The sequence below is a fragment of the Triticum urartu genome, chromosome 1 (assembly GCF_003073215.2).
Source record: "Triticum urartu cultivar G1812 chromosome 1, Tu2.1, whole genome shotgun sequence".
Taxonomy (NCBI): Eukaryota; Viridiplantae; Streptophyta; class Magnoliopsida; order Poales; family Poaceae; genus Triticum; species Triticum urartu.
The window spans coordinates 254,657,169-254,728,117 of record NC_053022.1 but is presented as its reverse complement, the minus strand read 5'-3'; the positions used below and the strand labels follow the sequence as shown (position 1 = coordinate 254,728,117).

The 70,949-nt window shown below is 47.2% G+C and overlaps 3 protein-coding genes and 1 pseudogene across 7 annotated transcripts; 1 reads left to right on the top strand and 3 right to left on the bottom strand.

Moving 5' to 3' along the window:
- The first annotated feature begins 12,811 nt into the window (after positions 1 to 12,811).
- Positions 12,812 to 26,210, top strand: LOC125506027 (phosphoglycerate kinase-like). Of its 2 annotated transcripts, XM_048670913.1 has the most exons (15): positions 12,813 to 13,108; positions 13,336 to 13,500; positions 13,641 to 13,720; positions 14,033 to 14,309; positions 14,746 to 15,089; positions 16,192 to 16,477; positions 17,817 to 17,899; positions 18,661 to 18,912; positions 20,801 to 20,876; positions 21,384 to 21,460; positions 21,529 to 21,578; positions 22,434 to 22,518; positions 22,632 to 22,730; positions 23,072 to 23,303; positions 25,954 to 26,210. In XM_048670913.1, the coding sequence occupies exons 2-14, from the start codon at positions 13,392 to 13,394 to the stop codon at positions 23,261 to 23,263; spliced, it is 2,010 nt and encodes a 669-aa protein (XP_048526870.1). In that variant the 5' UTR covers positions 12,813 to 13,108; positions 13,336 to 13,391; the 3' UTR covers positions 23,264 to 23,303; positions 25,954 to 26,210. The 2 variants fall into 2 exon arrangements, with proteins under 2 accessions (XP_048526877.1, XP_048526870.1); XM_048670920.1 differs by lacking the exons at positions 18,661 to 18,912; positions 25,954 to 26,210 and having other exon boundaries at positions 12,812 to 13,108; positions 23,072 to 23,472.
- Positions 23,363 to 25,622, bottom strand: LOC125506044 (annotated as a pseudogene).
- A 2,780-nt stretch (positions 26,211 to 28,990) lies between the features above and the next one.
- Positions 28,991 to 32,212, bottom strand: LOC125506015 (L-type lectin-domain containing receptor kinase SIT2-like). Its single transcript, XM_048670903.1, has one exon. It carries the CDS (start codon positions 31,833 to 31,835, stop codon positions 29,820 to 29,822), a length of 2,016 nt encoding a protein of 671 aa, XP_048526860.1. The 5' UTR covers positions 31,836 to 32,212; the 3' UTR covers positions 28,991 to 29,819.
- Positions 32,213 to 33,811: 1,599 nt separating this feature from the next.
- On the bottom strand, positions 33,812 to 56,558 carry LOC125505995 (ras-related protein RABF1-like). 4 transcript variants are annotated; one of them, XM_048670883.1, is made up of 8 exons: positions 56,358 to 56,558; positions 55,978 to 56,025; positions 54,100 to 54,173; positions 53,864 to 53,947; positions 53,659 to 53,753; positions 53,368 to 53,443; positions 34,071 to 34,160; positions 33,812 to 33,976 (listed from the first exon to the last, which is right to left on the bottom strand). In XM_048670883.1, exons 1-8 carry the CDS (start codon positions 56,380 to 56,382, stop codon positions 33,827 to 33,829), a joined length of 642 nt encoding a protein of 213 aa, XP_048526840.1. In that variant the 5' UTR covers positions 56,383 to 56,558; the 3' UTR covers positions 33,812 to 33,826. The 4 variants fall into 4 exon arrangements, 1 of the variants encoding a protein (XP_048526840.1); XR_007282570.1 differs by lacking the exons at positions 33,812 to 33,976; positions 34,071 to 34,160; positions 55,978 to 56,025 and adding exons at positions 48,473 to 48,677; positions 56,061 to 56,240 and having other exon boundaries at positions 53,368 to 53,473; positions 56,329 to 56,558; XR_007282568.1 differs by lacking the exons at positions 33,812 to 33,976; positions 34,071 to 34,160; positions 55,978 to 56,025 and adding exons at positions 48,473 to 48,677; positions 56,061 to 56,240 and having other exon boundaries at positions 53,368 to 53,473.
- Between the last annotated feature and the right edge of the window lie 14,391 nt (positions 56,559 to 70,949).

Below are 70,949 nucleotides of genomic sequence, written 5' to 3'. Positions count from 1 at the left end.
CGTTGTCTGTGATGATGCTGTGTGGACTCCATATCTGAATGTCAATTCTCTGATAAAACTGACAGTGGTGCTTGCATCAAGGTTCTTGATAGGTTTAGCTTCGATCCATTTGGTAAACTTGTCGACTGCAACGAGCACATGAGTGAAGCCGCTCCTGCCAGTTCTCAGTGGTCCAACCATATCCAGACCCCAAACAGCAAAGGGCCAGATGAGGGGGATGGTCTTCAGGGCTGACGCCGTCTTGCGAGACATGTCGGAGTAAAACTGGCAGCCTTCACATCTGTCGACTATATCTTTCGCCATTTCATTTGCTCGTGGCCAATAGAATCCAGCTCGGTATGCTTTAGCCACGATGGCCCGAGAGGACGCATGATGACCACAGGTCCCCGAGTGGATGTCATTGAGGATCATTCGACCTTCTTCTGGTGTTATGCATTTTTGACCGACTCCAGTCACACTTTCCCTGAACAGCTGCCCTCTTATCACAGTAAAGGCCTTGGATCGGCGGACGATCTGTCAAGCCTCTTCTTCATCCTCCGGGAGTGCTTTCCTGAGGATGTACGCAATGTAGGGCACCGTCCAGTCGTGAGTAATGGCCAGAACCTCCATGATCAGGTCGACCACGCCTGGGACCTCGACTTCAGTCGGATCTGTGGGGCTCTTAGGTTGCGGGGGCTCCTCAGTAAAAGGATCTTCCTGAACTGTCGGCGAGTGGATATGCTCCAAAAATACATTGCTGGGAATGGCTTCTCTCTTGGAACCTATCTTTGCCAAATCATCGGCTTCTTGATTTTTCAGTCGGGGTATGTGGTGGAGTTCTAACCCCTCAAACTTCTTCTCAAGCTTTCTCACCGCGTTGCAGTAACTAGTCATGGCTGGGCTTCTGACATCCCACTCCTTCATCACTTGATTAACTACCAAATCTGAGTCGCCATAGACCATGAGGCGATGGACGCCGAGTGAGATGGCCATGCGCAACCCATACATGAGTGCTTCATATTCTGCTTCATTGTTGGAGGAATCAAAGTGAATCTGGAGGACATATCTGAGCTTGTCTCCTCGGGGGGATACCAGAACTACTCCAGCACCAGAACCGTTCAGCATCTTGGATCCGTCAAAAACATGGTCCAGTGCTCAGAGTGAACTTGAGTTGGCAGTTGCTGTTCGATCCACTCAGCGAGGAAATCTGCTATTGCTTGGGACTTGATAGCTTTCTTTGCCTCAAACTTGATATCCAAGGGAAGGAGTTCAATCGCCCATTTGGCCACTCGACCAGTTGCATCTCTGTTATACAGAATCTCTGACAATGGAGCGTCGCTGACGACTATAATAGAGTGATCCGAGAAATAGTGTGCAACCTTCTTCGTGGTCATGTAAATCCCATAGACAAGCTTCTGATAATGAGGATATCTCAGCTTTGACGGGGTCAGGACTTCAGAAATATAATAAACTGGGCGTTGAACCTTATAAGCTTTTCTTTCTTCTTCCCGCTCGACCGTAAGTACTGTACTGACGACTTGTCCAGTGGCTGCTATATAAAGCAGTAGAGGCTCTTTGCTGATTGGAGCAGCAAGCACCGGCTGGGTGGAAAGCAGGGCTTTTAGCTCTACAAACGATGCATCAGCTTCTGGGGTCCACTCGAACTTGTCTGATTTCTTCATCAGTCGGTAAAGAGGCAACGCCTTTTCAAAGAGGCGAGAAATGAATCGACTTAGGGCAGCCAAGCAACTAGTAAGCTTCTGGACATCATGCACACGCACATGGCGCTTCATTCGGAGTATAGCGCCTACTTTCTCTAAGTTAGCATCGATTCCTCGTTCGGAAACAAGAAAACCGAGTAGCTTTCTGCCTGGAACTCCAAACGTGCACTTTGATGGATTGAGCTTGATATCATACCTTCTGAGGTTGGCAAAGGTTTCAGCAAGGTCAGTCAGTAGGTCGGAACCTTTACGTGACTTGACCATAATGTCATCCATGTATGCTTCCACATTCTGACTGATCTGAGTGAGCAGGCACTTCTGAATCATCTGCATGAATGTGGCTCCGATGTTCTTCAAACCGAATGGCATTGTGACATAACAGAAACACCCAAACGGGGTGATGAAAGTTGTCTTTATTTCGCCGGGTCCGTATAGACGGATCTGGTGGTACCTGGAGTAAGCGTCCAAAAAGGACAAACGCTCGCACCCTGCAGTCGAGTCGACTATCTGATCGATGCGAGGGAGAGAGAAGTGATCTTTCGGGCAGGCCCGATTGATATGCTTGAAATCAATACACATGCGAAGTGAGTCGTCTTTCTTTGGGACCATGACAACATTGGCTAACCACTCGGAGTGATAAATCTCTCGGATAAACTCAGCTTCCAAAAGCCGAGCCACCTCTTCACCGATTGCCTTTCTTTTCTGGACGGCGGACCGTCGAAGATGCTCTTTAACTGGTTTCACCTTCGGGTCGACTCGCAAACGATGCTCAGCCAGTTCCCTGGGAACACCCGGCATGTCAGAAGGCTTTCATGCAAAGATGTCCCAGTTCTCACAGAGGAACTGGATGAGCGCTTCTTCCTATTTGGAGTCGACTGAGGTTGAAATGTGAGTCGAAGCAGTGTTGGGATCTATCGGGTGAATGTGAATCGACTTCGTTTCACCAGACGACTGGAATGCTGAATCTGTGGCTGGCTTCTTGGCTCGCAGCAAGTCACTCAGATCTGCATTTTTCTGGTACTCTTGCAATTCTACCACGGCCATCTGGGCATCGGCAATCTTTGAGCCCTTCTGGAAGCACTCTTCTGCCTTCTTCCGGTTATCAAAGATAGTGATCACTCCCCTGGGACCAGGCATCTTCAGTTTGAGGTACACGTAACATGGTCGAGCCATAAACCATGCGTAAGCTGGTCTGCCCAGAATTGCATGATAAGCACTCTGGAAATCTACAACTTCAAATGTCAACTTTTCTTTGCGGTAATTTTTGAAATCACCGAAAACCACGTCGAGTGCAATCTGACCGAGGGATACAGCCTTCTTGCTTGGAATGACCCCATGGAAACTCATATGGCTTTCACTGAGTCTGGACATCAGAATGCCCATTCCTTTCAACGTTTCTGCATACAGTATGTTCAGACCACTGCCACCGTCCATCAGGACCTTTGTCAGTCGAGTGCCTTCGACCATCGGGTCGACCACCAGTGCTTGCCTCCCAGGGGTGGCGATGTGCGCTGGATGATCGGACTGGTCCAATGTAATGGTAGTCTGCGACCACTTCAAGTAACTGGGTGTCGCCGGAGCGACCATGTTCACTTCCCTGTTGATGACTTTCAATCGATTTTTGCTCTCAACATCAGCAAAAATCATCAGAGTGGAATTCACGTGGGGATAACCATCATCATCCTCACCCTCATCCTCAGCCTTGTCTGCTTCCTTCTCCTTTTCCTTGGGTTGTTTCTCTCGGAACTGCTGGATTAGGAGGCGACACTGCCGAGTGGTGTGCTTCGGGTAAATGAAGTTGCCTTCTTCATCTTTTTTGGTGTGGATATGGCACAACAAATCCAACACGTCATTCCCATCTTGATCTTTTACCTTCTTGGGGTTCCATGGCCCTTTGGGCTTCCCCTTGAACTTTCCTTGAACCACAGCCAAGGCTTCACCCGGAGCAGCTGGCTCAGCCTTGCGCTTCTATTTTCGACTGGAGTTTCCTCCTCCAGCTTCGTGGGCGACTGCTTTGTGCTTGCCGCTCCGGAGTCGCTCTTCTTCTTCACCATTGGCATACTTGGTGGCAATTTCCATCATCCGAGCCAGAGTCATATTTCCTGTCCGGCTGAATTTCATATTCAACTCCCTATACCTGACGCCTTCCTTAAAGGCACACATTGCCTGATGATCTAACACATCTTCTACCGTGTGGTGTAGGGTGATCCATCTCTGGATATAATCTCTCAAAGTTTCATTTGGCTTCTGAACACAACACTGTAACTCTGTCAAACCTGCCGGCCGTTTGCAAGTGCCCTCGAATGTTCTGACAAACACTTGGGCGAGATCTTCCCAAGTATAGATGCTGCCAGGCACTAACTGATTTGGCCATGCTCTGGTTGAGCCCTCCAACATCAGAGAAAGGTGTTTCATGGCCACTTCATCATTGCCGCCACCAATCTGGACAGCCACTCGGTAGTCTTCAAGCCAAGTGTCAGGCTTGGACTCTCCGGTGAACTTACTAACTCCAGACGCCAACCTGAAGTTGGGGGGAATCACTGCAGCTCTGATAGCTCTGCTGAAGCACTCTGGACCAGAGACATGCACCCTGTTGCTTGTTTGTGGACCTCCATCATGGCCCTCTAGGTGAGCTCTGTTTCTGTCGACCAAGCCATGCACGAGAATAGATCTCGCGTCAAAGCCTGGCTCCCTGGGGTCGATTGGAATACCTCACCCAACACTGTGAGGGCGTCTGCCTTCATGCTGCTGAGGCACGTACGACCCGCTCCTCGGGGGAGGCGTGGGCACTCGACGGCGATCATCACGATCGACTCGGCGATCATACTGCTCTCGGTTTCTGTACTGATCTCATCGATCCCCACGTCCCTCACGCCTCGGAGGCGACCTTGGGCTATGGGCCGACTGAACTGTGTCTGCCATCACGGATCTGCTGTGGATCCTATCCCGCGACTGAGATACAACTGTATTCTGCTCTCCCGCCGCCCGGAGCAAGGCTTGGATCTGCACCAAACCTCGACCAGCTTCTGACTGGGAGGGTTGGATCGACTCTGCTATCCGGGCAGTAGCAGCTAGATTCTGGATCGGGGTTCGGTATACCTGAGTCGGAGGAGGAAAAAGCTGGCGTCGACTGGATTCTGGAGCGCGCTGCCGAGCACGATCATCGAGTGCGCGTTGGAGGTTCTCCAGTCGAGTGCGCTCAGCCAGGTTGGCCAAGCGCGCCTGCTCCAAGGCCTGGGCCTCAGGGGTTTCTCCAACTATAGGAGTATGCAATGCATCCATGTTCCGGCGGCGAAGTTCCTCCCTCTGCTGCGAGGAGAGGGGTTCGGGGCGGTACTCCTCGTGAACGCGCGATGGATCGCCGTTCCCGTCGCCTCCGTCTTCACGGTTGAAGCCAGGAGGGCTGCGTGGTCCATTGACCATCAGAACTTCAGCCGCTGGGTCGCTGCTGTCGCACTCGGATGCGGTCTCTACGGAGCCAGTCGACAGATCGAACAGGCCGTAGAGAGTTTCGTCAGGCTCGATCGCCGCGACTTGAGGGGTGGCCGACTGGCGGGCCACCGCATGCCTCACCCACCGCTGAAGCCTCGACCGACCGGAGCGTTTGCTCCGGCGAGCCGCAGGGAGGGGAAAGCTGATGGAGTCGACTGATACTGGGTCGACGGTTGCCGCAGGAGGATGCCGCGGACGCACGCGCGAAAGTGCATCGCCCCGCGAGCGGGGAGCGCGTCGACGTCGAGTGGAGCCTCCTGAAGCCAAGCGGAGTCGTCAGCGACAAACACGAGCGCGCTGAGACGGATCTCGCGGCCCTCAGCCAAACCTCCGCCTAAAACCATGATGAAGGGGATCGGAAAAATCGCAACTTCTCCAACAAGTCGCTAAGACACCTGCCCCATGGTGGGCGCCAACTGTCGTGGTTCTAAGACTGACAGTAAAGTAGGGGGGTGAGAATGTAGAGGCAAGATCCTAGCTATGGAGGAGTTGTACACACGAGTTTTACGAGTTCAGACCCTTCTCGGGGAAAGTAACAGCCCTACGTCTCGGAGCCCTGAGGCGTCGACTGGATATATGTGTGTGAATTACAGAAAGTGCGAACCCTTGTCCCAGAGGAGGGGGTGGCTTATATAGAGTGCGCCAGGACCCCAGCCCCCCTCCGTTACATAGGGTTCAATGTTCATAAAGGTGGGGCATTACTGGTAACGTCTACAATAAAGTGCTATAAATGCCCATAAAGCTATGGTTTAAGTCATGACCGTTGCAGAGTGGAGGGTTTCTCATCTTCTGATGGCCGAGTGTCTTCAAGGTGGTTGAGTGAGCACCTCTTCACGGTCGAGTGGATGATGTTTTCTCTTCGACTGCTTCTGATTCTTAGTAGAGATGTCCTTGGGGAGGGTATGTTGGACAGATCCATGACCCTACCCTAGGTACATAGCTTCATCAATGACCACTATCAACACTATCTTGAGGCACACTCTTATGCTCAAGTCTGGAGATAAAAAGATGATACGAGGCCATTCCATCAACATGATGCACCTAGTGGATGGATTCACCAAGTTCAAAGTGATGAATCTCATTGTCGAGACTGTGAAGAGGACAACTGCAGACTAGAAGCGCTCATGTGTATTTGCGCCCCACATTTAGATGCTCATCAACTCCAAAGTTGGTAGCAAAGTATATCTACTTGATTGCCCGCACCTGCCGCTATAGTCAGAGTTGGAAGATTGTATTGTGACAATGAGCCCTTTTCATCCTGGGGCAGAGCCAGAAATTTTCGCCAATGGGTTAATTCACTAACTACTTGTGAAAATTTTGCGTGAACTAAGTTCTATTTTGTGACATATCGCAACGACATTGTACTAGTCAAAGAAAGCATAATGAATATGAATATGATATCACTTATCACACAGATTTGTTACTTTAAAATTGAAGAGTGCATAACGTACCAATCGGATGAAGTTATAAAATGACCTGTTTACATATTATAGATAAAGAAATACCAAAATAAACTTCATATTTCGAATCCAACTTCTCATCTTTGTGAAAACATTGAAGAAAATAACAAGTTAGTTTGGCAAGTTTAAAATAAAAGTGACATCATGTGAAAGAATCATGTAAAGTCACTCACATTTCAGAGTGTCCCTTTTTTATTTTTCACCGCCTTAAAACATCAAACACAACATCATTACATCTAACGGGTGACCTTGATGTCCCCGCATCATTATCCGGATCAGATGATCGACTTATCTTCTTTGAAAAATATCTTTCCATAGCCTACATCAATCAAATTCCATGAAAAGGAGAATTAGAAAATTGAGGTAAAAAGTTTCACGTACTAGGTTACTAGATTTAGATCGGGTAGAACGTATAGAGAGAAGAGACGCGGAGGTGATCTTACTGCCTCGAATTAAACTGTAGTTGAGCGCTTCTGCGCTTGCCGCTATCGATTTGTAATTGTGCCCTGTTGGGCTTGCCGTCGGGTGTCGGCGTCGAGGTGAGGACTGAAGCGAAGGGCTAACAGAAAACTGGGCCAGACGGGCGAGAGAGAGGCGAGGCGAGTTGTGAAAGCGATGAGGCGTGCGGCTGCCGTCCGTGAATTCCTCGTACAGGTATTTATCTTTCTCTTTTTTTGAGATGAGATGTCAGGACATGCATTGATCTTTTTTTTTGAGAAATCTCGCCTGCTTTATTTATTCATAAGCAATTGTCATAGATACAAGGCTTGGGTCACGGGGGGTGCCCAACCAAACATGTCTACCTATATCTAGGTTACAAGCAAACTTGGCGAGATTATTAGCTTCAAAATTGAAGTTCCTACGCTCGAAAACAAAAGAGCAAGAAATAAAACTATTACAGTGATTCATTATTTCATGTACCAACGCAGCATTGGGGCCTCCTGTTCCCCTGTTTATATCATTCACCGCCTCTTGGCAGTCCGAGGCCACGCAGATCCTCTGCTCTCCGAGATCTTCCGCCAAAGCAAGGGCCTCGCGGCATGCAAAAGTCATCAAAGTTAAGGGATCAGTGATCCCATAGTAAACCACCGCCGATGACCCCAAGTATTGTCCGTCTTGGTCGCGGCATAGAGCTGCAACAGCTCCACCTCTCCGTGTTCTCACCACAGCCCCATTGACATTAATCTTTGCATTGCCACTCGGCGGGCGAAGCCACTGTTTCGGTCTTGGTGGTGCAACATTAGGAGTGCCTTCATGGACTCCCTTGGCGTTCACTTGGCCTAGCTCATCAATATAGTTATTTATAAAGGACGCTATTTGTTGAGGGCTCTGAAAAATCGATTCATATATAGCCTTCCTCCTAGCATACCATAATGACCACAGCGTTATAACCATCCTCGTGAAGCTTGCATGGTCCATCTTCTCACTCAGCTCGAATAACCAAATTCTTGCGTTGGATTCCTCGTGTTCAGACATGATTGACACCAGTGCTTCATCCGACAGCGCCCAAACACAACGGGCCATCGTGCATGCAACCAAGGCATGGCGCCATGAATCCTCCCCTCCGCACAAGGGGCATACATCTCGTTCTGACATTTTTCGCCTCTTCAAAACATCCGTTGTGGGTAATGAATGATGTGCAAGCCTCCAAAGGAAGATTCGCACCTTCGACGGAATTTTCAATTTCCATAACGAGGTCCAGGCTTGTTCATCTCTCTCAGAATGAGATGATCCACTCCCGCCGTACAGCCACTCCTCTCTTTGCAACTTTGTCTTGAGCAAAAACTTGTAGGCTGAGCTAACACTGAAATTGCCTTTCTTGTCCGGGTTCCAAGCCCAGAAATCCTCTATATTACGCGTGCATACCGGGATCTTCAGAATAGCATCTGCATCTATCAGCAAGAAAACTGACCGGACTAGAGCCTCATTCCATGAGGCTGTTGCTAGAGACAGCAACTCCGATACAAGCCTTGGGGGATTGGCGACCAACGACGTGATGGGCCGTGGCGTCATCTCCTTCGGTATCCAGTTGTCATTCCATATTTCCGTTGTTTGTCCATTACCGATCCTGCGAATAATTCCTTGCTTTACCAAATCCAGCCCCTCCATGATAGCTCGCCAAACCTAAGAAGGTCGAGATCCCAACTCAACATTAAGTATCGAACTGTCAGGGTAGTATACAGCCTTCAAAATCCTTGCACTCAAACTCAGAGGTTCTTGCAAGAGTCTCCAGGCCTGACGTGACAACAAAGCTAGGTTGAAAATCTCCAAATCTCTGAATCCCAGCCCGCCTAGGTGTTTTGGACGTGTCAACACATCCCATGACACCCAAGCCGGTTTGCGTTCACCCTGCTTGCAGCCCCACCAAAATTTCCTTATGATGGATTTGATATGATCACACAAGCCTCGAGGCAGCTTAAAGCATGACATAGAGAACACCGGGATAGCCTGAGCTACCGACTTGATTAGCACATCCTTACCCCCCGTAGACAGGCATTTGCTCATCCAACCCTTTACTTTGTCCCAAACTCTGTCACTCAAATATTTGAAAGTCCCCTTCTTAGAATGACCCACATCCGTTGGCATACCCAAATATCTGTCACTTAACGATTCATTAGGAACCTGGAAGTGGCCTTTGACAGTGTCACGGACTATCTCGGAGCAGCCCTTGCTAAAGAAAATTGAAGACTTCTCTTTATTTATCCTTTGACCTGATGTCTTACAATACGTTTCCAACAGGTTTGACACTGCTTCTGCTCCATCAACACTTGCCCTGAAAAACAGCAGGCTATCATCCGCGAATAAAAGGTGGTTTACCGCCGGTGCCGACAGTGCCACCTTAATGTCACTGAGTTGGGATGATTGATTCTGAGATTTTAAGAGGCACGAAAGGCCCTCTGCTGCTAACAAGAAAAGATATGGAGAGATTGGATCTCCCTGTCGAATACCCCTTGTAGGTTTGAAAACTTCTGACTTCACACCATTGAACATGACTGAAAATGATACAGAGCTCACCATGTTCATCACAACAGACACCCATGGTGCTGCAAAGCCTAACTTTTCCATCACTGATTTCAAACACGTCCACTCAACCCGGTCATAAGCCTTCATCATATCAAGCTTGAGAGTTGCATAACTATTGTTCTTTGATCTGTTACACTTCATGAAGTGTAAACATTCATAAGCCGATATAATGTTGTCAGTAATAAGTCTTCCGGGGACGAAAGCTGACTGCTCCTCTGATATAATATCCGGGAGGATTACCTTGAGCCGATTTGCAAGCACTTTTGAAGCTATCTTGTAAAAACATTACACAAACTTATAGGGCGAAACTGTGAGAGCAAGGTTGGGTTAGATACCTTCGGAATCAGAACCAGTAGGGTATCATTCAAGCAAGCAGGGCTCTCGTCACCCCTGACTATAGCCAGGACGGCTCTGGTGACTGTTTCACCACAAACATCCCAATGTCTCTGGAAGAAATGAGTTGGAAACCCGTCCGGACCTGGTGCTTTGGTAGGAAACATCTGAAAAAGAGCACTCTTGACCTCCTTCGCCTCATACGGGGCCAGCAACGATGCATTCATCTCCGGAGTAACCTTCAAAGGCACATGTTGAAGAACATCTTGCAGGCCCTCAACTCCCTCTGAAGTGTATAGTTTTTTGTAAAAATCAGTTGCCATCTGTTGCATCTCCGTTAGCTCCGTGGTCACTTGCCCATCTGGTTTCTGCAGTGCCTTGATCAAGTTATTTCTCCTCCGCATAGATGCCCGCATATGAAAGAAACGGGAGTTCCGATCCCCTGCTGATAACCACTCAACCCGAGACCTCTGACGCCACATCAGCTCTGCTCGTAGATAGAGTTCAATAAGGCGGTCATTGATCTTGATTTCCACATGTGAAGGACCAGCTCTCATGCAGTCACTATGCAGGCAGTCTAGCTCCTTCTTTAAACTGTGTATTTCTCCTCTGACGCTTCCGAAAGTGGTACGTGACCAGTCTCCCAGATTATTCGCTAAGGCCTCGAGATTTGCGCGGACTTCACCCGCCGTTAGATTATGGCCATTGGGCTCCCATGCTGCCTGCACCACAAGTTTCAGATCGGGGTGGGTCTCCCACATGACCTCATACCTAAACTGCTTGGCCTTCTTGGCTCCTCCATTCGGTTGGCTTAGCTGTAGCACTATGGCCGAATGGTCCGAAGTCGCTACCGTGACATGTTCAACAGCCGCTGACGGAAACATACCACACCAATCCACCGAACCCATAGCTCTATCCAGCCTGACTCGGGTATACGAGCCTCCTGTTACCTTCTTCTCATAAGTCCATTTTACACCTTTGTATCCGAGATCAAGTAAGCCACACACGTCAACCGCATCTCTGAAGCCCTGGATCTGCGATTGACTTCTCGAGCCAATCCCGTCATTCTCATCGTGTCTCAGCACCTCATTGAAGTCGCCTATGCACACCCACAGCAGATCTTGTAGGGTGGACAGGTTTTTCATTGTATTCCAGGTGTCATGGCGAAGATGCGTCTGAGCTTCGCCATAGAAACAAGATAGCCTCCATGGTTGGTCTCCTACGCCAACGAGTTTGCAATCAATATGATACTTAGAATAACCCAAAATTTCATTCTTTATTTCATCATTCCAGAAAATAGCCAAGCCTCCACTCCTACCAGAGGCATCAACAGCAAAAGAACAATCATAACCTAAAGTACTCTTCAAATTCTCAGCTCTAACCCCACTAATCTGGGTTTCAACTAGACAAAGCACTCTAGGGGCAAACTTATTCGTGAGTTCGCGCAGCTCTTGAACTGTCGGGGCGTTGCCAATCCCCCGACAGTTCCAGCATAACAGATTCATTGCGTCCGGCGGTCCTCCGCCGAGGAGGCCGCCAATCTCGTGTCCGAGCTTTTCCCCCCACTGGGGTTTTTCTTCAGCACACCAATTGTCCCGTCCTTATCGCCCGAAGTGCCTGTCTTCCCCATCTGCCCCGTGAGTTTAGACCTCTTCGGGTCCTGCTTTGGAGGAGGACTAATCGGCACCGTGCTCCCACTTGGCTTCATCCCCGCCACCAGCTCCAGCCCCGTCGATTTAGGGTTTGGAGAGCTAATAACCTGATCGGAAGTACGCTTCCTGTTGTTATCTAGGTCCATACCTTCATCTACATGTGCCTCTTGCTGGCTTGCCTCTGGACTGAATTCCACATGCATCTCTTGCCTCTGGTTCTGCTGCTTTCTGTTCCGGCGTCGGGTTCCCCACGTTGCTATAAACTAAGAAAATAAAGCATAATAAACAAAGGGAAAAATGGGTGGGGCGTCATACATGGGGAATCGAGAAGATGCAGCATCATGTGGCCCTCACGCCAAATCCAAACCCAGCAGAGCAATTCACACCGTTGAGCTCGAGAATTCCTGAAATAAGAAGATCCAAGGTGAAGGTCAGATGGGAAGAAGAAAAGGATGACACGGACACGTAACAGGAGGAACCCAGAAAAAAGGAAAGGGGATGGAGGCGGATGCAGGAGGAGGACAAACGACGATGGACGCGACCACGAAGGAATGCTTCAGGACACAACATTAAAAACATGAAAGAAGGGGCCTGCCGAGGATAGTACATGGCATGTAAAGGTCATCGACGGGGAGGCAGGCCCGGAGCAGAAGCTCGTCGACGGGACGGAGGACGGCGGCGGCGCATCACAGACGAAAGAATAAAGAAGTAGTTTCGAAGGAATAGACCTGCCAAAAGAAAACTCGGGCCTGTAAACATGCACGTTCGCCTGGACCCGGACCTTTGACAGCCCGATTACAGATAGAATCCAAAGCTCATTCTGTGGAGTAGCGGCCTACGAAACGGTGCGTGAATGTGTGATGACCTAAAGTTGACTGAGCTGATTTAAATCGTACATTAGAGTGATCCGATGGCTCATAGACTTAAAACGCTATGGAGGCTCCTAACTCACTACGTTATACTGCTTAGTAATAGACCAGAGCTACAGTGTCTACTGCAGCTACTGCCCCATCAGTTGCACCCTCAGCACCTTCGGTTTTACCCCTCCAGCTCAGCAGACGTCTACGAACGCATTTATCTTTACTCCATCAACACACACCGAAGCTGCAAGTTAGAGAACTTCATCACCAAGGAGCAAGAGATCGAGCGTGGAGTGACGCCTTAGCCTTCCGGTTTCCGGTTGTAGATGCTCTTATCCCGTCGTCATTCCACTTCCGCGGTTCCGGACCCCAACGGCACACAGCGCGCCTTCCCCTCCCCTGTTGCCCTCTAACTGCAGCGCGAGAAGCGGCACGGGCTCCTCCTCCTCGTCGCCGGGTACCAATCCACCAGCGAGAAGCTTCTCCTTCCCCTCCCCCCTTTCATCTTCCTCGTCGCGGAGAGACGAAAGCGGCGGAGGGAGCGTCGGGGTCGGGGTCCCCGTCGGCGGCACCGGCACGCAAGCCTGGTAATCCTCCCTCTCGCTCACTCGAATCTGATGCTCTGATCGAGCATTCGCATCACCGCGACGCAGAAATTCACGGCTAGCTGTAGCAGCACATGCCTGCCCCTGCAATTTGCACCTCTGCAACTGAACCGGTGCCCATGGCCCCTTCCGAGGTTCCGCGGCACTGCGTCTCAGCTTGTGCTCTCGCTTCCACCTTGATACTTACATTTCGATCTCTGTTGATTTAGGGCTCAAATTTCAGCATCGGCGCACCAAGTAGTCGAGATTTCAGAAGAGAGGCTTCATGCAGGTTTGTGGCGTTCAGTTGAGCTCAGCAACATCTCGCTGGCGAGAATCATGGCCGTCATTTCGTGGATCCTTCGAGTGTGCTGGACATAGCTGTTGCATCTCTGGTGAGCCCGATGTCCCATCATGCGTTGCATTATCTCGTGTTTTTCTCTGTGATTAGCCCTCGACCCCTCAAGGATTTGTGGGGCAATACCCTGCTCCAGTTTCAGGTCATTTGTGCTGAATCTTAAATTTCTTATTGTAGGGATTCAAAGACCGTTATGTAGAGTACAATGCTGTCAGGTGCCACGTTCTACTAGAAATGTAGCTCATCTTCAGAAGGAGGTACTCCAGAATGCACTGGATGCTAAATATAGTTGAATATCAGTCACTGTGGTGTTTGATTTTAGTTGATATCATTAGCAAAAAATAATGTGAAGTGTTGCATTTGTATGTCCCATGTTTTATGTCATGTTGAATGCTATCTATGAACGAACCATTCTGAATCGAAGGACAAAAACAAACAGTGTTTCTTCTCTATGATGTAGTCCTCTCAAGCAGTGTTTATTTTCTGAATCTTCTCATAAGTGTCAGGCATAACATGTTAACCCACTGATAGTATGGACTACTAACATTTTCTTTTATAATCTATTTCAGGACAAATATTCTTGTGTTGATAGGTCAACTTCTTACCTGCACGTGCAAACTCTTAGGAATTTCCCAATTGAAAAACTTTATGGAGAGGTGGTCCTGGTGCGACTTGATTCTGTACTTCTTTTAGATCCTCTAGGACTATTTAGTTGCTCACTGAAAAAGACACTGTCAACTATCAAATACCTGTACAAAGCAGGAGGGAAAGTTCTTCTAGTTACCAGTTGGGATCCAGTCCTCCAATCTGTTAATCCAGTGCTCAAGTCAACCGAATCTTTTGCAGGTTATTTGAAATTCATATTCTAATACGCTTATGCCAAACTTTATACTGATAAGTTTTTAGATATGGATGCACTCTAGGACCCAAAAACAGCTGTTCAGTTTGCAACAGATTGATTCTAACGTCAGTAAGCCAAGGCATCTGACAAAGATTACATGTTTGAACCCAAACCTGTAAATATTATTTTATTTGTAAACCAAAAGTATCTGTACTATTGGAGAAATCGAGTAATAATGCTATTTAGCACCCATGCACTAAATGTCTGGACAACTGCATTTCTCCCTTGTATCTTTTCTCATACTGTTTATGACACTATACTGGCTTAATTTTGTCATGCATTCTGAATCACATATTTTAAATGCAGCTAACTTATCCAGAATAGCTTCTTTTGTTCATTCTTGATAACTGAAAACAATCTGTCATAAATGCTGATCGTCAGACTACATGTCATCGCTTCTTCAAGTAAAGGTCATCCCAGTGAATGGTGCACCTTGTTTAACATCATGTAAGAAGGAAGAACGGGTGCAGAATGATATTATCTTGTTTGAAAATCTTTTGAACTTCAGGGGAGAAAATGCAAACTGCAATGATTTTTCTCAGAAGCTAGCTTCAGGTGCAGCAATCTTTGTCAATGATTCTTTCTCATTATCTCATAAGATTCGCGCATCAACGGTTGGCATCACTCGTTTCTGCTATGCATCTCTTGCTGGTTTCCATTTTGAGGAGGAGCTTATGCAATTGCTAAAGATCAATGACACCACAAGGCGCCCATACATTGCAATAGTAATCACTGGTCCTTATTTAATTTTCAGTTCATAGTTTATACATACCTACAGAAACTATTTACAAGGTTGGACTTGTTCAATTCCTGTTTACTAGCATTAGCTCTAGCAAATTTTTTTTTTTTGAGGAATCACCGGGGGGAGAGGATCCCCACCTGAATTATATTACTCAAAGCTCAGCGAAAGCCGAGGAGAGGGTTTACAGGGTTACGGCAAGCCGTGAGGAGAGGTATGTCAGCCAGGATGTGGCTGAAACCTTATCTACCGGTACATGGAACCGGTTGGTCCAAAGAGCAAAGTCATTACAAATGTTGGATATTGTTCAATTTCTTGCTCTAGCAATTAACGTGTTCAGTCTCGATTTGTCCTTTGTTTTTATTGTCAAGTAAATATGCGGTTTAGTTTTGGTTCTGTCAGAAAAAGGGTACATCTATATAATGAATATATGTTGATTCTACAAAGCGACATGCATTTTGATGTGTGTTCGAGAAAAAAATGTTGAATCTTATCATCCACATTGAATAGCAAAGCTAATCATTCTTTGATGCCATGACTTGTTAAACACACACACCACACCAACCATTTCTGTTTTTACTATTCTTTATAATGATCAGACTGGGAGGTTGGAATTATCTTGGCCAGCATCCGTATGTATAAACATGTAGCTTAGCTTGCCTATCCAACAGCGGATGATTAGAGCTGCACTTCTGATCTTGTTTTATGCCATAATGGAGCAAAAAGCTTGGTGCTATGTCAAAATCTGGATGGCACAAGCTAATAGTTGCTTTCCCTATTTCTCGAGTTTTACGGAAGGACTATTTCCTCTATGTATTGTCCTGTTATGTTCATGGTAGATAACAGGCAAGTTTAGAGGGTTTTCTAACATGGTCACTTCAATTGGTGGTCGAGAATATTGCACTCATGGTGTTTAATAATTAATCACAATTGGTAATCATGCAGAAATGATCCTTGTTCCTAGCAAGTGTATTCCGTTAACTATCTGCAAGCAGGATTAGTACTTTCTACTAGGAACTATTTAATGAGGATCTTTATTTTTATTTAGCCATGTTGATTTCTTGTTGATATTTTTCTGTTTATTGCAGATTGGAGGCAGTAACTTCTTGAGAAAGGCACCTGCACTGCATCTGTTAGCCTCTCAATGCGATGGGTTGTTTTTTGTTGGAAAATTATCATTTCAAATAATGAATGGCCTTGGAATTCCAGTGTCCTCCTGTTTGATAGAAAAAAATGCTACCAAGGAAGTGTTACAACTTATTGAAATAGCTCATAATAGGAACATTCCTATTTATTATCCAACAGACCTGTGGTGTTTGAACAGCAACAATAATGAACAACTGGAAATATTTGACTCAGCTGAACTATTGTCTGGTGAGTATGACTGGGCTTTATTTCCTTGTTTATTTATGTATTTTTGTTCATGTGGTTCCTATTACTCGTGCCATATTCATTGGCAATGGCAACACTAATCATTCTTTAGAATTAACATCCTGTTTGCAATACGGCTCTAATTCTTTTTTTGAGCAACTTACTGTCAGAGTATAAGTCTAGCAAATACTACACTAATGGATGAGATTACCCCCATATAATTCACGGAATTGAAATAACGTGAATGATTTTTACTGATATCAGTTGCTCAGCTTACTTGCCTTACTCCGACAAAATGCATCTTACTTGCTTAGCTTATTTTCAACGACAACTTAACACAAGGGAATGAAGGGATATTTTTCTTAGAAAGTTATTTACATGGACGAAGGCTACTGTTGTGTCCTCTGTGCAAATGGGCCTCTTGAAACTCGAGATTACCTCTTCTTAACCTGCCCTTTCAGTACAAACTGTTAGCCTAGAATTGGTATTCTCCCTAGCATCAGCTGTGATATGACTGCAGTCCTCACTTCTGCAAGAACTGCTTTTGCCAAGCCTTTCTTCATGGATGTCTTCATTATGGCTGCCTGGTGCATTTTGGAAGTAAAGGAATGAGATTTTTTTAGAACGCCAACTCTAGCATTAGTTCCTGGCTGGTCCTTTTCTCTCTTGGCTAAATTCCATTGCTTACTCCCCCTTCTTTTCTTCTGTAAATACTTCTCAGGATCGGTTCACCTCCTCGTTCGACATAGGCATAGTGTCAGTCCAATATGACTATTGTTGCTGATATGTCGTTCTTTTATTTCCTTTTGTCAGATTGCTGATGTTTGGCTGTGTGCATCTTAGTTATGCAAAGGCCGGGTGTTGCTCATCATGTTTTATATCCGCTTGGTGCTACATTTTAAGTTAATAAATGCACACTTTATCTAAAAAGTTGTCTTTATTAATAAAATTTACTGTCAGGGCCTCACCTACAGTTTTCTGGTCAAAAAACAAATCAGCCGCTGAAATTACCCTGCATTTGCAAACGTGTAAAGTTACACGGTTGACACTTCACCTGATTTGATAGATGATGATGCATGTTCATGGTTCCCTCGTCTATTATTGCTTGGGTATATATTATTTGGTAAATTCTACTCCCTCCGTTCCAAAATAGATGACTCAGCTTTGTACTAAACTTAGTATAAAGTTGGGTCATCTATTTTGGAACGGAGGGAGTAGCATTTTTGCTGCGCTGTAGTTATTTCTCAAAATTGCCTGAAAGGATGACTTCGGTCATTTAAGTGACATACCAGTAGATAGTTGAAATAATAATATAACTTTCTGATGTCCATGTATCTTCCAGGCTTAATTTCTTTGGGCTGGACACCAGTTGATATAGGGCCATCGACATTGGAGAGAATTTCTTCTTTATTGTCATCGTACAAGGTTAGAAATGACCTTGGTATGAATGTGATGAGGCTCTGTGTAGTGCATAGAAATATTTTTTTAACATCTCACAGTTTTGTAGCATGTCTTGCAGTATTTCATGTTTCTGTTATTAGGAATGCGCACTATTTTTTAGCTTGGAAAATTGCAACAACAAAAAACTTACCTGCCATCCCCCTCCCCCAGTGTCAAGCTTTAGCAAGATTGTTGGTCGGGCCAGGGTGGGCTAGCCCCAAGAATAGCACATAAATTTTGTTCTTAAGGCCTAGTTTTAGTCTCATCCTTCACTGTTTTCTGCTGGCTTGGGCGGGTCCCCACTTTGTTGGACGCGTTTGTGCATGACGATCACAAAATAGCAGGTGATTGGCTCCCATTACCACCATCTTGACAAGAATCAACCGGCAAAACATACCCCACAACTCCACAAAGTTGCTTTGAAAATCTGACAGGTCACAAGAATAACGCATTACAGACAACAATACATGCTGAGCAACTTGAGAGCTTATGATTGATAAGTGATGATTTATGTTTTCACGTTTACTTGGTATAGTATCAAATATGACGTATGATTTTTTTTTCCCGAGAAAACGCAGAGACTTTGCGTTTCATTTCATTGAATAGAAAGAGGGGTTAACAGTACAGGCCTCCGATATGACATATGATTGGAGTTCCCTTTTTTCAGTTATCAACTTATGCGTTAATTCTTAGGAAAATCCTCTTATCCCATCAAGTTCTCACATTAATTTAATTATTTCTCACAGAAGATCCTATGGATCGGTCCTACAAGCTTTGACTTGACAGAAGAATTTTCTGTCGGGGCAACACAGTTGGGCCAGATACTGAACAAAGCAAGTCATAATAGCTGTGACATTATTTTAGTAGGGGGTGCAGTATGCAAGGCAGTAAAAGCAATATCAGATTCTTCATCACAATATACAGCATTTGAAAATGAATCTATTGTATGGGAATTTCTCAAAGGAAGAATATTGCCTGGTATTGCAGCATTGGATAAAGTAAGTCATGCTCTAGAATTACTATTTCTGTTAGCGAGTCTGCTGGTGCATTCAAAATTTTATCAAGATGAAAAATTGTAGAACGATCCTCAGTGCAAGCACATATGTGTGTACCTATACAATCAATGCATCATGCATGACACAAATCTTGCCACAAGTCCTCAACATTCTAAGACAAAAAGTGTAGCCTGATACCCTGATGCCCCCAGCATGCCGACATATATGTGCATACCTATACAATTAAGCCTCATTTTCAAGTGGTTCTTGGGATTTAACGTTGTAAATATAACAGTATCTTCAAGTTACATTTATGAGAAAATGGAGAGAGTTCCCTGTTTCGAAATTATTCAAGAGCACATTCCAATGTTTGACAGTTGACATGGTCGTTTTTCTGTTATGTAATGCTATGACTCAAACTTCTAGACCGCTTTACTCTTTACGTGAACTAAAGCCACGACACTTATTTTGGGATGGATGGAGTAGTACATTATAGAAAGGGATTGAAAATCAAAATCCTCCTTACTCCTTTAAGAAAAACTTGAACAACATATAGTTGTATAAGAAATGATGAATATTCCACGTAAGAAATAGAGATCTTTGGGGAAAATAATTAACTGGGGTTTTCCGCTTGAGAAATTTTAGCAGCTCAAGGACTTGTAACCATGGATTTCGAGTCGAAAGACTAGTCGCGACTAGTCGACGAGTCGTTACATGAAGGTTGACTCAACCTGTCGACTCGAATCATTGGATGAGTCGAGCGACTCGATCGACTAGTCCCGACTAGTCGCGGTCTTTGAGTCGAACGACTCGATCAATCTGTGATGGAAGAGGAGCTGAGCGGAGAAAACGGAGCAGGGAAGGATGGGGGAGGCGGAGAGGAAGGGGCGGAGGCAGAGAAGCCATGGAAGAGGAGCTGCAGCAAGGCCATTGCGGCTGTCGATTCGTTCCTGGAGGCTGGAAGGGGAGCAGGTGAGAGAGAGAAAGAAGAGAGTGGATGGACGGTGAAGATTAGAGAATATAGATGGTTCAGATTGAGCTAGGCAGGCTAGGGTTTCATTGGGCCTTATTGGGCCAATATTGCTTCTGGGCCAATATTGAAGGAAGATTGGAGCGTCTGGAAACCTAGATCGAACAGCTCCACCCCCCTCCCCGACCCAGCCCTCTTCTGCAGCCGCCGCCGCCCCTGGCTTGCTGCTCGTCCCCTTCTCCCCTGGTGCTGCTGCCTGCTGCTCATCCCTTGGTTACTGCTACTACAGGTCTGCTCTTCCCATCGCTGGCTGCTGCGGCTCCTCCCTTAGTTGCCGCTGGTCTGCTCCTGACTACTTAACTACGTCGACTCATCGCATGTCGACTCGTCGACCATGAGTCTAGACTAGTCACGACTAGTGTAGAGTCGCCCCCCCCCCCCCCCCCCCCCCCCCCCCCCCCCCCCCCCCCCCCCCCCCCCCCCCCCTGAGCGACTCGCCGACTCATCGACTCAAAAACCTTGCTTGTAACATGGACCTTACTATGTAGTATTACATGCTTATTGCTTCTTAGCACCATTTAACCAGCTCGTTGTTGCAACAATTTTAACAAATGTGTTCATAAATATATTTGGTAGCAGAAATAATCATCGCCCATTGATGTATTCTGTTCCTATATGCATCAGACCTGTCTGTCACAGCCACAGGCATTCTCTTCTATTCGATTTTTGTTGCATTTGATGACATGCACCTAAGTTTGCATGCAATTTCTACCATTTTTCTTATTGAATGCTTCAGTCAAATGAAGGTCAACATTTCTTAACTACTATCGACAGAATAGTTTTTAAACCGGAACACTGTAAAGTTCCCTTTCTCTAGTGGCCCCGGATTCTTTTTTTCATTATTTTTTCCTCTTTTTGCAGAGCTATCCCTATCAGATTCCATGGGATGACGTCTTCTCTGACACCAAACAACCATTGTTTGTTGATATAGGAAGTGGTAGGCCTCCCTCCTAGAATATTCAATCTCAAATCATTTTACGTTGCATGATGAACACAGATGGAGACGACCAATCTCAAATCTATAGTTGTGGTTTGTCACACTAGTTTATAGCTGCTAACATTAAAACAGCTTTGTGATAGAAAACCTTAATGTGGCTGCTCTTACTGGTTCCATTTGTGAAAGTGTCTAGTACATTGAAGTATTTCAAGCTTTGCAGGTCACATACGGCTATTGCTCTTTCTTGTGCATATAGGGCTTTCTTCAGTAGACTTGAATGCCAGTTTCTCTTCTGTAGTCATCACAAAAAATAGTTCATGCAATTCAATTGTTATTAGTTTGCTGTGTGTTTTGTCAAAGTGTATGTTCGCAAATGTATGCTAGCGTAAATTACCAAGATAAAGAACATTTCTTAATTTCTTCATAGTTTTTCTATTTTCTCAAATTCTGAGGCCTTGCATCTCTGATTCTTGCACCCTTCTCAAGTATGTATATTTCTTGGTGCAGGAAATGGTTTGTTTCTATTCCAAATGGCTAGAAACTGGGAAGGCTCGAATTTTCTTGGGCTTGAGATGAATGAAAAGGTAAAAACTGACTGTATCCTGTATTGAATTTAGTGCTTCAACCTTTTTGTAACTTGTTTTAGCTGTAGCTTGTTGTAAGGTGCCTTCAGGATGTAGCATCGGCTGGGAAAAGAAACTTGTAAGCATCCTGTACATCTACTTTAATTAGTAGAACTATTACTTATTTATTTCCTTTCCCTCGCCCTTTCTGTTCATGCCAGTGATGTCAGTTCCAACAACTAGTTTGCTCATAAAATTACTCCAACAAAGAACAAAGTAACCTTGTTTCTGTGACTCTGTCCACCTTGACTTGAAGCATTCTTTTTCTAATGTGGTTATTATTCTGGACAACTAGTTTGACTAAACTTGTCAATGCATGTAGATTGGACTTGAACTTGTCAATTCATGTAGGATGGTGAAATTTTCCAAGTGTCATAATCTGATTGGGAACCAGAGCAGTTATCTATTATTAGGGAATTATTGACCCATTGGACCTTTTTATATGATGAGATGACAGTGAAATTGGCTTAACCTTAAACAATGTTTCAGAAATCTCTCGGAGCTAGATTTTTGCGTACGAGATGTCTTGCTTTGTTGTATGCCACAACAAAGATCCAGATTTCGTAACAGATGGTGGATTACATAATCCATGTTAAAAATGTCGTGAGAGCTACTCCCTCTGTAAAGAAATATAAGAGTGTTTAGATCACTACTTTAGTAATCTAAACACTCTTATATTTCTTTATAGAGGGAGTACATTTTAGGGAAAATTGTTGCTGTATTGAGTATTCAAGTTCAGATGTCACGCTTAGTAATCTACAAGGGTATGCTTTTGCTTGTCATTTAGTAGTCCTTACATGGAAGTTCTTCTAATAACTGTTTTAACTATTCCAAGCATTTTATGAATTTTACTTTTATTCGTGTAGCTCGTTTTTCTTTTTCATTTTGTGACTCCTATTTCATCATTACTGATGCCATCGCTTACTTTTGGCAGATACTTTCTATCGACAAATGCAACCTCCACATTTCGCTCGATAGTTTCAAGTTATCCTGGACTGTTGACACTTGTCTCAATACAGGTATTGTTAACTCTTTAGCGTCTCGTCATACTGCTTTTTTGTGTATATCTCAATGGATGCTACACTACCTAGTGGATAACCTGCCTTGGTTAAGCTGTGGTCTCCTTTTGCAGTGCCCAAATCCTGACTTCAACAAAGAGCAAAATAGGTGGAGAATGGTACGAAGGATGCTTGTCGAAGCTGTTTCCGATCTTCTTCAGGTCAATGGAAAGGTATACTCTGTGGTCCCCACTTGCCCATTTCAGATGTTGAGCATGGTTACGTGTCTGCGGAAGCACGGAAGCAACAAATCTAGTTATCCGGAACTACTCCGTCCGTTCCTAAACTGCCAAAACGTCTTATATTTTACTAGAAACGGAGGTAGTAGAACACAGTATGATGACCAACATAGGATAGTAACCAATCTAGCAGGACAGTATTAAACACCTCAATAGCATCTCGCATGCACATGTGTTAGGGTGATTATAGCATCAAGCTCAGTCAGAGGGAGAACATTTCGTTGTAGCTTGGGGAAGAAAAAGATGAAGCATAAATTTGCACTTTGGTGTTGCAGATCTATTTACAGTCGGACGTGGAGTCTGTCCTGCTTGGAATGAAAGAGCAGTTCATCTCGCACGGCAAGGGCCAGCTCGTGGTGGACAGCGATGGCCGGATGGAGAACCCGTTTGGCGTGGTGTCCGATTGGGAGCGCCATGTCCTGGCTCGTGGAGCTCCAATGTACAGAACGATGCTCCGAAAAGTGTGAAAGCTGGAAGGTCCAAGTTGAGATTTCAGACTGCTCTCGTGTAAGAAATCCGAACTGCAATCTTGACAAAGTTCACATCCTGAGTGTGAACTCGTGATTCTTCTTTTAACCCCTATATAGCATTCCAAGAAATCCTATACTTCATATGTTAATTAAAACTGTAGAAATCTCATATGTCCAGATCCAAATTCCAAACATACATTCATCAATCTTCCTAGTAACGTGTTGATCAGCTTGCCCCAGTCATCGGCCGGAGAGGCCAATGTCAGACATGGTGGCGACGCTGGACGCCGACCGCCAGACCGCCCACGTGCCAAGGACGCCCTGGTGTGTCTCCCGTCACGTACGTCGGGGGAAGCTCCGGCAACAGCGCGCTGCCGTCGAGGTACTGCATCACCATTTTCATGCTCGGGCGTGCCGCGGGCGACGGGTGCAGGCACGTCAGCCCCAGCCGCAGCACATTGTCCGCCTCGGCGGCGTCATACCCTGTGCCTAGCTTCGCGTCCACCGCGCGGGCAATGGCGCCATTCCGCCAGTGCCCCAGCACCCAGTCCGCCAGCACGAAGCGGTCGACGTCGCCGTAGACGTCCTCCTCCTCCTCCTCCTCGATGGGCCTCCGGCCGCAGGCGACCTCCAGGAGGAACGCCCCGAAGGCGAACACGTCGGAGAGGGTCGTCGCCTTGCCGGTGCGCACCAGCTCCGACGCCAGGTACCCCATGGTGCCCATCACATGCGTGGTCTGCGGGTCCGCGCCATGGTCGTACAGTCTCGCCAGGCCGAAGTCGCCGAGCCGCCCGTTCATCTCGCCGTCCAGGAGCACGTTGCTCGCCTTGATGTCCCGGTGGATGACGACCTGCTCCCAGTCCTCGTGCATGTACAGCAGCCCGGAGGCGACGCCTTTGATGATCCTGAGCCTCTGAGCCCACTCCAGAGCATGGCCGTGCCCGTGCAGGTGTTTGTCGAGGCTGCTATGTGGTATACCAGCAACAGCTCCCCTCTGCGCCGGCAATAGCCGAGCAGCTGTACGAGGTTGCGGTGCCGGAGCCGGCCGATGCTTACCACCTCCGCGATGAACTCCCTCATCCCCTGCCTCGACTCGTGTGACACCCTCTTCACGGCGACCTCGGTACGGGACCCCGGGAGCACGCCCCTGTACACGCTCCCGAACCCTCCGGTGCCCAGCAGCCGCTTGTCCTTGAACCCGGCGGTGGCGTCGTACAGGTCCTTGAACGCGAACCGGTGCGGCCCGAACTCCACCTCCCAATCCTCGCGCAGCTCCGCGTACCTGAGCCGCCGGCGGAGCAACAAGAGGCCCACGCCGGCCGCCGCGAGGACGGCTGCCGTGGTGACGATCGGCAGCGCGATGGCGAGCGTCTTTGACTGGGGGTTGGGGCCAATGCGGGGCAGCGTCGGCAGCTTTGCGTGGTCGAGCGCTGGAGCGGGGCCGTCCAGGCTGAAGCTCCAGCCGAGCACGTAGTGCTTGCACAGCACGATGCTGGACCCCGACGAGAAGCCGACGTACGCCGTGTCGGCGACGACCGTGGAGAGGTCGATCCTTGCGGTCAGGAGCGGCCTCTTGGGCCGGGGCGACCGCGCCGGAGCCAAGGCCACGGTGATCTCCGTCGCGGCACCGTCGTAGTCCACCCACACCTGCATGGGCTCCCGGCTTGCCAGGCTCAGCTTCCGGAACGCGCCGGTGGCGTCGTCGTAGTAGCCCGCCATGGCAGCCGCGGAGGAGTTGAGGCTGTTGACGTCGACGCCGACGTGGTTGTCGTTCATGTCCGCGAACTCCGGGTTGCGCACGGTGTCCAGCTCGACGGCGAAGACGCGGTTCCGCGCGTCGCCGTTGTCGCTGGCGTTGAACAGTCCGGAGGTACTGCGCCGCCATCGCCGAAGACAGGTCCCTGCTGGTCGGCGCGATGAGGAACGCGAACCCGCTCGTGCTCAGGTCGACGAGCTCCGACACGATGGCGAACACGAAAGTGGTCGAGAAGGAGGACGTCCGGTGGAACCTGAGCGGGGCCGGGTGGAAGGCGTGGGCTAGGTTCAAGTCGGTGTCGTTGGTGAGCAGCAGCAGCCCGTCCGACGTGACGCTTGCTATGCCGTCGAGCGCCAGCCCGGCGACGGGGAAGCCCTCGTAGGCGAACTCGACGCCGGCCACTGCCACAAGCAGCTGGGCGAGCAGCAGCAACAACAACTTGCGAGTAGGAACCATGGTGCCCTCGCGCTGCACGCTTGTCGCTTGGTCACCTCAACTTTGACCGCCGCACTTGTACACAAGTCACAAGCAACACAAGGATTCGGTGTACTTAATACTTGATGTTGCATAAAGTTTAGTTTAGCCTGGGTTACTGTTGGCTGCAAGGAACCTACCATTTGTACTGTACCTGGCTAGCTACTCCCTCCGTCCGAAATTACTTGTCGCGGAAATGAATAAAAATGAATGTAGCTAGAACTAACATACATCTAGATACTCTCTCTGTTTCTTTTTAGTTTGCATATAAGATTTGGTCAAAATCAAACTTTGTCAACTTTAACTAAGTTTATAGAAAAAACATAAAGATTCACAATATGAAATCAATATTGTTAGATGCATCATGAAATTAAATGTCATACCATATAACTTTAGTATTATAGATGTTGATATTTTTTTTCAATAAAGTTTGACTTTGACCAAATCTTATATGCAGACTAAAAAAAAGCAGAGGAAGTACATCTATTTTTTCGATAAGTATTTTCGGACGAAGAGAGTAGCAGAGAAGGATGGACACCATGATAGGAGTAGGAGAGCGACCTGCGCGCCATGGCGGCTTGGTTGGCAAGTGGGTGTGAGTACGTGACTGCAACGTGATGCTGATGCACATCTATTTCGCACTAAATTTCTTTAAAATTTTCCTCCTGAATTTTGGACTGGAAATAATCAACAGAGAGATACCTTGGCTGGCAAGTGGGTCAGATGTGAGTAAGCGACGCGGTCCCTCCTCCCCTGGGCCCTCACGAGTCGAACAGTGCAGTATGCCACTGTATTGGATTTCTTGTTTGACAATCGTCTGAATATGATCCAAGTCTTCCCGCAAAATAAATTTGATCGTAGAAGTCGCAGTCGATTTATTCAACGTTTGATCGCGCACGATTTGTGCCCTGGCCCCTGGGCGCTGCCTTTTTCTCTGCCGGCGGCACGGGCAACTTCGTGTTCATTGATAACAACCGGTGTGGATTTTATGCTGGGTCGGGTGTGTCACTGTCCGTCCCTTAAAACACACACACGCACACACTATTTGTTGTGAATTGCTCTGGAACAGTACCACGGAATGTAGGAGTTGGCCATCAAACCAAACACCCTAAACATTACGCGGACATGATGCAGGAATTGGCGATCAAACCAAATCTCCTAAACATCCGTTCAGACCCCGTCAATTTTATTTCAAATGCGTAACAATATGAGAGCAGAGCAAGTTAAAATGCGGTGTTTATAGCATCCGATCACAACAACAAAGAGATGGATGCTCATAGTTTTCAGTGTGTCCGATCACAAAAGTATTTGTCCGACAATCCATGCAAAAAGAGTATTTTTGCCCTAGTGGTCTTTATCTCTCTTGCGGATGGAAGCTTAAGGTCATTCCATGCATTTTTTTTGTTGGAAAGCTGCTCGCAATAGTCCGATTAATTCCCTAGACGAAAAAACAAGGCATCCATCTTCGAAAACCCGGCTATCCGAGTCTCCATCTCGGCCGCCAAACACTCCCACATCTTGGCACGGATGGCGTGGACGTTCATCGCCACATCGTCATTCGACTTGTCCATCCTCATAGTCAACATCTTGGTATCCCCTGAAGCGACCACGAGCTCAACCCTCCTCTCTTCAGCGTTGGTCTTCTTCTCTTCGAGGTTGAGCTTCTTCTTGTTCGTCGCCATCAAGATGTTAAACCTTTCGGCCTTCTTTTTCTCCTTCACTATGGAGCGTTCGATACATGCCTCCTCCTTCTCCAAGATGTCCTCGAATCTCCCCATCATCTTGGCCGCTGCCACTTCTCGCTTCTTCTTCTCCTCCCATTTCTTTCCCCGAAACCCCCTTCTAACCTTCTTGGCGGCTCTTTTTGTTGGGTTGGTTGGATCACCCGCTTCTTCCTTGGTGCCGATTTCGACGGTCTTGATGGAGTTGGCAATGGATAGTCATAATTATTAATAGTAACAACAGCCTTTAGTCCAAAACACTAGATCACCACTTAAGCCAATACTGCTTACGGGCAGACAACCATTGAACCCCAACTAGGCTCGTAAATACGCAACTCTCCCCCTCAATCTTTATCTCGCACACAAAAACTAGTGTGTGCGCTTCCAGCTCACGAACAGTCTTCCGGTTCCTAAGCTCATGACAATTCCAAAACAAACAATTCATTGGTCCTAGCAGGGTTGTTTCTTAGCCTCCGTCAAAGTTCTTTTTTTTGTTGCTCGCTTCTTCTTCAAGTCCCTACTGTCTTTTGTTTCATTAGACAATTCACTCTTATTGTTCCCCTTCTTTTATTCAAGTACTCCTGATCAACCAACATCAACTGAGAGTTTTCTATGGCTTAACATTCATATCAACATGTTTGTAAACCTAATTGTTGTTCCCGCCCATTCCTCTATTGCCATTGCTTCCACGATCAGCTAACCCCCACGAGCATTAAATTTATATACTGCATCTCTGGCGACATTTGTTTCATTAGGGACTGACGGTGTTCTGGACTAGGGGGGTACTAACCTAGTCGACCCATACTTCTCGGGTTGGGCCGATGGGCCCTCATTCTTCTCAAGATGGACTCCGGGAGCTGCATGACGTGGCGTAATCAAGACTGCACCTGCCGAAGGCTTAACGTATATTCCAAGACTTCTCCCGCCGCCTCCATGCCAAGATACCGATCTTGTAATCCTAGATACCCTACCTGGTGTCTATGTAAGCCAAGGGGTTTAGCCCGTAGAGGAGACTTCAATGCAATATCATTCACCTAGCCCTAGAGTTAGAACACATCTGACGATCTCGAGGTAGATCAACTATGTACTTGATACTTCTCCATTGATATAAACAAGAGTAGGAAGTAGGATTTTACCTCCATCAAGAGGGCCTAGGGTAAACATCGTCCCTTTGTTCATGTTACCATCTGTCCGAGATCCACAACTCGGGACCCCCTATCCCGAGGTCTGCCGATTTTCACACTGATAGGGACGTAGCCTTGTCTCCATCTTCTGCATCATCAGCACCTCTGATTACCGGAAGGCTCCGTCTGGTTCCTCTGATTACCGATACTCCAACTACAGCTTGACCCTTGACCACCTAAGTTCTCTCTGAAAGGCAGGTGGACGAGCACATCACGAGCAGCAGGTGTAGGGCAATTAGATTTGCATGTCCAAGTAAACCACACGAGAAAGAAAAATACGATAAGCTCTCGTACTGAGTATCATAGAAGTTGGCCTCCTTTCGCCGAACCGGTTCAATTTGTACCCAACGCGTCAATGGTTCATTCACCTTAATTCAAACCTCGCCCTAAGCAATTCTCCAAAGGCAAAGCCCTTTGCATCAACATCCACCTTGATCACCTCCTCTAGCATAACTGAAATTTTCTTCAACCATGGCAAATATCGAAGATTTAAGGGCAGATTGATAACACTTGCCCGAACTTGCAGCTTCTCAAACTTCCAGTCCGTCAGCCGAGACCGACTATCAAAGATTTCTAACACAACTGCATGTTTCCCAACCATCCAAGGACCACCCTCCTAGATTCCATCTTTTGGTCCCTCTTGCCATCCATAATTGCAACGAACGTGTTCTCATGTACAAAACTGAAGATCAACCCCTTTGGGTTTCCCCATGCAACTTGAAGGGCTTCCGCGATAGTGTTAACATGCAAAACCCTGCGGTGGAGAGAACTCTCCCTAACAACATCCACTCTGGCACAACTCCTCCTTCCTCTAGATCATAATCGATCACAAGCTTCGTGCTTTCCTTCTCCGACAGATTCATTCTCTCCAACTGCTATTTGACACCTTGCACCTCCCCCTTTCTCGCCCGAGCTTTCCATCTCCGCCGGCCTCCTAGGACACGAACCCTAACTCACCCCATGCGCTCCAATGGCGGTTAGAGACACAAGGGCTCCCTTTGATCACCCCAAGCACAGCGAGTGGAAGCGAGGAAGGATCCGGGCCTAATGGTGGAGGTGGCGGGTGAAGATCATGTACGATATGCCCCGGAGATTGAATCACCCATGCGCCGCCCTTTTCCCAATAAACAAAGACATTTTTTTGTCACTTAAAACCCTAAAACATTTCATGACTCACAAATTGTCTACCGAAAATCCGTTAACAATCATGCTAACTATCTCACGTACTGCCTGCCGGTTCGATTGACGTGCTGGATGAAACCGTGCAGTGCGCTTGGTATGAGCGGTTTGCTATCTAAAAAAAAATGTTGCAGGGATCAGCAGATGTTCATCTCAAAAAAAAAGGATCAGAAGACGTTGTGATCCCTGGCAGCGTACTCCCTGTTGTTGCCAGAGAGGCAGGGATCGGCCTTCGAACATCACCTCCCGGAGAGAAGAGAGGATGCGCCGACGCTAGTCGCCGAAGACAACGGGTATGAGGCAACGTAGGAGTCGTTGCCCTCGGCGTTCTGCATCAAGGCCACCGCGGTGAAGCTCCGATACGTCGGCGCCGGCTCGGGCATCGGCACGTCGCCGTCAAGGTACTGCACCACCTGCCGCATCGACGGCCTCGCGGCGGGCGCCGGGTGGGAGCACACCAGGCCCAGCCTGAGCACCGCCGCGGCCTCCTCGACATCGTAGGCGCCGCAGAGCCGCGGGTCCGCCGTGTCCGTGACGTCCCCGTTGTGCCAGCGCTCGAGCACCCAGTCCGCGAGCACCAGCCGGTTCTCGTCGGCCGCGCCGTGCTCGATGGGTCGCCGGCCGCAGGCCACCTCCAGCACGAACGCTCCGAACGCAAACACGTCCGTGGCCGGCGTGACCCGCCGCGTGCACGCCAGCTCCGGCGCGAGGTAACCCATGGTGCCCACCACGCTGGTAGTCTGCGGGTCGGTGCCTCGGTCGTACAGCTTGGCCAGCCCGAAGTCGCCGAGCCGCGCCTTCATCTCGCCGTCCAGGAGCACGTTGCTCGCCTTGATGTCCCGGTGCACCACCACCTTCTCCCAGTCCTCGTGGAGGTAGAGCAAGCCGGACGCGACGCCTCTAATGACGCTGAGCCTCTGCGCCCAGCCCAGCGGCGTCGCGTTCCGGTCGTACAGCCAATTGTCCAGACTGCCGTTGGGCATGTAGTCGTAAACCAGGAGGAGCTCGCCTCTGCGCGGGCAGTAGCCGAGCAGCTGCACGATGTTGCGGTGCCGGAGGCGGCCGAGGCTGACAACCTCGGCGACGAACTGCTTCATCCCCAGCTTCGCGTCGTCGTGCGACACGACGACCTTCACGGCCACCTCCTTCTTGGACGCCGGGAGCACGCCCTTGTACACCCTCCCGAACCCGCCCACGCCGAGAAGGTGCTTGCCGTCGAAGCCGCCGGTGGCGCGGTACAGATCCTTGTACGCCAACCGGTGCGGCCCGAACTCCACCTCCCACTCCTCCCTCAGCTCCGCGTACCTCAATTGCCGCCACACGACCAGAGAGACGCCGGCGACCACCGCGAGCGCGAGGATCGGAGTGGCCACCGGAAGGATGACGTCGCGCGCCTTGGACCGTCGCTTGCTGTCGCCGATGCGGGGCGGCTTGGGGAGGTTTGAGTAGTCGAGCGGCGGCGCTGCCCCGTCCAGCGCAAAGCTCCAGCCCAGCACGTAGTGGCGCGTGCGGAACGGCCCCGTCGACGACGAGAGGCCGACGTACGCCGTACCGTTCAGCACCGGCGAGAGGTCGACGGTGACGGAGATGAGGGGCTTTATGGGCCTGGGAGCCTCCACAGGCGCGAGGGTCACGTTGAGCACCGTGGATCGGCCGTCGTAGTCCACCCAAACTTGCATGGCATCGCCGGCGATGAGAGTCAGGTTCTTGAAATCGCCAGTGTCGTCGTAGTAGCCTGCAGGTTCGGCCACGACGGATGCCAGGCCGTTCACGTCAACGCCGACGTGGTTGCTGCTGATGTCCCGAAACTCCGGGTTGAGGATGGTGTCAAGCTCGACGGCGAAGACGTGGTTGCTCGCGTTGCCGTTGTTCTGGGGGTTGAAGAGGCCGAGGAACTGGCTGGGCGACGCCATGGACAGGTTCTTGGTGGGCGCGACGAAGAAGGCGAGGCCGTTACCGCCCACCGTGACCAGGTCGGTGACAATGGCGAACACGAAGGTGGTCGAGAAGGACCGTGCGACGGTGCCGTTGGTTTCGTGGAAGCGGAGGGGCGTCGGGTGGAAGGCGCTGCCTTTGAGCTGGGACGTGATGTTGGTGAGCGCGAGCTTGCCGTCAGGCTCGACCACGGCCATGCCGTCCAGGTCGAGCCGCGCACCAGCGAAGCCGTTGTAGATGAAGTGCCCATCACCGCCGGCGAAGAAGTGGAAGAGGAGCAGAACGAGGAAGGAGACGACGGATACAGGCTTGAGCCGCATCTCGTGTCAATTCTGTCTCCTACACAATTCTTACCATATAGCAGTAGTTTTATTGACTTTATAGCACATTCTTTTGCCTTGTTCCCAGATAGAGAAAGTCTTTTTCCTCCTTTGAAAAGTGCGATCAAGACAACCAAGCATCCAAGCAGACCCATGATGGAGAGTAACATACACTAGTAACATACACGTATTTCTAGACTATATTACTATCTTCATAATGGGTAATAACATAAGTGTGGTAACATGCATAGCTTCATTTATTAGGTTGTACACTCATATTGCATTGGGACATGTGATGTTACAGTAACTAGCTAAGTTACTACTACTACCTCTCTCCTCGTTAACTCATTGCCACATAAGCAAATTTGCTGAGTTGAACTCGATGTTACTGCTGAAGTTACTTCCATTGTGGCTAGTCTAAGATGGAAGTAACTAACACTTTGTTTTTGGTTCTCTCTTTCACACGACACGAGCATAATGTTAACCGAGTGAGATCAAGCTGATATAACACGAGGAAGGAAGCCTAAGTCAGCAAAAGTGATTAAACTAGTAGTACTATTATTTGGTCAGCAAAACTGATTATTTAACTACTCCCTCCGTCTGGGTTTATTAAACCTAAAGACAACTTCTTTTAGATCAAGACACATAGTAATTTGCTCACATTAATTCTTTCATTCTACTTCCAATGCACTCTCTCACATGCATGCAGTCAATGAAAAAGCATGCATGAAGTGTATTAATTTTCCAGCCTTAGCACCAACAACAATGATTTTCAATGCAACCAATGAAATGGCTGCATGCATGCACCTTTCCAAAGCGAGGCCTTATAAAAAGGGACATACTTGTGATGCTGAGAGGCCTAATAAACCTGGACGGAGGGAGTAGTACTAGTAGTAATCTTAATCATCCACAACAGTGACAGCAATGAACCCTTCCAGTACACTACAGTCAATGGCGGCTCAACAGGCGAGTCAAACCGAACCTAAAAACAATGCACTGCATTGATAAGATGTTTCAGTCTCAACCATATTAAGATACTTACTGAACATCCATGCGTTAGAGCACGGCCCTAAGCTTCATTTAACTTACCCGTGCTGGGAGCAGATTACCTCCACCATTTCGGCACAGTTAGAGCAATGGACAAGCTTTACATGAGCTACGTTTCCAAAAACAATGATCGCAGGGATACAGATGGCCTGACCTGCCATGTTGAAACAGCCACAAATGTTCGTTCAGGCGTTTCTACTCATATTGTGCATTACACAATCACCCAGGCTGTTTACAAACACAGACCGATGTTAATCAGGACGGCGGTGTAGGCCTCGGCAGCCTCTTGGCAATTTCCTGTCATCAAGTAAAATACAGTGTGCTTAACATGATTTTTTACTGATACCTCTACTGTTTAGGGGAACAGCACAACAGTAGGATGTGGGGGAAGTCGAGCTTCGAAAACATGCCCTGGCCATATAACATGTAATAAAACCGGCATTTTTTCACAAATAAGAACATGACGAATGGTGGTTGGACTAGGAGAGTCTAGATGTTTTGAACAAAAAACACAAGGTTTTCTCCAAAGAAAAGTAACATAGAAAATATTTCAGAATTCCATCATTTTCAGTTTATGCACACAGGCCAATCAGCATATCAATTAGTACTCCCTAGTGACCTAAAACGTCTTATAAAAGTTTAGAGAGGGAGTAATAAACATGCATTGATCTTCTCTGTCACAAGCACTTTTGCGTCACTCAACAAAAAACTGATTTTTCTTCAGTTAAAGAAAAAACTGATGAACAGAGCCGCCCAGGGCAGCCAAGGCCTGCAACCCTGGCTTGTGACCAAAAGCCCAGCTAATTTTAGGGTAACAAGTGAATGTTTAGAAAATGGGAAAAGGCCCAGCCCGTACCAATCTCTTGTCTAGCCATGGACGTGGCCCAACTCTGGGTACACCCCTGAATAGAGCTTAGGTAAATCTAATGTTTTTGTGACGTTTGTCACCAACTCTCTCTACGTGCAAAAGCAAATTGCTTGCTATAATCTAGGATCTTGATACATACCTCGAATAGTTGGTTTATATTATCAGCCGTTTTCGCCGATGTCTCAACGAAAAACATATTGTGCATGTCCGCGTGCTCCTGTGCTTCCTTCAGAGAGCAAAGCATATATGGTTCAAAATCTCCTTATAATTCATTCAGCATCAATATCCCAAGACACATTCTCCCAGAAAATTATGCACACCTGAGAAGACACAGTGCGTTTTTCATGTAGGTCAGCCTTATTTCCTACCAAAGCCATGATCATATCCTGGCTACCGTGTTTCTGAAGTTCCTGAAGAAAGAAAGAAAAAGATTATTTAACAACATCATTAAGAAATGAAAGATGAAGGAGGACAGATCATTCAACTTTACTCTTGTGACGCCCAGATATTTAAGCTACAGTAACCCTCTACTACTGATGCTACGTCACCAAGATTACTAATGTTAATCTCGCGTTGATTCAAACCGATTCAAAATTCAATTTTAAAACAAAGTGAAATAATTAAAAAAATTCGAAAGTCAAAACTAAAAAGTTCTAGCTGTAGAAAATAATTCATATGTAATTGTGGTGAATAAACCACATTCCTATAAAATATTTAAGTGCTCTAAAATAAAGAAAACAGCAACACAAACAAGTAATTAAATGCCTTTTTGTGATTAATAAAATTTTAAACTATTTTATTTTGGAGTTCAACTTTTGTGGCAGTGGAATACATTGGAATACTAATCTAGGTACAACTTTTGTATTTTATAAAACATGAACTGGTAACTAATAAAAAACAGGAAACAGAAAACAACCCCTCCCCCCACTGGGCCAACTGGCCCAGCTAGCAGACCTTGCCCAGCCCAACCGGGTCACCTCCCTCCTCGCTACAGGAGCGGAGACAGGGCGTGGCGCCCATCGACCGGCGCCACTGCCGACGACGCCCACGCGCCTCCCATCTGACGGTCCGCGGAGGGGATAAGGCCGCACCAAGCCCCCCTCTCCCTGAGGAACCCTAGCGCGCCCCAATCCCCGCCCCCACGCTCTCTCTCCCTCCCGAGCTCGTCCGCCTGTTGTTGTCGCCGTGTCGTCGCCGTTGTCGTAGCCTCGACCACTCCCCTGCCAAGCCTTTGTATCCAGAAGACGCAGGCCATCGTCCTCAACCCCAAAGTGGACTGCCTCGACCCGGATCGACAAGACGGCGCAGCATCCGTTGATCCCCTCCGTCGACAACCGCTTATGTTCGTCTTCGATTCGCCCATCTTCGAGCAGCTCCGGCATCCCCGAGTCCTCCTTGAGCTCCGATGTGAGCTCCACTTCCTCCCCTGCATCTTCTTAAGCTCGTCCGAGCTCCCGCGTACGCATATGCGTACGTGCATACTAGCTGATGTTGCTCGTGCCGCCGCCTACTATCGATATGCTCCGCTTGCTACCACCGCTCCCGCTACCGCGCTCGCTTGCCGCCTCGTCGCTGACTGCTGCTGCGTGCCTGCCGCCTGACGTTGCCCGCTACCGCCCCGCGCCCCTGCTGTCCACCCCGCGGCCCCGCGCGTTGCCTCGCCGATGCGCTGTCGCTGCAGTCGGCCGCACCCGCGCACACCTGCACTCGCCTACTGCTCGCCCCCAGCGCCCTTGCCCCTGCTCGCCGACCGCGCCGGCCAGCGCCGCGTGCAGCCGCTGCTGCTTGGCCACGGCCACTGCTACTTGCCGCTGCTACTTTCCCCTGCGGCCGCTGCTACTTTCCCCTGCGGCTGCTCACACATCTTGGCCACGCCATGGCCATGTGCGTGTGTGTTCTTGTGCGTGATGTACAGCCACACAATGGATGGGCCATCCCAGATTAGATTAGGGGCCTATTTGTTGATTAGCTCTAAGCCTAGCACAAAACACCCTCTGTTAGTCCCCACCACTAAATAAACCCTAGTTAAAATTATGTGCAAATGACACGTGGGACCCATGCACTATTTTAATGGATAATGTTTAACTAGCTAAGTCAATGACAACCGGGTCCCAACTGACACTATTGACCAGTCAAAACTTGACTGTTGACTTTGACCGGGGCCCCTGTCGTGGTATTTCTCACGGGGGGCTTGCGAGTCGACAGATGCCACAAGGGCTTAGTGTGTGGGTAAGACTGCTGCTGATAGGCCCGGGAGCGGGTATGCGAGTAGCACGCGGTGGTTTACCCAGCTTCGGAGCTCTCCGTAGAGATAATACTCCTACTGCTGCATGTCTGAGTGTATCTATCTGGGGTGTACATCGGGCAGTACAAAGTGCTCCTGGAGCTGTATCTGGGATCAGTGACCAGTGCATCTGATCTGGTATATGCCTATTCGAGGCATGCTAGTGGCCGGCCATGTATGGCCATGGCTTGTGGCCGTGAGTGTGTGTGTGTCCATCCGTCCGTGTCTGGATGGATGTGTGCTTGCTAGCTTATATAGGCATGGTGGTAGCTTACTACCTAAGCTAGGTAGTGGCGTGGGGGGCAAGTGGGCATGGGGCACCATGCCCAGGTTCATGATGTGCATGTCTCTTTGTCCCTGGTGCACTTTATAAAACAGTGCCCAGGGACAGATACACTGTAGATGATATCGTCACTCTACGGTTGTCTCGTCTAAGGTATGGCCGTCTCGTCGGTGTCTTGTTGATGTTGCTTCGGGCTGCAGTCGGCAGCCGGCTGGTTGGTGCAGTCGGCAGTCGGCAGTCGGCCGGGCAGAGTAGTCGGACGGGGAGCCGGCAGGAGCGGCCGGACAGTCGGACTGAGGGGCTTTGCTAGCCCCGATGTCTTGAAATATCGTCTTGCTGTCCTCGGGGTACCCGTGGTCGATTACTCCGACAATAGCCCCCAAGCCTCCGGGCAACTTGGCAAAGTTGGGCGGAGGTTTTTTGGTGAGTGTTCATGGAAATTGTCAAGAAAAAAGACAAAGTTAGTCCATGCAGATATATCAAATGTTTGCTTTTAGCATTGCAAGTTTTATGCGGAGGGTGCCGACTCGGTTTCGTCCGAGCCCCCTTAATCTTTTTCGTGTTCCCTCCGCTTTTTGGCTTGTGCTCTTGCTTGCCGAACAGCCGCTCTGCGGTCTGTGGCTAAGAGTGGGCCGCGAAGTGGAGTGTACAGTACTCAGAGTCTAGGAGCAGATTCAACCGAGTAGATACTTGTAAAGGAAAACGGCCGGGTCGCCCGAACGTTTTTCTTCCCGGGCGTTTTTCGCGTGGGTGGCCTCCAGCGTTCACTCTTGCTAGTCGGACAGCCGCTCTGCGGTCTGTGACTAAGAGTGGGCCTTTGGTACCGCGCACGGTACTAAGCTGTCTGCGGGAACTAACGTCTCAGGCCAAGCGGCCAGCCCTCGGGCCAACTCTGGCTGGCGCCGGGGCGAACAGTGATGCTACTGTCATAAAAAATGCGGAGATAGCACCCGAGCATCGCTCGGGGTTATCCGTGCTTGCGTGATGCAAAAATATGCGGGCAAGGAGCTCACATTGATTTTCGTGTAGTCGCGGTCGTCGGAGACAGCCAGCGCGACTCGGCGCTCGCGGAGCGCGTCGGCGCACCCGCTGGGTGCAGCCTTCGAGCCCCCGGGTGCTCGAAGGGGGGGTCCCGGCCGGTCAGGCTCGATCGGCCAGGCGGCGAGGCGTCTTGCAGCGCCTTTTTCTTCTTTTCCTCTTCTGCCGGCTGCTGGCAGCCGGACAGAACTTTTCTCTTGTCTGCAATTTTCGCGGGGGCGCGCCAGCGCACCCGCTGGGTGTAGCCCCCCAGATTCCGGACGACTGCTGAGCAGTCGGGCCGGATCTTCCGGCGACTACTTTGTCTTTTTCTCTCTCACGGGGGCGCGTCAACGCACCCGCTGGGTGTAGCCCTCGAGATTCGGGCCTACTGTTGAGCAGTCGGGCCGGATCTCCCGGCGACTACTTTGTCTTCTTCTTCGCGGGAGCGCGTCAGCGCACCCGCTGGGTGTAGCCCCCGAGATTCGGGCCGACCGCTGAGCAGTCGGGCCGGATCTCCCAGCGACTACTTTGTCTTCTCTCTCGCGGGGGCGCGTCAGCGCACCCGCTGGGTGTAGCCCCCGAGATTCGGCCGACTGCTGAGCAGTCGGGCCGGATCTTCCGGCAACTACCTTGTCTTCTTTCTCGCGGGGGCGCGTCAGCGCACCCGCCGGGTGTAGCCCCCGAGATTCGGGCCGACTGCTGAGCAGTCGGGCCGGATCTCCCGGCAACTACTTTGTCTTCTTTTTTTTCGCTGCCTGAGCAGTCGGCAGGAGCGGGACGCTGCGGAGGCCGGCTGGCACGCCAAGCCGGCGGCCGGGTCGCGGTGCGGCAGCGGAGTCGTCGGGTCGGGTCGGAGGCGGAGCCGGCCGAGTCGCGCAGACACGTGGAGCCGGCCAGCGCTGGGCGGCAAGCCGGCAGGCGAGCGGGTGCCGGCGAGGAGCGGCACGGGGCGGACCCGGCGAGACGACTAGGGAGGCCGGATGCCGGGTGGCGGGACGAGCCGCAGTCGGATGGCGGGAGCCTGCCAGGGCGCCCAGAAGACGGCGCAACCAAGCGGAGTTGCTGGGGCAGGCGACGTCGCGGAGGAGCACGCGGCCGGGCTCACATAGCCGGTGGGGGACTGCAGGCGCACGCGCCATGCGCGGAAGGCCAGCGCGGCAGGCGGCCAGGGCAGAGGGATGCCGGCTCTTTCTTGTTTGCACTCGGCCCTGACTTTTCTCTTTCTTTCATTCTTTTTCTCTTCGAAGAAGACGGCAGCAGCAAGCAGCGGGGGCCGGCTGGTGCGCGCCGGGTGCCGGCGGACTCGAGACGAGGCGGCGCAGGGGAGCCGGCCCGGGCCGGTGCTGGATGCGGAGGCCGGGTCGCCAGAGCCGGCGCAGGCGGGCGCGGCGGGCAGAAGTCGGCGCGGAGCCAGCAGGCGGCCAGGCGGCACAGCCGGCAGGCCGGGTTCGGATTCGGCTGGGGACGGCAGTGTGAAGCGCGGATACGCCGGCAAGGCGCGGGCGTAGCGGCGGGGCCTGCAGCTGCGGGGCGGAGTGGCAGGGCCAAGCCAACGCGAGCGCGTACGGGAGGCGGCCGAGCGTGGTGGAGGCCGGGGTGCCGGCAGCCGGCCTGCGCGAAGCCGGCCTGCGCGAAGCCGGCAGATGGTCGGAACGGTGCGGGCAGAGCGGCGACTTGCACGGGGATGGCCGGGGCCGAGACCTGGTGCAGCTGGAGGCCGGCGAGCTGGACGCGCGGGTGCCGGAGCAGAAGGATGGGGCGACACAGGCGGAGGCCCGGACAGCGCGGAGCCGGCAGCAGCAGGGACGCGACCGGGGCCGGCTGCAGCGGTGAGCAGGCGGCCACGGGCGGAGTCAACCCGACGCAGCCGGGTGGGCGCAGTCGCGGGCGACGGGCGCGGGAGCCGGCTGCGGACGTGGAGCACCCGGTCACGATCCGAGGCGGAGAGGAGCGGAGGCCGGCCCAGGGCAGCGGCAGCCGGCGCAGCCGGATCCGGAGTCGGCAGCAGCGCGGGTCAAGCGGCACGGGCGCGCAGGCGCGCAGCCGGAGGAGAGCTCGAGCGCGCGGGACTCTGGGCGGCGAGTGCGCGGAGACGGGGAGGAGCTCGAGCTCCTGGGCACCGCGGGAGGTGCGGACGGGTGGTGCGGCTCCACGGGCGCACAGGAGGAGGGCCCGGGGTTGGAGCAGCGTGCGGCCACGGCTGGAAGCAGCGGAGCAGCCGCGGGAGGCTTGGGGCGGAGCAGGGCGTGGCCCGGTGGGCAGCTGCGGCGACGGGGAGCAGCTCGGGGCCGAGCTCGCGCGGAGGAGCCGACCAACGCGCATCGGCGTGGAAGTCTTGCATCCAGCCAATGTACAGATAGTGCACATGGCCATTGCATGGGTAGTATGTGTGTAGTGGTATGGCCAATGGTTTGACCTTTGTTGACTAGCATCTAACTAGCTTGCAAAGATGGTGTGTGGAGGAGCGAACGCGCGTGTCGGCCGGAGCAAGGCGCTGCGCGGAGGAAAGCAGACGCGATCGGCGAGGGGACGATCATGGCCGACCGAAGCTAGGCCCCGCGTGCGGCGCGCGCGCGGACGGACGGCCGGCGCTGCGTTGGTGATGACGAAGATGGCGAAGCCGACGGCGAGGGCGCGCCGTCCCGCACGGCCGCTCCGGGGGCGGGTCGAAGTCGAGCCCCTGAGCGCTACCGGAGAGACGGCGCGACGCCGCAGCGGAGGCGATGAAGAAAAAAGGGTCCCGCCCGGACAGCGAAACCAGCAGCAGCGTGGTAGCGTAGTAGTAGTACCGCCCCACGGTGGGCGCCAACTGTCGTGGTATTTCTCACGGGGGGATTGCGAGTCGACAGATGCCACAAGGGCTTAGTGTGTGGGTAAGACTGCTGCTGATAGGCCCGGGAGCGGGTATGCGAGTAGCACGCGGTGGTTTACCCAGCTTCGGAGCTCTCCGTAGAGATAATACTCCTACTGCTGCATGTTTGAGTGTATCTATCTGGGATGTACATCGGGCAGTACAAAGTGCTCCTGGAGCTATATCTGGGATAAGTGACCAGTGCATCTGATCTGGTATATGCCTATTCGAGGCATGCTAGTAGCCGGCCATGTATGGCCATGGCTTGTGGCCGTGAGTGTGTGTGTCCATCCGTCCGTGTCTGGATGGATATGTGCTTGCTAGCTTATATAGGCATGGTGGTAGCTTACTACCTAAGCTAGGTAGTGGCGTGGGGGGCAAGTGGGCATGGGGCACCATGCCCAGGTTCATGATGTGCATGTCTTTTTGTCCCTGGTGCACTTTATAAAACAGTGCCCAGGGACAGATACACTGTAGATGATATCGTCACTCTACGGTTGTCTCGTCTAAGGTATGGCCGTCTCGTCGGTGTCTTGTCGATGTCGCTTTGGGCTGCAGTCGGCAGCCGGCTGGTTGGTGCAGTCGGCAGCCAGCCGGGCAGAGCAGTCGGACGGGGAGCCGGCAGGAGCGGCCGGACAGTCGGACTGAGGGGCTTTGCTAGCCCCGATATCTTGAAATATCGTCTTGCCGTCCTCGGGGTACCCGTGGTCGATTACTCCGACAGCCCCACTTGTCTGCCTTTGGAGGGTACTGACCTGTGTGTACTTAGCATATTAGCCATTTAGTATTTCGTATTAAAAATAAACATAGAAAATTCAAAAAATGATTAAAACATTGAAAATTAATATAAAATAATCGGTAACTCGGATGGAAAAACTTTATACATGAAAGATGCTTAGAACGACGAGACGAATCCAAATACGCAGCCCGTTTGTCCGCCACACATCCCTAGCATAACAAACAAGCAACATTTCCCCTCCGGTGTATCTGTCTGAAAACGCAAAACACCGGTAATACTTCCCGGATGTTTCCCCCCTACGCCGGTATCACCTATCCCTGCGTTACATCACCCCTAGCACAACGTATTGCCGCGTCTTGCTTTGTGTTACATTTGATTGCTCTGTTATTTATTGTGTTCCCCCTTCGTTACTTATTTCCGGTAGACTCTTGAGACCGCTGCCGATGTCCATGTGTTCGACTACATTGAAGACGACCCCTCTCTCTTGTCAGAGCAACCAGGCAAGCCCCCCCTTGATCACCAGATATCGCCTACTCTCCTTTATACTACTTGCATTAGAGTAGTGTAGCATGTTACTACTTTTCGTTAATCCTATCCTGATGCATAGCCTGTCATTGTTGCTACAATTGTTGATACCTTACGTGCAATCCTAAATGCTTAGTATAGGATGCTAGTTTAATCATCAGTGGCCATACATTCTTGTCCGTCTGCCATGCTATACTATCGGGCCGTGATCACTCGGGAGTTGATCACGGGTATATACTTATATACATAATATATGATACTTGTGGTGACTAAAGACGGGTCGGCTCGTAGGAGTACCCGCGAGTGATCCACGGATTGGGTCCGAAAGGACGTTTGTCCCGACGACCCTCTGAGTGGATCTTTGTGGCGAAGCGACAGGGCAGGTTGAGACCACCTAGAAGAGAGGTGGGCCTGGCCCTGGTCGGCGTTCGCGGTTATTTCAAAATAACACGTTTAACGAGATCTTGGTATTTGATCTGAGTCTGGCTACTGGCCTATACGCACTAACCATCTACGCGGGGACAGTTATGGGCACTCGACGTCGTGGTACCAGTCGAAGCCTTCGTGACGTCAGTGACTGAGCGGCGCGTGCCGGATTGGAACGTAAGCCTACTCTTGTATTAAGGGGGCTAGTTCTGCTTCCGACCGCGTTCGCAACATGCAGGTGTGCAAAGGGCGATGGGCCCAGACCCCTGCGCCATAGGATTTAGACCGGCGTGCTGACCTCTCTGTTGTGCCTAGGTAGGGTTGCGACGTGTTGATCTTCCGAGGCCGGGCATGACCCAGGAAAGTGTGTCCGGCCAAATGGGATCGCGCGTGTTGGGTTATGTGGTGCACCCCTGCAGGGAAGTTAATCTATTCGAATAGCCGTGATCTTCGGTAACATGACGACTTGGAGTTGTACCTTGACCTTATGACAACTAGAACCGGATATTTAATAAAACACACCCTTCCAAGTGTCAGATACAACCGGTGGTCGCTCTCTCACAGGGCGACGAGGGGAGGATCATCGGTTAGGATTATGCTATGCGATGCTACTTGGTGAACTTGCCATCTACTCTCTTCTCCTGCTGCAAGATGGAGGTTACCAGAAGCATAGTCTTCGATAAGACTAGCTATCCCCCTCTTATTCCGGCATTCTGCAGTTCAGTCCACATATGATACCCTTATTCCCTTTGATACCAATGCATACATATGTAGTGTAGCTCCTTGCTTGCGAGTACTTTGGATGAGTACTCACGGTTGCTTTCTCCCTCTTTTCCCCTTTCCCTTCTACCTGGTTGTCGCAACCAGACGTTGGAGCCCAGGAGCCAGACGCCACCGTCGTCGACGACTACTACTACTCGGGAGGAGCCTACTACTACGTGCAGCCTGCTGACGGCGACCAGGAGTAGTTAGGAGGATCCCAGGCAGGAGGCCTGCGCCTTTTTCGATCTGTATCCCCGTTTGTGCTAGCCTTCTTAAGGCAAACTTGTTTAACTTGTCTGTACTCAGATATTGTTGCTTCCGCTGACTCGTCTATGATCGAGCTCTTGTATGACTTATTTTATTTGTAGAGTTGTGTTGTGATATCTTCCCGTGAGTCCCTGATCTTGATCGTACGCGTTTGCGTGTATGATTAGTGTACGGTCGAATTGGGGGTGTCACAAGTTGGTATCAGAGCCGACTGCCTGTAGGAATCCTCCTTCCATGCTCCTTGGCCGAAGTCGAGTCTAGTCATTGAAAAACTTTTACTAACATGGATGTGTGGCTTACGGGCCCACGTCATTATTAGGTGGTATTAGGATCTTTTACTCCTTGTCTATATTTGGGACTCTGATCTCTCTTCTATTCGGGCTAAATGAATATTGCTAAATCTAACACTAGGATCTCGTTATCACTTTCACTCGGAGAGCCCCTTATTACTGATGATCGTCTGCTGCATGTGAAGACCCTGAAGATACTCTCCGCTATTAACCCGGGAACTTGTGTTCATCGCGTTTGCAATTCCCCTTCCACCGTCAACCCTTATGATAACTACTTGCAGTTGTTATTCCTACATTCATTCCCAATTGGTCTTGTTATTACAAGATACACCAAAATACTCGTCGTTGTTTCGATAATCCTTTAAGTTTACTGCCTTGCTATTCTTTGTCACCTGAATACCCCTATGGATAATTCTCGCACTTATCGAGTATCAGCTCATCCCCCAATTGTGCATGTGTTTCACAATGGTCTTCGAAATACTATTCGATCCTCCAAAAATCCTTAGTAGCTTATTGCTCTGCAATATTTGTCTGCTTGCATTATGGATGCTTTCCATATGTCTGGCAATATTCGTCGGTATCCTTAGACACCGTCATTTTGATCCTATTGATTCAACATGAGTGCGAATGCACGCAATCATCAGTTGATCCTTTCAAATTATCTTTCTGGCTCAGACGTCATTTTTGAACATGAGCTGGTTCTCGCCAATCATATTGTCGTCAAATTGTGCCCCTAAGACTATTCAACCTATCCATCCTTGATCAGAGCGTCTACTTCTGATCCTTCGATTTGGATTCATAATTCCTTTGCATTTATGCTTCGAATTATTCAGATGATTCTATAACCTGATGCATTTGCATTCTTTCCTTTTCTGGTTGGGCACCGATACTCACATCAGATCCTTTGTGGACCGTCAAGTCCTTTGTTGGATTATTATCCGACAGCGTCCTTCATATTCAAGAAGCATGTGAGCTTTTCCTCGGATACATAATGCCTTTGGTAAATTGTATCCTCTGCTTTATCAAGCATGCTCTACTATCGAGCTTGTGTTATTATTCTTGAAATTTGTGGTATATACTCCTAAGATGCCCCGATGGGTTGAACCTATGCCTTCCCCAAACGGTATGAACCCGAAAGTTTTCGCGAGTCATACTCTTCTGTTGTTTCGCCAGATATAATTTCTACACTACAGCCTCATCAAAAGCTAGAAGTAAAATGAAAGGTTATGCATTGAAGAAGTGGGAGTCGACCTTGAGCCTTTGCGTTCATGCCCATGGACCCATTGTGGAACTTTTCATCGAAGCTTCTTGTAAATGATAATAATCCCCTTATTATAAGTTCGTCCTGTATCTATGTTTGGTCCCTTGCAATCATGGTTCCAACCATATTTTCTCCTTAATACCATTTCTCGGACAAGTTGAAGTACTTGTCCTGTGCAGATCATTGCACCTGTCCAACCTTTACTTTTATCTACTGTCGAGTATTGCACTATGATATCTTGATAATGTCATGGAACTGCATAACTTCTTATGAGTTCTTCATTAACTGTTATATCTCACTGATTCCAATTTTTCTGGGATCTGGGTTGTCGTCAACCGAGAACACCGATATGTGAATCGATTCCGCATTTCGGTTTGATAACCCTATTAATTTCGTTGCTTATGAGTTTAATAATGCTTCAAGTCATTCCTAGCCTGATCGGCTATACCATTATTGGGCTAATTTTTAACTGTGCTACCTGGTCCTTCTTCATGGAGAACAAATTTCGACAGTGAGCTAATCTTACGTCGATCTTCATTGTCATATCATTTCTCCTTGAATAGCAAACTTGATTTCGAGTTTTTTTTCATACCCATGGTTCTGATAACTTTCGCTTCACCCTTCCTTTTGCTTGATGTCATCGATGATCGATTATATCCTCATGAAACCCCTCGACAAGTGTGTCGTGATCACCATCAACATTTTGACCCCTTTCAAGATATCAATTGAATTCATGATGATAAGTGCCATCCTTGTCCCATGGTAATTTGAGTTACCATCAACAACATCTTTACCTTCCTTTCATCACTAACTTGTTCATGTTATGGATGCAACTTGCTATCCAGCTCGTATTATATTCTACCTTGAAGTATTACTGCATTTTTGTCAAGGATGTTGTGAGAATTTCACCACCTCTTGAGAATTCTTGTATCAGTGATACTTCACCATCACCATTCTTTTCTTGGTCCCCGTGTTGTTCCTAACAGGAATACCGACAGATGGACTAGTAATTTTAAAAAACTTTTAGCAGCCTTATTACTTTGAAGTTAATGGTCAACATTTCATTCTTAGACCATTGGTTATCGAATCGCCATTCTGACATTGTTTATGCTACCTAAGTCCGTATTTCGGGTGCACCATCAACCAATGTTTAATCGTGTATGTTTTCCTCGAGCATACATCATTATATCATTTGATCTGACAAAAAGCTATCTCCTTGTTCACATAATTGTGGAAATCCATTTTTTGAAAATCTCACTGAGTTGTCGCTGAGTTCATCAGCCACCTCTTCATCCTCTCCTTGGTCTTAATGATGAACTCTTGTTTCGGAACTCGCTTCCATGGTACATCCCCCGAGAATCTTACAATGTCGTCTCGTCAATTGTGTTGCACCTTTTCTTCTCAGACATCCTGAGTCTGAGGCATCATGGCACCAATCAGATCTGAATCTCGGTCAGATATGATGATTGGGACATATTTCCAATAGTTATAACAACGGGTCTTTATATGACCCGGTAAGATGATGTCATGCCTAGCACACCTGGCCGGAGGCCCTATTGTTATAGTTTCCTTTTCAGCAAGGCTATCCATTCTTCTGTGAGGAAACTGGAAGACTTATTCTATGAGTTGTTCCTGATGGATCCTTTGTGTATCCAAAGTCTGATCTCTACCCAGTGACCATGCCAATGCTATCTCGAAGCATGTCTGTAGTACTTCGATTTTCGATAAGAACATTTGAAGCACAATACTAAAGTTTATCCATCAATTATCCAAACACCGTTGTATGGGTAATGTCAAGAAGTTTCTCTCCCCTTACCTATAGAGTTTTCTACGTTGTATCCTGTCATAGATATCATGCTCTGCTTGTGCTTGGGAAGGATATACCACTGAATGTGTTTAAACACATTTTTTCCTTTCCATTGTTCTGTTTGATCTGATAATCATATTTTCCTTTCCATTATTTTATTTAATATTTCTTGTGATCTATATGATCTAAGCAGTAATAATTCACTGCTTATGTAAACACCTTGGTGTACTACTCTATCATAAGACCCTGTTACTATTGTTGATAACATTCCGGTAGCCACCGATGGACGAGAACCTTGCCTATTTGATAGAGGCTAAGGTGTCCCGATGTTTCGATGAGATGGTGGCTATCGTTTTCTGTGGGAGTTGACCTTGACGATCCGACTACGAACGTGCGAGACGTCGCGCCTTAGCAATCGCTAAACCAACTTCCGAGGGTTATTGACCACGCCGGAGCACGATCAACCTGACCACGAGGGTCTGTTTCCTGCGAGCAAACGAAGAACAAGCAAGAAACTGAGATTGCAATCGGGATATTGCGAATATAAGATGAAAGCTTTATTGATCAAGGTGGGGTTCTGTGACGTCTTGGCCTGGTCGTTGGACACAAACGAAGTACGCGAAGTTGCAGCTATGGCGAACTTTTAATCTAAACAAAACCCAAAGTCTAAACGACGCCCTAAGGGCTGTATATATGGAGGAAGAGGGGGGGGGGGAATTTCGTGGCCCTTGAGGGTGGGGTCCGAAACCAACCCTAACTCTTGTTTCCCCACACATACGGACTCTAAAAATAGCCTATACTTAAGTATTTCGAAATTACATGGGCCTGGCCCATTAATAAGGTGACGCGGCACCTAGAATAGCCTATGGACGAATATTATGAAGTGGCATCTTGTATATTTCGTCCAAGGCTTCATGCACTCCTTATGGCGGCTTCAAAGTCCTGAAATCATCACTTGTAACTCCGTTCTTGATCCCCTTGCGCATGCCATCAACTCCATGCGTGTTCTTGCTCCAATGTTCATCCTTCTTCAAGCTAGGCCCTTCATTTGTAAGCAAAACAAATGTATCCAATTTAGGCAGCATCATAATCTCATGAACATTAGAATCATTACCAAGAAACAAAAGTACTTGATAATTTAATTGGCGTGCGCGAGCTCTAGTAATTGGTCCAGTATATGTAACAGTAGGGGCTGTGGGTGTAACAATGGTATTGATGTCCTCATCATCCTCCCCTTCTTGAAATGAAGTCGTCCTCGACGGAAGCGCATCTTCCTCACCCAAATAAGGCTTCAAATCTGCAATGTTAAAAGTGGGACTAACCCCAAAATCTACATGTAGCTCAAGTTTATATGCATTATCATTTATTTTCTCTAACATCTTAAAAGGACCATCAGCACGTGGCATTAGCTTTGATTTGCGCAGATTAGGAAATCTATCTTTACGCAAATCTAACCAAACAAGATCTCCAGGCGCAAACACAACATGTTTTCTACCCTTATCTCTAGCAAGTTTATATTTAGCATTCATACGCTCAATGTTTTCCTTAGTTAACTCATGCATTTTTAAAATCAATTCAAAACGTTCTTTAGCATCAAAATTAACCTTCTCTGAAGATGGAAGAGGCAACAAATCAATAGGTGCACGAGGTAGGAAACCATACACAATTTCAAAAGGGCACATCTTAGTAGTAGAATGCAATGAACGATTATAAGCAAATTCAATATGAGGCAAGCATTCTTCCCACATTTTTTTTATTCTTCAAAACAGCCCTAAGCATAGTAGACAATGTTCTATTGACTACTTCAATTTGTCCATCAGTTTGGAGGTGACAAGTAGTACTAAAAAGCAGCTTAGTCCCCAACTTAGCCCATAAACATCTCCAAAAGTGGCTAAGAAATTTAGTATCACGATCTGAAACAATAGTATTTGGCACACCATGTAAGCGAATAATTTCACGAAAGAACAAATCAGCAACATTAACATCATCATCGCTTTTATGACATGGTATAAAGTGTGCCATTTTCGAGAACCTATCCACGACAACAAATATGCTATCCCTCCCCTTCTTTGTTCGAGGTAAACCTAAAACAAAGTCCATAGATATATCCTCCCAAGGAACACTAGGTACAGGCAAAGGCATATATAAACCATGAGGATTGAGTCATGACTTAGCTCTTTGACATGTAGTGTAGCGAGCAACAAAACGCTCAACATCCCGTCTCATCTTTGGCCAAAAGAAATGTGTAGCAAGTATTCTATATGTTCAGCTCGAAAGATAATCTTATGTTCATTCATGGGTTAACCCCAGATTGTTTCCCTCATAAGCATGTTGTCGTAGCCGAGCTGCCCCCTTACCTATTCGTAAGTACGTTGGAGTTCCTGAAGAAAAGGACGACTTCACCATGATGACCTGAAGCAGAGAAATGAAGACGTCAATGTAATGGATCGACCTCTTCAAGAAGAGCAACCAAGACCGAGAAGATTCGTTAGAATTTCGTAACCAAGCCTTTCCCCCTTAGTCCCCCTCTTAAATCTCGGGACGAGATTTCTTGTAGTGGAGAATTGTGACGCCCAGATATTTAAGCTATAGTAACCCTCTACTACTGATGCCACGTCACCAAGATTACTAATGTTAATCTCACGTTGATTCAAACCGATTCAAAATTCAACTTTAAAACAAAGTGAAATAATTAAAAAAATTCAAAAGTCAAAACTAAAAAGTTCTAGCTGTAGCAAATAATTCATATGTAATTGTGGTGAATAAACCACATTCCTATAAAATATTTAAGTGCTTTAAAATAAATAAAACAGCAACATAAACAAGTAATTAAATGCCTTTTTGTGATTAATAAAATTTTAAACTATTTTATTTTGGAGTTCAACTTTTGTGGCAGTGGAATACATTGGAATACTAATCTAGGTACAACTTTTGTATTTTATAAAACAAATGAACTGGTAACTAATAAAAAACATGAAACAGAAAACAACCCCTCCCCCCACTGGGCCAACCGGCCCAGCTAGCAGACCTTGCCCAGCCCAACCGGGTCACCTCCCTCCTCGCTACAGGAGCGGAGACAGGGCGTGGCGCCCATCGACCGGCGCCACTGCCGACGACGCCCACGCGCCTCCCATCTGACGGTCCGCGGAGGGGATAAGGCCGCACCAAGCCCCCCTCTCCCTGAGGAACCCTAGCGCGCCCCAATCCCCGCCCCCACGCTCTCTCTCCCTCCCGAGCTCGTCCGCCTGTTGTTGTCGCCGTGTCGTCGCCGTTGTCGTGGCCTCGACCACTCCCCTGCCAAGCCTTTGTATCCAGAAGACGCAGGCCATCGTCCTCAACCCCGAAGTGGACTGCCTCTTCCCGGATCGACAAGACGGCGCCGCATCCGTCGATCCCCTCCGTCGACAACCGCTTCTGTTCGTCTTCGATTCGCCCATCTTCGAGCAGCTCCGGCATCCCCGAGTCCTCCTTGAGCTCCGATGTGAGCTCCACTCCTCCCCTGCATCTTCTTAAGCTCGTCCGAGCTCCCGCGTACGCGTACGCGTACGTGCATACTAGCTGATGTTGCTCCTGCCGCCGCCTACTATCGATATGCTCCGCTTGCTACCACCGCTCCCGCTACCGCGCTCGCTTGCCGCCTCGTCGCTGACTGCTGCTGCGTGCCTACCGCCTGACGTTGCCCGCTACCGCCCCGCGCCCCTGCTGTCCACCCGGCGGCCCCGCGCGTTGCCTCGCCGATGCGTTGTCGCTGCAGTCGGCCGCACCCGCGCACACCTGCACTCGCCTGCTGCTCGCCCCCAGCGCCCTTGCCCCTGCTCGCCGACCGCGCCGGCCAGCGCCGCGTGCAGCCGCTGCTGCTTGGCCACGGCCACTGCTACTTGCCGCTGCTACTTTCCCCTGTGGCCGCTGCTACTTTCCCCTGCGGCTGCTCACACATCTTGGCCACGCCATGGCCATGTGCGTGTGTGTTCTTGTGCGTGATGTACAGCCACACAATGGATGGGCCATCCCAGATTAGATTAGGAGCCTATTTGTTGATTAGCTCTAAGCCTAGCACAAAACACCCTCTGTTAGTCCCCACCACTAAAAAAACCCTAGTTAAAATTATGTGCAAATGACACGTGGGACCCATGCACTATTTTAATGGATAAGGTTTAACTAGCTAAGTCAATGACAACCGGGTCCCAACTGACACTATTGATCAGTCAAAACTTGACTGTTGACTTTGACCGGGGCCCCACTTGTCTGCCTTTGGAGGGTACTGACCTGTGTGTACTTAGCATATTAGCCATTTAGTATTTCGTATTAAAAATAAATATAGAAAATTCAAAAAATGATTAAAACGTTGAAAATTAATATAAAATAATCGGTAACTCGGATGGAAAAACTTTATACATGAAAGATGCTTAGAACGACAAGACGAATCCAAATACGCAGCCCGTTCGTCCGCCACACATCCCTAACATAGCAAACAAGCAACATTTCCCCTCCGATGTATCTGTCCAAAAACGCAAAACACCGGGAATACTTCCCGGATGTTTCCCCCCTTGGCCGGTATCACCTATCCCTGCGTTACATCACCCCTAGCACAACGTATTGCCGCGTCTTGCTTTGTGTTACATTTGATTGCTCTGTTATTTATTGTGTTCCCCCTTCGTTACTTATTTCCGGTAGACTCTTGAGACCGTTGCCGATGTCCATGTGTTCGACTACATTGAAGACGACCCCTCTCTCTTGTCAGAGCAACCAGGCAAGCCCCCCCTTGATCACCAGATATCGCCTACTCTCCTTTATACTGCTTGCATTAGAGTAGTGTAGCATGTTACTACTTTTCGTTAATCCTATCCTGATGCATAGCCTGTCATTGTTGCTACAATTGTTGATACCTTACGTGCAATCCTAAATGCTTAGTATAGGATGCTAGTTTAATCATCAGTGGCCATACTTTCTTGTCCGTCTGCCATGCTATACCATCGGGCCGTGATCACTCGGGAGTTGATCACGGGTATATACTTATATACATAATATATGATACTTGTGGTGACTAAAGACGGGTCGGCTCGTAGGAGTACCCGCGAGTGATCCACGGATTGGGTCCGAAAGGACGTTTGTCCCGACGGCCCTCTGAGTGGATCTTTGTGGCGAAGCGACAGGGCAGGTTGAGACCACCTAGGAGAGAGGTGGGCCTAGCCCTGGTCGGCGTTCGCGGTTATTTCAAAATAACACGTTTAACGAGATCTTGGTATTTGATCTGAGTCTGGCTACTGGCCTATACGCACTAACCATCTACGCGGGGACAGTTATGGGCACTCGACGTCGTGGTACCAGTCGAAGCCTTCATGACGTCAGCGACTGAGCGGCGCGCGCCGGATTGGAACGTAAGCCTGCTCTTGTATTAAGGGGGCTAGTTCTGCTTCCGACCGCGTTCGCAACGTGCAGGTGTGCAAAGGGCGATGGGCCCAGACCCCTGCGCCATAGGATTTAGACCGGCGTGTTGACCTCTCTGTTGTGCCTAGTAGGGTTGCGACGTGTTGATCTTCCGAGGCCGGGCATGACCCAGGAAAGTGTGTCCGGCCAAATGGGATCGCGCGTGTTGGGTTATGTGGTGCACCCCTACAGGGAAGTTAATCTATTCGAATAGCCATGATCTTCGGTAACATGACGACTTGGAGTTGTACCTTGACCTTATGACAACTAGAACCGGATATTTAATAAAACACACCCTTCCAAGTGTCAGATACAACCGGTGATCGCTCTTTCACAGGGCGACGAGGGGAGGATCATCGGTTAGGATTATGCTATGCGATGCTACTTGGTGAACTTACCATCTACTCTCTTCTCCTGCTGCAAGATGGAGGTTACCAGAAGCGTAGTCTTTGATAAGACTAGCTATCCCCCTCTTATTCCGGCATTCTGCAGTTCAGTCCACATATGATACCCTTATTCCCTTTGATACCAATGCATACATATGTAGTGTAGCTCCTTGCTTGCGAGTACTTTGGATGAGTACTCACGGTTGCTTTCTCCCTCTTTTCCCCTTTTCCTTCTACCTGGTTGTCGCAACCAGACGTTGGAGCCCAGGAGCCAGACGCCACCGTCAACGACGACTACTACTACTCGGGAGGAGCCAACTACTACGTGCAGCCCGCTGACGGCGACCAGGAGTAGTTAGGAGGATCCCAGGCAGGAGGCCTGCACCTCTTTCGATCTGTATCCCCGTTTGTGCTAGCCTTCTTAAGGCAAACTTGTTTAACTTGTCTGTACTCAGATATTGTTGCTTTCGCTGACTCGTCTATGATCGAGCTCTTGTATTCGAGCCTACGAGGCCCCTGGCTTGTAATATGATGCTTATATGACTTATTTTATTTGTAGAGTTGTGTTGTGATATCTTCCCGTGAGTCCCTGATCTTGAACGTACACGTTTGCGTGTATGATTAGTGTACGGTCAAATTGGGGGTGTCACAACTCTAGTAACTGCAAAACTACTAATCAAACAGTTGGCCCTGAATAAAAAAAAGTAACAGAACATGTGCAGAATTGAACAGTGATCACTTGGGCTGCATTTGTCACGACTTACAAGGCTGCTCATTTGTAATTGTTTAGATGAGCTTGCATACTAAACGTAACCTTAGGCATGTTTGGTTGGGGAACCAAATGGATTGGACTGCGTGGTATGCTGCTGCATATTTATAATCACTTTATACAATGAGATTGGCTATAAGGTTGGCTATTAGATTAGTCCTTTTCTCCACCTTCTCTCTTTCTCTTTTCCTCCATATTTACTATGTTTGCCATGGAGCACATGTAGAGGTGGGCTTTTGGATGAGAGCCGACACCCCTCATTTCTTTCTTCTCTCTCTCCTCCACATAGACAAAAGTGGTAACATAAGCAGGCTATAAGACCCTTATTATACTTGCTCTAATGGAAACCTAACAGATTGACTGTTTAGAAAAATGCCATGGCAAAATAAAAATCTAGTATAACAAGTTAGAAGCAGAAAGGTAAATCCAACCAAAATACATAAAAGGACACATTACAAAAGCGTAAGAGTGACTTTGGTAGCTTGTTGCATGGCAGAGCGGAAGGGAAAAGATGGTATACCTTCACCCAATATTGTGCTTTGATGAATGATTCTGCACTTGTTATGTCATAGACAACGATTGCAGCACCAGCTCCCCTGTAGTACAGAGGTGCTAATGCAGCATACCTGAAATTGGTCTGTTGTCATGACTTCTTGTGTGGTAAGAAAAGCATCTTAAACGCTTGCAGATAACATAAATCAGCTAAGCAGAATGTATGTGAAAGTAAAAGATGGTACAGTAATTTTATACTAGAAATCAGTGCAAAGATGTACTATAGCCTATAGGTATGATTTAACCACAGAATGTGTACCTCTCCTGGCCAGCAGTGTCCCATATTTCAAACTTCACTGTTGTGGAGTCCTCCAATGCCAATGTTTGTGACAGAAATGATGCACCAATAGTTACCTAAATCCATCGTAGTTAAATAAGATGAAAGAAATACTGTATGTAGAAAGCGACAAGGGAAATCATTCCTAGTGTTCAGAAAGTTGGACAAAATTGGGTAGTTGTTTCACCTTTGATGTGGGGTCAAACTGACCACGGACAAAGCGAAGAACAATGCAGCTTTTCCCAACACCAGAATCTCCCAGTAAAACCAACTACACAATAGTGAAAATGGAATCAACAGGCATAGTTTCTTATTTTAATTCAACTTGATGTTAACAAAGGAGATGCAAAATACTGCAAGGACATAAACTTTGAACTAACAACGAACAAATAAATAATCTAAAGAGGATAGCATATAGCAGACCTTCACTTTCAAATTCTTTGAGTCAGTTGCAGAGTTCTCGTTGTTGATATTGCCCAAGCCTCCAGTACTGTTTGCTGAATAAAAAGACCATTTATGCATCAGCATGAGAAAAAAAAAATGTCCGCTTGCAAGCAGAGTCAAATGGAAAGAGTGAATTCTGGACACATATGACGGACCACAGAATGAAACAACCCATAAATATACATAGCAAACACAACTGAAGAGCTAATTAATGTTGGATGCTACATTCAAGCAGCTCTAGCAGAATATTTTTTAAAGTAGCTATAGCAAATTAACTGAACTTGTCAATACTAGGTGAAAGAATGCTACACTTTAGAACATAAAATAAAAAAGTATGAAATACTCCGAAATCTCCCTAACAGCATGTTTCATACTCCCTCTGTCCCAAAATAAGTGTCTCAAGCTTAGTACAACTTTGTACCAGAGTTAGTACAAAGCTGAGACACTTATTTTGGGACGGAGGGAGTACAAAATATCTTACAGTTTACATGTGGCTCAAAGTGGTAAAATAAACGCCCAAGCATCCTTCTTCACACACTAGTCTTCTTATCCTAAGCATGAGCCTAGATCACAATAAGTACAGGCATATCCCATTTCATGGTATGTTTGACAACTAATTTCCTTCTTTTTTAAGAAAAAATTGAATAGATTCCTTTCTGGGTAATATTAAAAAAAGGTGTAAAGTAGATGAAATCATGAGATTTTATTTCTCGGTTTACTACTGACTGGGGTTGGATGTGGTCTATCAATGAACATCAAGAGACTGGATACAAATTTGCAGGTTGAAGCCAGATTCTGTGTTCATACTTTACATACTATTACAGAACGCAGTGAACGAATATTTGGAACTTGTGATCAAATATCCAAATCCAATCAATCAATGTGCCTTCAGGGTTAGCACTATTACAGGTGTCTGTTAGACCTTGCCAGACAGGTGCACTTGATGCAATCTTTGACCCCTAGCTCTCCCAGGCCACCCCCAGGCTAAGGCATTTCAAATTGTAGGAGTCAAAGGACATAACCTTGACAAACATCAAATGATCCGAACTCCCAAGAGACGGCTGTACTCGGAAGGGAGCTGACTCAGTGCCCCTCCATCATCAACATGTAGATATTCCTTTTGTAGATAATTTTACCCTTCAGACCCTGACTTATTCTGTTTGGGGGTATATTAATTCTTCTTGTGAGAGAAGCCCTGTAAATACCACTTTTACATGTTGTCATTTGTAATAATTATTGTATCAATCTCACCAAATTTGGTATTCTTGGAGAACCCGTCACTAGGACATACACATCCCTTTTTAAGTAATACAGCGCCCTTTATCGAAAAAGAACGTACACATCACCCTCACCCCCTCGGGGACTCCTTCGCGAGCTTACATACATGTATCAATGAGACTAAGGTACTCCCTCCGATCTTACTTGTCGCTCAAACGGATGTATCTAGCACTGAAATATGTCTAGATACATCCTTTTGGGTGAGAAGTAATATGAATCGGATGGAGTACCAATTTAGGAACCCAAATCTATACATAACCCACAAAATGCAGATGTCTACACATTTTGTGTCATTGCTCCCACAATAGCATGATCACTCAACCGCAATAACTAGTGTTTCATCCTACATGTTTGGTGAGAAGCAATTCTACATTATCAACATTCAGGATGCAGTGGTAATCCAAAAGCTACCAAAAACATAACTAGTTGTGAGTATATCTGCCTAGCAATCTAACTCTATTTATCATCGCGGAAATTCATAATTTCGCATCTACATGACCACCTAGTGCCAGTGTACTAATTGCAGCTGAGAACTGACCAACCTAAAAAGATTAAACTTTCCCCAACACAAACTCTAACCTACTCCACGATCATGAATGCAGTCCCTTATGTTATATGGAACAGAATCTAAGAAATCTAAGAAATCACATACACATGCTTACCAAATACAGTACGAACCAAACACCTCAACAATTAAGCAACTTGCTACCGGGCCGCCGTCGCTAGTCCCCGCCAAGATTTACCCCCAAACAACACCAGCATTGACCTGCCTCCTGAGCCGTTAATCGAAAGGCTAAAGTCGCCCCATCTTAATCCATCCCGTAGGGCAACATCCTACTGACCTGAGATTTCGATACTCCAGCTTCCATATGCAGCGCGACAGAGGAATAAAAAGGATACGAGGGCCAAGTAGGGAAAGTAAGATGTCACCTTGGCCTGTTGGTGAGAAGGAGGCCAACCTGGCAGAGAAGACGAACAGCCCATGGCCGGCGTAGTGGCGCCGGAAGCAGATCAAGGCGGCGGTCAGCGGTAGTCTGCCGTCGAAGTGGGGTTCGTTTTTGCTAGCTTGCAACTTTTTTTGGCTGTGCCTGTGCGTCGGTCGCTACCCGTCACGCGCGGTTCAGCGGATGGTCTAGTTTTTCTTTCTCTTTTTTGATGGAAAGGCCTTCACGGTCGAAAATTTAAGGGTGAACATGGTTTTATCTTGGGGCTACTACAAATCAGCCGGATCATCCGCCTAGGTAGACGTCCGATCAGTGTGCTGGTGGCCGTTGGATCACAACAACGGCACGGCAGCTCAACACAGCAGCGCCATTGCACCTATGGCAGAGCTCCACCGCTCCAACGCAGCGCCGATAGCGTCCAACGAGCTCCATTGCAGACCCGGCGGGCTTCAACGCAGCACTGACAGCTCCGGCAAAGCTTCATTGCAACTCTGGGTAACTCCGGCGAGCTCCATTGCAACTCCGGCGTAGCTCCAATGCAACACCGATAGCTCCACGCGAAGCTCTATTGCAACTCTGGCCGAGCTCCATTGCAGCCTCGCCGGAGCTCCAACGGTACACCCGGCTCAGACGAAGCTCCACTGCAACTCCGGCGAAGCTCCATTGCAACCCTGGCAGCCAGTGATGAGCGCTGCATCGCAACAACAATTACCCTGCACCGCCGCGCCCCCATCCGGCGTGCCGCATCAGGAGCCGCCGGCGAGCAGCTGGTGAGCATTGCGTCTCAGGGCCAATTGATCCCCTGCACCATGGCGCTCACACCATGAGTAGCTATATCGCAAGCACTGGGATTCTCCGGCGAGCAGCTGCGTCGGAAGCACCAGGATTCGCCGGTGGCCAGCTGCGTCGCAAGCACCGGGATTCGCCGGCGAGCAGCCGCCTCTCCCCTTCGTGTTGCGTCGCCTCCATGGGGTTGCAGCACCGCAGCTGGTGGCGCGCGGGGCTTCACGGCTCTTCAATAAGCCGCGAGATACAGCAGATGGTGCGCCGTGGCTCCTCCTGGTTTGCCTCTATGGAGTTGCTGCTGTTTGCGTCGCCATGGGAGCATCTCTCTAACGAACAGAGACGGGGAGGAGGGAAAAGGAGTGGGGAATAACGTGTGGGGAAGAGAGAGCAAGAAGAGATAAGGTCGCGGCTGGTGGAAAGCGGTGGATGGGCCCAGGGCACGTGTCAAGCAGCGCGGGGGGTTTATCTTTCTCTGTTATCATCCGGTTGATTTCAAACGTTTTCCTTTATCTTTCCCTACTAATAAAGCAGGTATCGCTTCTGGTCGTACGTCATTAGCAATTTTGCAAAAAAGTCCCTTTATTTCTGTAAATTCAACCGCAGTCCCCTTTTAAGTGGCTGAAGTAAGAAAACGTTTCGTTTTTACATAAAAGACCCTGAATTTTCGGGTATTCAACCCGCGGTCCTTTTTTCATCGTCGGCAGGCTACCTGGATCGAGTCAACGCTGCTGCTCGAGCGACTGGCGGCGGCGCGGCTGCTCGATGAATGGCGGCGGTGGCCAGAGCTTGCAGGGGTCGGATCCATGCGTGGAAGGTGTTGGGGAGGCGGATCCAGAGGTGGGCGGCGAGGCGGGAGCTCACCGGAGCCGGGCGATGGAGGGATCCGGCGCGATGGCGTGAAGTCCTTGCAGGCGGAGGTGGGTCTTCATGGCTGGTAGGCAGAGCTCCGTAGGTATTGCCCCTTGCCCCTCTTTTCAGCTTGTTCTCTCTCTCTCATGGTGAGCGCCGACGACAGGGAACGGGTAGTGCCCAGGGTGGAGCTTGGCGAGTGTGGATGGGGGCAACGCGTACGTCGAGCACCCGCACAGGCTTGCCGAAGAGTGTACAACATGGCAGGAAGATTGTGTGGGAGGACAATCGGCAGGGAGGCAGGAGAATGAGCACGGAGTGGTGCTGGCGGATCTCTGCCCTGACCTGGGTTGAGCAGCTGCACCGGGACAGACACATGCAGCCGTTCGAGCTCTGGTGAGGGGGTGGCGGGGCCATGTCGTGTGCCAGGCAAGGTTGAGGATGCCTGGGCCGCTGGTGATGGAGTGGTGAGGCCGATCTGGCCCTCTCTCTTTTGTTTCTCTGCAACCAGCACAAAGAAGCAGAAAGTTGCTGCTCTTATGTCATATGACCTAACCAATCTCTCTCTCTCTCTCTCTCTCTCTCTTTTCTCTTGAACTAGCACTAAAGGAGCCGACGCTGTTGGTAGCACTGAGAACGGAGGGAACATCAAGTCATTCTCCTCCTAGAAAACCAGATGTATAACCATTTGTTGCTGTTCGGATGGTGTCCACAGCGGCCAACTACACCTGGTTTGTGTGCTCTTTTTGTTAAAATAAATCCATTCTTCAGTCCATGCTATTGTACGAGACCATTTTTTGCTATTCGGATGGTGTCCACGGCGGCCAACTACAGCTGGCTTGTGTGCTCTTTTTGTTAAAATAAAATCCATTCTCCAGTCCATGCTATTGTACCAGTTTGATGTGGTGGTTGAAAAATTATTGGATTTTGTTTGGTTCCTTGAGACTGAGAGGCAATAATTTTGTTTGATTAATTTGTTGAAGCTACGCACACATATATGGCTAAGCCCTATTTGTTGTTTGTTGTTATGCAAGCAAAGGATTTCGTCCGGTAAAACACCCAGCAACAGGAGTTTCTATAATGCTGATTGATTCAGAAACCCAAACAGTATGGGTGTAGTTCTTATAATTAGAATTTTAGAATTACTAATATCCTTTTGTTCCAGTATAATTATTTTTGCTGAGAACTTCTTTAAGATGCTCTGCATTCTCTGTGTGTGTAATGCACTTTGTTATTGGCGATGACTTGTGGATGGATTATGCCGGTTGAATAAACAACATCTTTGCACAAACTAACATTGGCAACATCCAGAAATTGAGAAAGCTTCTTCTCTGTTAACAAAATTTTCTACTCAGAACTGGAATTGGCGTAGGATTTTTGGGTGGCTCTGTGAAGTAGCAGGTCTAGCTCACTTCGCCTTATCCTTTTAAAGATTGTCGCGTTTCTCGTTGTCCAAATGCTCCAGCAGCCAAGGGTGATCTACTCCATGTAAAAAGGTTTCTGCATAGAGCCCTTCAGAGCAATAATCTATTTATTGGCAGAAGACAAATTGGTTTGATCAAAGGCAGGGAATAAATATTCAGAAGACAAATTGCAGACGACAACCCAGGTATTGTTCACGTAGGTATTCAAAGTGTAATTAGTTGCCTTGATTCGATTCTTTTGGAAATAATTAGTCACACTTTTGACCCAAAGCGACAACAACATGGCGTTGTAGCTCATCAACTCCACTATGGCTTCCATTAGCAAGTTCTGGTAGCAAGCCAACTAGATGCTATTGTAATTGGGGTGCAGAAGATGGAGGGGAATGGTCACCGATGACAAAAGTGCATTGAGTGGTTGGCATCCTATGTAATGGGTGTCAGCGGCTAATCTACCATATCTTTTGAGTATATTGCATGTGTTGTCCTAACATATACACATGTTTATTTTGAGCACTTGCATTTTTGGCTGCTATTATTCAACTGATGATGATGCTGTAACATGCACTAATTCTCTATTTTGGCTTCACTTTCACTGAATTATTCCAAACTGTGCACTGGTTTTTTTAAATCTACATAGCTAATTCTTTTCATCTCACAAACTGCACATATGAGCTTATGAATATGAAAAAATGACTCCTAAGACATGAAACCACAATTATGGGAAGCCAGATAAGCCAAAAACCCTACAATTTTCTTTTTTGTTGTTTTTCTTCAAGATTTTCAGTGAACTTAGGAGCTCTGAATATAAGAACTAAGTATCACTACTGAAATGACACATATAAAAATTATCAACCCTGTATTGAGAAAGCTAGAAAATGAAGTATGAAAAGTGTAATTCTGTTAGAACTCCTAAACCTTGTCTTCAATGTGTGTGATTGTAGTCTCTTTGCGATTTTGGTTCACTTACACAGGAAATACTATTAGGAGCACACTATGATAAATACATGTAAAGTTTATCATCGGTAAATGAATATGAATCAAATTTTGTTTTCTTATGTTTACTATACAGGAACTGATCGTTCATGATCACTATAAGGATAAATTGGTGGGTTTACTTCATTCAGCAGCATATACAAATCTTTTTTGTTGTGTTTTTGGTTACTGGTATTACTGTTTTGAAGGGTATAAATAGCTAAATAATTTTAATTAGGTTTTCAGTCTCAATATACAGTCAAACAGCAGATGCAGTAATTTTGTAGAAGGAATGCAGCCCTTGGTCTAACAGTGATTTATGTTTTTTATGTGACATGGAGCGATCTGTGACTTTGAAGCACATGTGAATCTTGTTATTCTGCAAAATTTATGTTACATGCTCATGGTTTTGCTATACCGCTCTGATCTGCAACCTACAAAATTGCTATCTGCCTAACACATAATGTTGGTTGTTAACTCATAACATAATATCACTAGAGCTCTACATATGCATGTTCTTTTAAAAGGAAAATTAATATAAGTTTGTTTCTGGCTAATACACGGTATTGAAAGTAATAGTGTGAGGGAAACCAAGCATGTTCTGTTACGGAAGAAAATATTCTTTATTTTCTTTAACTCAATCAATAGACGAGTGTGTTTACCAAAAACTATACTATTACTTATTTTGGTTGAAGGATTTGCATGCTTAGTAACACATGAAATGCTTAATATGAGCTCGATATTGATGATTTCAGTTTATTAGTTGTTCCGCCGCCCGATATTGATGATTTCAGTAACACATGTTCAGAATAATAGTGAGCTCGAGAGTGTGTCTCCTGGGAAGTCAGGCAGGTGTTACCGTTACCCGGAGCTCAAATCGGCAAGCCTCTCCGATTCGGACCTCCTCATCGCCTTCTGCGCCATTGTCGACGCATACACACAGGCGCTCGAGAAGACCTAGCGCCGCGACAATGATGACACATCCCCTAGCTATAGATGGCGGCCGCAGCGTAGATCCCTTGGCCGGGTTCGAGAGTCGTTGCCCGCCCGATGGCCAGCGCATGACATTTGGGGACTACTCCACCGTGTGCTGGCTGCTCAACAGGCTCCATGTCACCTTCCAGGAGCGCGACGTGTCCACCCACGCGCCCTACTGGGACAAGCTCCGCATGCTGCTGCCGGGACAAACGGTTCCATGTCACTGTCACAGCGGCTGTTCACGGATGGTAGGTACATTGTTGGTTTTTTAGACTTGCAGCACTCTGAAATTACAGTAGTTAGGACTTGCTTTTCTACTTCAATTCCCAATGTGTTATGAACTTATGATAGGTTGTAATATTTGAACTTAGCAATCAAAAGTATTAGTAGGTAGTACATGTTGTTTTACAGTGTACAGCTTCTTCACGGACATTATTCAGTAGCTGTATCTTCTTACCAAATTCAGTGTAAGTCTTGCCTCTTGATGTGTTATAATCTCTACAGTAGGTGCATTGTGATTTTCCTTTTAATGCATAGAATAGAAAGTTTAGCGTAAGCGTGATTATAAGCTTTATTAGTCACTTTTCCCATGTTTAACAGTACATAATATAGGCAGAAGTAGTTTCTCCCATATTTTTTATGGACAGTGTACCTGTGATGTACCTGTGATTCTAAGCTTTATTAGTCATAACAGACTCTATTTCATATGATTTTAATTTCTTTTTCTTTTTAGTGATAGCCAAAGCATGTTGATCAGGTGGGGCATTAGCATTATCGAGAAGTAGTGATCTGCAGGACACAATCATGTGAAATTCAGAAGATTTGATTGCTAGGGATCCGGCCTGGATTGATCTGCCATGCTTCGCTGCAGGTTTATCATACATATATATCTCCTTGTAATTTCCTATTTTCTAGCTTTGATCTCCTCCTCTTCTTCTTCCATCTTTCTTTTCTGTTTTTTGTTACATAGAAGAGGTATGTTTCCTATTGCTGTACTTTTTCCCAAAGTCTTTGTGTAGAGGGGTTAGGTACATGTGGTCTAGGATAGGGTAGTTCCACCATATGGTATTGGGCCTCGCTAGAGTGCATTTATTCAGGGCTGGTTGTAAACGATCTAAAAGTTGTACTGATATCCTTGACATAAGATTTGAATAAAACTGTTTCATTTTCGGCCGACTCTTTTGGCTATTGAAGCGAGACATACACTTATCTTTTCTCATACATACAATTGTTTATTGTTTTGACATACATACAACTATCATGATTTATTAGTATATTATCTGAAGATGCCCTAAGTTGGTGTTGCTTGATCTGAAAACCGTAGTTTGTCAAATCTACAAGACCATCTGTGAGATATTGAACTATGTGTAGTTTTTTTTCCGTTGCAACGCACGGGCCCTTTTGCTAGTGAGCACTCATGTGAATAGTAAATTTACAAAATATATTAGAAAAAAATATAAATTTCTGAAATTTCGGGGTATGAAACTTAGTCGACCATTCTACTCACATGTGAAGTTTTGTTATGTATTGACACCCCTGGTATTCTTAGTGAAGAAAAAATACAACTGACACCGTACTATTCGTCAAACAGTTTTTTCTAATATAGTTTTGATTTTTTCATTTTGCCCAGATTACTAAGGATATGATTTCGTCGTGAAACTTCATATGCGAGTATACCGATTGACTATGTATATTACATAAAAAATCATTTTTTTATTTTTTTTCTAGTATTTGTTTTGAATTTACTATTCATAAGGGATGCGCATGGAACCATGTTCACCAAATCCGCGTCCCTTGATGGTTAGCTTTATTAACTTAAATGATATTTACATCGTTCGCCAAAAGGCTAAGAAGAAAACTAGGAGGCGTATCCGATCACAACATCGAGGATTACTCCTCCCATAATTATTCATGATCAATCATATTAGACTCTCTATTACAATACTCAATAGAAACCTTTTCGAAATCTTGCAGTAGACTACGACATTCATTCAAAATCGATGCTGCCACCATGAAGTAACCCTCATTGTTGTTTAATGCTTCGACCAAAGTAATACTGTCTGATTGGACAGTTACCTTGCCGCAACCAAGGCTAAGCACCAGTAGCAAGCCTTGCCGAAGAGTTTCTACTTCCGCGCATACAACATCTACCACATGTTCCATTTTCGCTATAGCTGTTGCAACAAATGCACCATTATGATCACGGATAACCACCCCACATGCTCCACTTTTATCTTCATCGGAAAAAGAAGCATCAACATTTAGCGCTACAACCTCCAAAAGAGGGCACTTTCATCTGTCATTTGTGGTGATGCTTCCGGTTTACCTGCAGCGCGAACAAAGTTCAGACTAAGAGCATGAATGACCATCGTTGTTCGAGATATATGTTGAACCTCCTCTCGTCTGACCATCATCCTTCTCTACCACCATAAATACCAACATGTCGCTGCCACAATCTTAGGTACTTCTATCGGACCCTTGTATTGACACTGGAACTTACTCCCGCAGAGCATGAACTCAAGCATTTTTGCTCCCAAGCGATCTACCATTAGCGTGTCAGCTACGATTTCATAGAGTCCCAACTCCTTCCATATCTGTTTGGCACTTGAGCAAATAAATAAACCATGCCAGATATCAAAGCGCTTTGTTGACATAGTGGGCATTGACCACTAGTGCCAATGTGACGATTTGCAAGGGTTGACAAGAAAGGTATTGTGTTGTTAAGGCATCGCCACACAAAAAATCACTTTTCCTGGCATTTTCAAGTTCCAAATCTTTTCCCAAACTGGATGGTTTGGAGAGCTAGATTGTCCCATGTCCCCCTCTGTTTTGCTTCCAAACTGGTCATTCCATTCTACATAATTGGCAGGCCGTTGAGGGAGTCCTGGACTAAAGGGTCCTCGAGCGTCCGCCTTGTTACCCGTGGGCCGGACTGATGGGCTGTGAAGATATAAAGACCGAAGACTCTTACCCGTGTCCGGATGGGACTCTCTTTGGCGTGGAAGGCAAGCTTGGCGACCAAATATGAAGATTCCTTTCTCTGTAACCGACTTTATATAACCCTAGTTCCCTCCGGTGTCTATATAAACCGGAGGGCTTGCTCCGTAGAGCGGATCATAGTCATAATCATACATGCTAGACTTCTAGGGTTTTTAGCCATAACGATCTCGTGGTAGATCAACTCTTGTAATACTCATATTCATCAAGATTAATCAAGCAGGAAGTAGGGTATTACCTCCATAGAGAGGGCCCGAACCTGGGTAAACATTGTGTCCCCTGTCTCCCGTTACCATCAACCTTAGATGCACAATTCGGGACCCCCTACCCGAGATCCACCGGTTTTGACACCGACATTGGTGCTTTTGTTGAGAGTTCCACTGTGCCGTCATCAAAAGGTTTGATGGCTCCTTCGATCATCTACAGCAATGCTGTCCAAGGGGAAGTCTTCCTCCCCGGACAGATCTTCATATTCGGTGGCTTCGCACTGCGGGCCAACTCGCTTGGCCATCTGGAGCAGATCGACAGCTACGCCCCGGGCCACTAGGTCAGATTTGGAAGCTTGAACTACGTCGTAGATATCCACGGAGACTTGATCTTTGACGGATTCGAGACTACGACATCCACTCCCTATCACCGCGATGAACATGACCTAAATCTGTCATCAGACCATATTCAGGAGATAACACCTGTAACTGCTCTGGCCCTAGATCCGGAGCAGATCGCGCCATCTGAGGACGGGAAGCTCAACCCCGCCACGGATGCCGCAGCCTCAGCGGCGTCAGAGCCGCACACAGACCCAACCTCGAGTGGAATCTGTGTCACCGGAGCCTCGGACTCGTTTCCGGCTACAGGTTCCGAACCATGCACGTCCGCGTGCGTCGAGCTTGATCGGTCATCGATCATCGAATTCAGCTCCGTGAACATTTTCCGGCACTCGCCTTTAGGCAACGTGCTAAACTCATTAAAAGCACTATCCTTAACGGGGGGCTCACAACCGAATTATATTCGGTTCGAACTGGAGGCTGATGATGGAGAATTTCGCTTCCCACCCGCCGCCCACTTCATAGCCATTGTCGAAGACTTAACCGACATGCTCGATTACGGCTCAGAGGACATCGACGGTATGGACGACGATGCCGATGAGGAGCAGGACCAAAACCTGCCGTTTACCGGACGCTGGACGGCCACCTCTTCGTATGACGTGTACATGGTGGATACACCTAAATAAACTAACGACGATGACAAAGAAGATCTAGTCGAGGACAAACCTCCTAAGACATAGCCAAAGCGCCGGCGTCAGCGGCGCCGCTCTAAGTCACGTCGTGGAAAATACAGCAATACCGGCATGGGAGAGAACAATACTCCGGACGATGCCGAAGACAATGAAGATCTCGTTGAGGCAACTTCCGAACACGACGAACGGGAAGACGAGCAAGTCAGCCCTGATGAACAGGTGATACATCTCCAACGTATCTATAATTTTTGATTGTTCCATGCTATTATATTATCAACCTTTGATGTTCTTTATGCATTTATATGCTATTTTATATGATCTTTGGGACTAACCTATTAACCTAGAGCCCAGTGCCAGTTTCTGTTTTTTCCTTGTTTTAGAGTATCGCAGAAAAGGAAAATCAAATGGAGTCCAATTGACCTGAAACTTCACGGAACTTATTTTTGGAACGAAAGCAATCCAGGAGAATTGGAGTAGACGTCAGGGAAGCTTCGAGGAAGCCACGAGGCAGGGAGGCGCGCCCTACCTCCTGGGCGCGCCCCACCCTCGTGGGCCCCTCGTGGCTCCCCTGACCGACTTCTTTCGCCTATATATGTCCATATACCCTAAAAACATCGGAGAGCAGAATAGATTGGGAGTTCCGCCACCAGAAGCCTTCGTAGCCACCGAAAACCAATCTAGACCCGTTCCGGCACCCTGCTAGAGGGGGAACCCCTCTCCGGTGGCCATCTTCATCATCCCAGCGCTCTCCGTGACGAGGAGGGAGTAGTTCACCCTCAGGGATGAGGGTATGTACCAGTAGCTATGTGTTTGATCTCTCTCTCTCTCGTGTTCTTGAGGTGGCACGATCTTGATGTATTGCGAGCCTTTCTATTATAGTTGGATCTTATGATGTTTCTCCCCCTCTACTCTCTCGTGATTAATTGAGTTTTCCCTTTGAAGTTATCTTATCGGATTGAGTCTTTAAGGATTTGAAAACACTTGATGTATGTCTTGCATGTGCTTATCTGTGGTGACAATGGGATATCACGTGATCCACTTGATGTATGTTTTGGTGATCAACTTGCGAGTTCCGTGACCTCGTGAACTTATGCATAGGGGTTGGCACATGTTTTCGTCTTGACTCTTCGGTAGAAACTTTGTGGCACTCTTTGAAGTTCTTTGTGTTGGTTGAATAGATGAATCTGAGATTGTGTGATGCATATCGTATAATCATACCCATGGATACTTGAGGTGACAATGAAGTATCTAGGTGACATTGGGGTTTTGGTTGATTTGTGTCTTAAGGTGTTATTCTAGTACGAAATCTTGAATAGATCGATGAGAAAGAATAACTTTGAGGTGGTTTCGTACCCTACCATAATCTCTTCGTTTGTTCTCCTCTATTAGTGACTTTGGAGTGACTCTTTGTTGCATGTTGAGGGATAGTTATATGATCCAATTATGTTACTATTGTTGAGAGAACTTGCACTAGTGAAAGTATGAACCCTAGGCCTTGTTTCCTAGCATTGCAATACCGTTTACGCTCACTTTTATCATTAGTTACCTTGCTGTTTTTATATTTTCAGATTACAAAAACCTATATCTACCATCCATATTGCACTTGTATCACCATCTCTTCGCCGAACTAGTGCACCTATACAATTTACCATTGTATTGGGTGTGTTGGGGACACAAGAGACTCTTTGTTATTTGGTTGCAGGGTTGTTTGAGAGAGACCATGTGCATCCTATGCCTCCCATGGATTGATAAACCTTAGGTCATCCACTTGAGGGAAATTTGCTATTGTCCTACAAACCTCTGCACTTGGAGGCCCAACAACGTCTACAAGAAGAAGGTTGTGTAGTGGACATCAAGCTCTTTTCTGGCGCCGTTGCCGGGGAGGCGAGTGCTTGAAGGTATATCTTTAGATCTTGCAATCGAATCTTTTTGTTTCTTGTTTTATCACTAGTTTAGTCTATAAAAGAAAACTACAAGAAAATGGAATTGAGGGTACCTCATATGCTTCATCTTTTTAATGTCTTTCATGAAAATAAGGATTCCGATAATTGTGCCAAAGTGTTAGAAGGAGAATGTCTTAAAATGTTTGGCACTAAATCTTTGGATGATGAGCATGATTGCAATGTTGTTATTACAAATTATTTGAATATCCATGATGCTAATGATATGCAAAGCCACAAGCTTGGGGATGCTATGTTTGATGAAGATGATATTTTTTGTCCACCAAGTTTTGATGAGCAAATTTATTATGATGAAAGCATGCCTCCTATTTATGATGATTATATTGATGAAAGTGGATTTGGAGAGGTCATGACTTTATTTTGTGATGAATCCATTATTTCGGAAGAGGTTCCAATTGATTATGAGAACAAAGTTGTTACCTATGATGATTATTGTGATGACATGTATGCTATAAAGATTTATGATAACCATAAAACTTGTCATCATGATTTTAGTTTTCAACTGGATTATGCCTCACACGATAGTTATTTTGTTGAGTTTGCTCCCACTACTATTCATGAGAAGAAGTTTGCTTATGTGGAGAGTAATAAAAATTCTATGCTTGTGCATCATGAAAATAGTGCTTTATGTGATAGTTATATTGTTAAATTCATTCATGATGCTACTGACAATTATTATGAGGGAGTAATATATGCTTGTAGGAGTTGCAATAATATCAAGTTTCCTCTCTATGTGCTTAAAATCTTGAAGTTTTGCTTGCTTTACCTTCCTATGCTAGTTGATTATTGTTCCCATGAGTTGTTTGCTCACAAATCCCTATGCATAGGAAGTGGGCTAGACTTAAATGTTCTAGTTATATTCTTCATGATGCTCTCTTTATGTTTCAATTCCTATCTTTTATGTGAGCATCATTGAAATCATCATGCCTAGCTAGGGGCGTTAAACGATAGCGCTTGTTGGGAGGCAACCCAATTTTATTTTTGTTCCTTGCTTTTTGTTCCTGTTTAGTAATAAATAATTCATCTATCCTATGTTTAGACATGGTTTTATTCTTCTAATTAGTGTTTGTGCCAAGTAGAACCTTTGGGAAGACTTGGGGAAAGTCTTTGCGATCTTGCTGTAAAAAACAGAAACTTTAGCGCTCACGAGATTAGCTGCCATTTTTTATTGGAGAGTGATATTTAGTTGATTCTTTTTTAAGATTATTAATAGATAAATGCCTCACGTCTAGAAATTATATTTGAGAATTTTATGAGTTCCAGAAGTATACGTTTGATACAGATTACTACAGACTGTTCTGTTTTTAACAGATTCTGTTTTTAATGTGTTGTTTGCTTATTTTGATGAATCTATGAGCAGTATCGGAGGGTATGAACCATAGAGAAGTTGTAATACAGTAGATATTACACCAATATGAATTTATAATGAGTTCACAACAGTACCTAAGTGGTGATTTATTTTCTTATACTAACGGAGCTTACAAGTTTTCTGTTAAGTTTTGTGTTGTGAAGTTTTCAAGTTTTGGGTAAAGATTCGATGGACTATGGAATAAGGAGTGGCAAGAGCCTAAGCTTGGGGATGCCCAAGGCACCCCAAGGTAATATTCAAGGACAACCAAGAGCCTAAGCTTGGGGATGCCCTGGATGGCATCCCCTCTTTCGTCTTCGTTCATCGGTAACTTTACTTGGAGCTATATTTTTATTCACCACATGATATGTGTTTTGCTTGGAGAGTCATTTTATTTTATTTTGCTTTACTTGCAGTTTGAATAATATTACAAGATCTGAAATTCTTAAATGTTAGGAGTCTTCACATAGTTGCATAATTATTCGACTACTCATTGATCTTCACTTATATCTTTCAGAGTAGTTTGTCATTTGCTCTAGTGCTTCACTTATATCCTTTTAGAGCATGGCGGTGGTTTTATTTTGAAGAAATAGATGAGCTCTCATGCTTCACTTATATTATTTTGAGAGTCTTTAGAACAACATGGTAGTTTTCTTTGGTTATGAAACTAGTCCTAATATGATAGGCATCCAAGTGGGATATAATAAAAACTTCCATATAGAGTGCATTGAATACTATGAGAAGTTTGATACTTGATGATTGTTTTGGGATATGAAGATGGTGATATTAGAGTCATGCTAGTTGAGTAGTTGTGAATTTGAGAGATACTTGTGTTAAATTTTGTGATTCCCGTAGCATGCACGTATGGTGAACCGTGATGAAGTCGGAGCATGATTTATTTATTGATTGTCTTCCTTATGAGTGGCGGTCGGGGAAGAGCGATGGTCTTTTCCTACAAATCTACCCCCCTAGGAGCATGCACGTAGTACTTTGTTTTGATGACTAATAGATTTTTCCAATAAGTATGTGAGTTCTTTATGACTAATGTTGAGTCCATGGATTATATGCACTCTCACCCTTCCACCATTGCTAGCCTCTCTAATACCGCGCACCTTTCGCCGATATCATACACCCACCATATACCTTCCTCAAAACAGCCACCATACCTACCTATTATGGCATTTCCATAGCCATTCTGAGATATATTGCCATGCAACTTTCCACCGTTCCATTTATTATGACACGCTTCATCATTGTCATATTGCTTTGCATGATCATGTAGTTGACATCGTACTTGTGGCAAAGCCACTGTTCATAATTCTTTCATACATGTCACTCATGAGTCATTGCACATCATGGTACACTGCCGAAGGCATTCATATAGAGTCATATTTTGTTCTAAGTATCGAGTTGTAATTCTTGAGTTGTAAGTAAATAAAAGTGTGATGGTCATCATTGTTAGAGCATTCTCCCATGTGAGAAAAGGATGATGGAGACTATGATTCCCCCACAAATCGGGATGAGACTCCGGATGAAAAATAAGAAACAAAAGAGAGAAAATATGCCATAAAAAGAGAAGACCCAAAAAAACAAAAACAAAACAAAAAAATTGAGATAAAAAGAGAGAAGGGGCAATGTTACTATCCTTTTACCACACTTGTGCTTCAAAGTAGCACCATGATCTTCACAATAGAGAGTCTCCTATGTTGTCACTTTCATATACTAGTGGGAATTTTACAATATAGAACTTGGCTTGTATATTCCAATGATGGGCTTCCTCAAAATGCCTTAGGTCTTCGTGCAAGCAAGTTGGATGCACACCCACTTAGTTCTTTTGTTGAGATTTCATACACTTATAAGCTCTAGTGCATCCGTTGCATGGCAATCCCTACTCACTCACATTGTATCTATTTATGGACATCTCCATAGCCCATTAATACGCCTAGTTGATGTGAGACTATCTTCTCCTTTTTGTCTTCTCCACAACCACCATTCTATTCCACCTATAGTGCTATGTCCATGGCTCACGCTCATGTATTGCGTGAAGATTGAAAA

What these genes read in the sequence shown, in the direction of transcription:
- LOC125506027 (XM_048670913.1), top strand. Translation starts at nt 13,392, where the DNA reads ATGCAGGTTTGTGGCGTTCAGTTGAGCTCAGCAACATCTCGCTGGCGA. An exon ending in TAGCTCATCTTCAGAAGGAG is followed by an intron (nt 13,721 to 14,032) that starts GTACTCCAGAAT and finishes AATCTATTTCAG; the next exon opens with GACAAATATTCTTGTGTTGA. An exon ending in TCGGCTGGGAAAAGAAACTT is followed by an intron (nt 21,579 to 22,433) that starts GTAAGCATCCTG and finishes TACTTTTGGCAG; the next exon opens with ATACTTTCTATCGACAAATG.
- LOC125506015 (XM_048670903.1), bottom strand. Translation starts at nt 31,835, where the DNA reads ATGCGGCTCAAGCCTGTATCCGTCGTCTCCTTCCTCGTTCTGCTCCTC.
- LOC125505995 (XM_048670883.1), bottom strand. Translation starts at nt 56,382, where the DNA reads ATGGGCTGTTCGTCTTCTCTGCCAG. An exon ending in CTGTTCGTCTTCTCTGCCAG is followed by an intron (nt 56,026 to 56,357) that starts GTTGGCCTCCTT and finishes TAGATTTCTTAG; the next exon opens with ATTCTGTTCCATATAACATA. An exon ending in AGTTTGACCCCACATCAAAG is followed by an intron (nt 53,754 to 53,863) that starts GTGAAACAACTA and finishes CGATGGATTTAG; the next exon opens with GTAACTATTGGTGCATCATT.